The sequence below is a fragment of the Artemia franciscana genome, chromosome 19 (genome assembly GCF_032884065.1).
Source record: "Artemia franciscana chromosome 19, ASM3288406v1, whole genome shotgun sequence".
In the NCBI taxonomy this organism is placed as follows: domain Eukaryota; kingdom Metazoa; phylum Arthropoda; class Branchiopoda; order Anostraca; family Artemiidae; genus Artemia; species Artemia franciscana.
In genome coordinates this window covers 19,142,203-19,214,291 of record NC_088881.1, presented here as the reverse complement: position 1 = coordinate 19,214,291, position 72,089 = coordinate 19,142,203, and the positions used below count along the sequence as shown (strand labels likewise).

The 72,089-nt window shown below is 35.2% G+C and overlaps 2 protein-coding genes across 3 annotated transcripts in view; both read left to right on the top strand.

Moving 5' to 3' along the window:
- LOC136039380 (calpain-7-like) overlaps positions 1-28,867 on the top strand; it is a 67,381-nt gene extending 38,514 nt beyond the window's left edge. For both annotated transcript variants that reach the window (XM_065723056.1, XM_065723057.1), the window contains exons 4-10: positions 4,636-5,255; positions 10,169-10,396; positions 12,318-12,562; positions 14,131-14,342; positions 20,416-20,624; positions 22,693-22,901; positions 28,623-28,867. In XM_065723056.1, the coding sequence (XP_065579128.1) occupies positions 4,636-5,255; positions 10,169-10,396; positions 12,318-12,562; positions 14,131-14,342; positions 20,416-20,624; positions 22,693-22,901; positions 28,623-28,764 (1,865 nt within the window). In that variant the 3' untranslated portion in view covers positions 28,765-28,867. The remainder of the gene's footprint in view (positions 1-4,635; positions 5,256-10,168; positions 10,397-12,317; positions 12,563-14,130; positions 14,343-20,415; positions 20,625-22,692; positions 22,902-28,622) is intronic.
- An 8,096-nt stretch (positions 28,868-36,963) lies between these two features.
- On the top strand, positions 36,964-68,203 carry LOC136039379 (cold shock domain-containing protein CG9705-like). Its single transcript, XM_065723054.1, has 4 exons — positions 36,964-37,096; positions 50,231-50,397; positions 60,546-60,668; positions 64,966-68,203. Exons 2-4 carry the CDS (start codon positions 50,237-50,239, stop codon positions 65,147-65,149), a joined length of 468 nt encoding a protein of 155 aa, XP_065579126.1. The 5' UTR covers positions 36,964-37,096; positions 50,231-50,236; the 3' UTR covers positions 65,150-68,203.
- Positions 68,204-72,089: the final 3,886 nt, after the last annotated feature.

The window sequence follows — 72,089 nt, the reverse complement described above, 5'->3', positions numbered from 1 at the left end:
CCCTCCCAACTCCACCAAAAAGAGCAATCTGGTCCGGTTATGTCAGTCACGTATCTTAGACAGGTTTTTATTCTTCCCATCCAGTTTCATCCTGATCTCTCCGCTTTAAGTATTTTATAAGATTTCCGGTCCCCCAACTGCCCCCTCCCACTGACGCTGGATCCGATTGAGATTTAAAATAAGAGATCTGAGTTACGAGGTTCTTCTAAATATGAAGTTTCATGAAGATCCGATCATTCCTTCGTAAGTTAAAAATACGTCATTTTTTTCTAATTTTTCAGAATTAACCCCCCCCCCCCAATAGAGCGGATCCGTTCCAATTATGTAAATCACGTATCTAAGACTTCTGCTTATTTTTCCCACCAAGTTTCATTCCGATCCCTCCAATCTAAGCGTTTTCCATGATTTTAGGTTCCCCCACCCCAAACTCCCCCCAATGTCACCAGATCCGGTCGGGATTTGAAATAGGAGCTTTGAGACACGATATCCTTCTAAATATCAAATTTAATTTAGATCCGATCACCCGTTCGTAAGTTTAAAGTACCTCATTTTTTCTAATTTTTCAAATTTAACCCCCCTCCAACTACCCCAAAGAGAGCGGATCCGTTCTGGTCATGTCATTCCGGTCATGTCCGGTTATTTTTCCCACCAAGTTTCATCCCAATTCCTTCACTCTAAGCGTTTTCCAAGATTTTAGGTTCCCCCTCCCAAATCCCCCCAATGTCACCAGATCCGGTCGGGATTTAAAATAACAGCTCTGAAACACGATATCCTTCCAAACATCAAATTTCATTAAGATCTGATCAACTGTTCGTAAGTTAAAAATACTTCAATTTTTCTATTTTTTCCGAATTAACGGGCCCCCACTCCTCCCAGATGGTCAAATCGGGAAAACGACTATTTCTGATTTAATGTGGTCCGGTCCCTGATACGCCTGCCAAATTTCATCGTCCTAGCTTACCTGGAAGTGTCTAAAGTAGCAAAACCGGGACCGACAGACAGACCGACAGAATTTGCGATTGCTATATGTCACTTGTCACTTGGTTAATACCAAGTGCCATAAAAATAAGGATTCACTTTATATGTGAATACAGTTAAAACACTAAGGGGGTAAATGTAAGAAAATAGAACGATTGGTCTCTCCAAAGAAATGTTCTCATAGGCAATTCAATTACCTAATAATTTGGAGTATTGATTCCTAAATAACTTTAATAATGACTATATTAATGTATAGCTTAGATTTTAAGCTATTCAGTATACTTCTTTTCGTTCCCTATTTGGTAGCAAGATGTTAGGGTTATACTCTTTCATAACTTCACTGATTCAGACACTGGTTTTTACTCGTTTTTTTTTTACCCAAGCAAATTCAGTCCCAGATGTTGCATACAAGTCCAGTGGACATTGTCCTTCACGCATCAACCCAAAATCTATCCAATTCTTTCATCACTTAGTTCTATGACTTATCTACCTTAGTTCTGCCCTGGGAATGACGCAAGGATGGATGATTGATAAACTTATCTGTCAACAAGTGAACTGACATGATTTTTATACAATCCTAATAAGGGTTTATGCAGATTTGGCTCTCACTCAATCGGACTATCTGTCTCGGCTTTTTCTACAATTAGCCATGGCTTGATCCCCACAACTACTTAATTTTAATCCAAAATCAACTTGAATAATTCAAAATTCAAAGTCATATATCGATAGGTGGAGTCAAACAGGGTGATTTTCCACTAGGCAACTGGACTATCTTTCAATAAATGATTTTATGACATTTGAATGTGTCCTGTCTTGGAGTTTTTTCTCTCTGTGTCCAGAGCAAATCGATGAATCTAATATTTTTACTTTAAATAATACAAACTAAGTAATAAAAAGATACCTTTTGAGTCAGAAAAAATGAGGATTCACTTTATATGTGAATAAAGTTAAAACACTAAGGGGATAAATGTAAGAAAATAGGACAATTGGTCTTTCCAAAGGGATGTTCTCGTAGGCAATTCAGCTAACTAATAATTTGAAATATTTAGCCTTAAATGTCTATATTGATGTATAGCTTAGATTTTAAGTTATTTAATGATTTTTTTATATTTCTTTTCGTTCCCTATTTGGTAGCAAGATGTTGGGTTTATATTCTTTCATAACTCTACTGATTCAGTCACTGTTTTTTACCCGGTTTACTTCCAATTAATGGTAGTATCTGGGTTTTACTATAGCATTCACGAAAGTTATGTTTTCTAGAGCTCTATGATAATATCTTTTCTTAGCTCATTTCCTGCATATTTTTCTGCACACTTTTCCCTGGTGCAGACTAAGTGCTAAAACTACAATACTGCACATAGAGGTGTTTTTCATAAAAACTTAATTCTCAGTTTTTCCTAATTTTCTAATGCGTATAAGTTTGTCTAAGTTTCTCCATTTAACCAATTTAAAGAATAAGATATGATTTTTGCTGGCCTTTGTACTTCAAGTTGGAAACATGTTCAGGTTATTTTGATTTGAAACCTAGAATATGTCCGAGAAGTTTTGCAGGTACTTATATGATATATGCCCTACCTACTGTTCTTCTAATATATTTCTCTGACACTCAATCCTAATGAAATATATCAAAGTGAGATAAAAACATAATAATTTAGAAAAAAAATTGGGCTATATATTGGCACATTAGGGGATGGGGGGAAAGTGTAGCGGGTCTGCATGCCTAATACGTTAGACACAATTAGTCTGCGTATTATGTAGTAAGAATTGTTTTCTAACTTCACACTGTCCAAATACCTTCCCCCCCCCCTAGTGTGCAAATATATAACCCAAATTATATATTTTCCATCTATTCTGTCACTTTTCTTTGTTTTGTCTCACGCTAAGCTGAAAGAAACTAACGAAAAAAAAAAACGGTTCTATAATGGGTCATTGAATGAACGATTTGAGCGGCAGGGCGTATATATTACAATTACCATTTTGCAGTATTCACAAATGGAATAGTAATTTTCTTTACATGAAGGTGTGGAAGGAAATATAATTACGGCTACTACTACTACTAACAACTTATCGCAGCACAAAACCGCTTAAGATCAACACAGCTACTGACACTCCTCCTCCATCCCAATCTATCCAAAGCCCTCCTTGTATATTATTCAATACCTTGTATAGTATTTGAAGGGCCACCCATAGGGCTTCTATCTTTCAGGCTCATGTTGAACCATTAAGCCGGTAAGGTGGGATGGGGAATTTTCTTCAGCTTCAGTCATAGTACAATCTGTACTATCATCAGAAAATCTTTTATGAGGGGTTAGATATGGATTCATCCCATGCTCCTGATTTACCACCCCTCTTAAGAAGCTATTGGACTGATTTATTGACATTTAAATAAGGGAAATTAAACTTGAAATTTAAGTGTGATAAATTTGAAAAGGAGCCCATGAGGCTGAGATACGGAAAAGCAGAAAAAAGGGAAATACTTTGCATTTAAATTATATGCCATTTAAAAATATAACTAAGTCTTCTCATACAGAATTTGAAAACCCTTTTTTAAATAAATATGCTACTTGAATGAATGAGTGATCAGAGAAAGCAACTATTTAAGCATAGTATTTAATGTTAAATTTTTGTATCATGCTATTCTTTCTATTATTGTTATTCTTTTTATGCTCAGTTGATAGCTTTTACAAATGATTCAGATTACAATATTCGATGAAATTAAATCAAGAATTAAATTTTTGCCACTCTTCATTTCAACTATTTATGACTGCCTTCATTCCAGTATATTGGAGAAGGAGCTTGACTCATGATGCGTAAGGTAGCTTCTTGTATTAAGGTTGGGAACATCGTTTAAGCGGAGGGGTCAGGGCTAGTGACCCCTTTTAGTTCTCAGATGGTTTGTGACTTTATGGACTCGGGCGAGGCAGCAAATACTTTGGCAAAATGGTATTTTTTTATTGAAGCAATAGTTTTCTCTTTTCTTCTTTTTACAAATTGAAAGTCTCCACAGTGTTGCCAAAATTGTAATTTTGTCTTTGTTGTTTTTGTTCAAAAATTGCAGGTTTGTCTTGCCTTCTAATGGTTGTTTCTTTACTTCAGAGATAGCAGTGTTCCCATGCTTTGTTTTATTTACTGATGTTTCAATTTCTTCAGAGCTGTCTCACTCTTAAGGTTATTTATCTTCGAAATGGATTTATGCTAATAGTTTGACTTGATCGTGTCTGTCCTCACAGTAGCAGTCACACTATATGTGACTAATTTATTTATTGCCTGATTGACAGTCAAGTGGTAGGCTCAAACAAGTGCTGTTGCCATTCAACCTCTGGACTTCGTTTAGGACACAGTAAATACAAAACTGCATTTTGTAAATGAATAAACAAAAATGAATGGTTTTGCTGCTGCATGAACAAAATGGGATAGAAAAAATATTTTTCCCAAAGTTTGGCCCGAGTACTTCTCTCCCTGGAAGTAGTAGGAGGGGAGTGCGATTATTTGGCCGTAAAACACACTTTACGTTTAGACCCATATTTTCTCTGTTAACAATTTCACGATCCCCTCCGTAGATGTCTGGAATGCGTGTAGTTATAAAGAGCCTTAAAACCTTTTTCATTTTCTTCATTTTTTTTTCCTTTTTTATTTAACTATTATCTTCTTTTCCAGTCTACGACAACGAGTCAACAAAGCAGTTAAGCATTGTTGGCAATGCTACATACACAGAAGAAGAACAGAAAGTGTTAGCTAAAACATCACTTATAAACGGGCGAGAGTACCTGCCATTCATATCAGCTGATATCAAAGAACGATTTAACCTAACTCTACCATTTACAGACAAAGATGGAACTTTAGCTCTATCCATAAAGCAACAGAAAAATTTTTCAAAATGGTGCCGTCCTGAAGAAGTTATAAAGGATCCTAAAATAATTGATCAAATAAATTGCTTTACAATAAAGCAAACAATTGTGTCGGATTGTTCTTTTGTGGCGTCTCTGGCTGTCTGTGCTCAGTATGAACGGCGATTTAAAAAGCGTGTGGTCACGACAGCTTTATTCCCAAAGAATAAAAATGGAGACCCTATCTATAATCCACATGGTAAATATATGGTGAAGTTGAACATCAATGGTATACCCCGAAAGATTATAATTGATGACTACCTGCCGGTGGGAAGGAATAACGAACTTTTGTGTTCATTCTCCTCAAATAGAAGCGAGTTGTGGGTATCCCTTCTGGAGAAAGCCTACATGAAAGTAATGGGTGGCTATGATTTCCCTGGGTCGAATAGTGTAAGCTTTCATATTTTTCTATTTCTCTCTGATTTCTATCTCACACATTTTCCTAAGGCATTCCTCTTGTAAAAATAGTTCAGACTGTGCTTTATATGTTTTCTGTTTTTCATAGTGCTAAAAAGTCTAAAACATAATTTCTAAACGGACAAAGCATGATATAATATTCATCGATTATATTCTACTCTTTGCTCAACGTTTTCTTTTTAGTTTCAATTCTAGATTATGCTTGATCATGTTTATCAGATTATCACATTCAAATTGCTCAAGATTTGTTTAGGATTTAATGTTGGAATTTTATTCTTGAATGGTATTTAGATAAGATTTATTAAAAAAAAATCAATCTATTACAAGCCCTGATGGGCTGGATTTGCATGAATTCAGTTTAATATTGCTAAATTTTTAAGATGTCAACCTATCTTATCATTCTGGCTCTGCTAACTCATGTTGGTGCAGAGATAAAGTTTCTTCTCGGGTAAACCCGACAATCTACAGAAAAATATATTTAAGCCCTTGCCCTTTTTCTGGTTGTTATGCTATCTGTTTATGTTAAAGTATCAGTACTATACAGGTTCGTTGGTATTACCTGCTTATCACAGAGACTTGTCACAGTCCTGAACCTCCTCTAAAATTTGCAACCTCTTGATTACTTCTTAATTTTGTCCAATTTTACTATCGATTTGCATACTCGGTAATATAAATCTGTGTATGCATACGTTAAATGAAAGGGTTTGAATAATTAAAAGTAAAGTGTGTTTGTCTTCCTTTAGGAACGCTCAAAATAATTCTTGGTATTTTAGTGTAAACAAGTAATTTTGAGGGTAGTAAATGAAGAGGAGCCCATTAGAACGTCCGTACAGAACTTTCTATTGGTGAAGTGAAATGTTTAAAGGCCAAATTCACCAAACCTTTTGAGTAAATAGTGGAGACATATAAAAAAAAACATTAATTACCTTTTAATATGCCATTCATCTTGAATGGGGGAGGGCAGGGTTTGTCAGTTTTTGTTTTGTTGTTTTGTTGTTTCGCTTAAATTTTGAGTATGGAAATAGTTCTCAAGTACATGTTTGTGTGGAATGCTGTGTCAAATATTCGACTCAGTCATATATTCTCAGTATCCTTCAACCTTTTTTTTTGAAAAATGCAAGAAATGTTTTCTTGGCCCTAACAAGAATCTACCACTTTCGAAAAGAACAGTCCCTTCATGATGGGTGCTTTTGTCCTTAATTATTGTAATCTAACGAAATTCAAATTTAAATTAAATTTCTGAAAATATTTTCACCAGAAGGTAAAGAGTCTATCAAAACTTACAAACAGAAGATATAAGCAGGACTGATACCTTCCCGAATACCTCGATACTTGCACTTAAGTTAATTTGAGTAATTCTAAAGACTTAAAAGGATGTAGTTAAGATGATTAATGTATTTTAAAACATTTGAGCTAAGAATTTTTCATTCTTACTAGAAACGCTATATATTACGCTAAATGCACCTAATTGAGCGCATTGATTCACTCAGGTGTCTAAGCATTGAGAAAGAAACACACTTGAAAAAATGTGTTATTTTGATCGAAGTGCAAGTTTTGGTCTTGTGAAAAGAGAGGAGAGTTAGGGGATGTCAGACCCCCTCATATTATAGTTGAATTCTGATTTTTCGAGCTGCAACGTTACTTTTTACTCTTAAAAAAAATGAAAGACTAGAATGTCGTGTCTCTAGTATCTAGTATACAGCTCACGTCGCTTTTTTTGCTCTTTTCGATTCCGTTCCGTCGAATGAAAGAACAATCATATAAGCTAATATCCTGCAAGGGGTAACATTGCAGCACCACCCAACTGAAGTGAGGTTCCATTTCTTATTATCCAAAGACCCAGCCGTAGCGATTGAAGCGAGCGTGGAGAGGCAAATAAAGTCGATGAAGTGGGATTTTGAGCACATAAGCTAGGTTCAATTGGACTATGATTGCGGTCTATTCAAGCAGCTAAAGCTATCTTTCAGATTTGTATTTTTTTCTGGAAAGCATCAAGTATATTTCTCTCAATGCTTTGATGTCCCGTGTTTCAGAGCCACGCTTGATCGCGCTTATTACCCTGGCTTTGAATATTCTGATCTTACTTCGAAGACTTATCTTCCAATTATTTGACATCTTTTTTTAACTTACACTTTGGCTAAGCTAAATTCCTCATTTTTATTGCATTCACCGTCTTAAACAATAATTATTCGTGAAAATAAATTGTATGTCCGTCCGTATACAAGATATAGGGTAGTCTGTCTATTGTAGTTATAATCATTACCGACTGAGGTAGGATCGGCTTGGGTTGGACATGTCAGACGTAAAATGCCAGGTCTCACTTCCTGGCAGATTTGGTAGAGATCTGAATATTTTCTTTCTGGTATAAAGTGTTTGATGGAAAAAGGAGGTAGCTTGATTAAACGTTGAGTTTGGAGTTACAGACTTCGTCTTTTATAACAAAATCCGTAGGAATTATCATTTGTGCATGTGTCATATAGGGAAAAGCCTTTGGCTTTTTCGTTGCTAGAATCTAGTAAACAGCGAATTATTTTTTGGAAGACATTGGTGCTTGCCAGGATTTTAGCATAACATCATATCGATAATAATATGGAAGGGAAAAAAAGTTAACATCGGCCCTTAGGCTATCAAGCTTAAAATATGATTTTCTTCAATTTTTAAGACGGGGGGCTTAAAACCTGTGCTTAAGGTTTTTATTCATGCAGATCTCAATTATATAATTTTTATTTTTACTCGCCACCTTTTTTGGGAGTTCTAAAGCTGTTTTTACAAATCCTCAAAAAATTTCTCGTCACTACCTTTTATTTTTATGCTTGACTTGCATCATACGTACGTAGTTATAAATCAATCTCAAATCACGATTCTTGTACAGTTCAAAATTAATTTTAAAACGTATTGATTTTTAATTTTCAGTTACTCCGGCCTATGGTTGCTCTTTACTAGGTTGCAGGTATTGCTGCAACCATTATTTGAAAAAAAGTGTTTATTTAATCACTACAAAAGGATCTTTATTTACATTGGTTCACAATATGTAACCTTTTAAAAATTATTAAAATAATGAAACATATGTGGCATTTTTGTTTTATATTTGACATGTGTGATTAGTAATTGAAAGTTTTCATATGTTTGTGTCATATTAAATGCATGAACTATTGAAGAGAAGAAGAATTTGTTCCAATTTTGGGGGGGGGGGTACTGTCTTTAGAATATTTTTGCTAAAATCTAATGAACAAATGCTGATCACTTGCACTGAAAACATAGCTAAGAGTCTCCATTACAGATTTGATATCAATGCAACAAATATATCATCCTACTTGAAGAAACATTCTGAAAAACTAGCATGGCGGTCACAATGAAGGATCACTTTCGTATCAGTAAGAGGAAAATCCTTTTCTTTTGTCTGTGTAATCTTAGCATATTGCCTTATCAACTTTAAGTCACGAATAAGACCGGTCAGTTGCGCTTAAAATTTGTCGACCACTTTGATTGGGAACGATTCCGACCTGTTAGTCCTCCGACCTGTATGCCAAGCTTGCTGTTGTGATATCTTTATGCAGACAGACACACATGGAAATTACCGACGAGTGTACGACATAATAAGGATAAAGAACAGACTAGGAACCGAAGCAGCAGAAAATCCTACTCGTTAACCATGCAATGTCTGGATGCGATACAACATCTAGACTTCATAAGGTACGGAAACAAACGATGGTTTCTTTGTCACTTTGACATAGAATATTTAAGGATGATTGCAAGATTTTCATGATACCAGGATCTAACACCAGAGGATCGCCGAAGCTTGAAAGAAAGCTTTGCTCCGCGTATACAAAGGAAAAATCAATGAGAAGACCACGAAGGATGTCCGGGTGTGAGTATTTATATTGCGAGTTGCAAGTGAAAATGTTTTCGTTCAGGTAGAGCGGCTTCTGCCGACTTTGGCTGCCACAAATTACCACTTTTACAGGTGTTATTTGCAAATAATGAAATGGTAAGACACGTCCAATTTGCTAGAACCCGAAGAGTAGGATTGGCGCCTCTTTTCGTCAAGGAATAGTATCTTTCCATTGTGACAGATATTTCGACATCACCGGAGAACCTGCTGAAGATTGTCCGGTGGCAGTGCACTAATGTGCGCAAATCTCTCAGATGCAGCTGCCGTTGAGACGGTTTGTCCTGCTGGGGGGGGGGCGTTATGTGCTAACTCTGGAGCAAGACAGGAGGTGAAGGGTAACAAAGACGAGCAGGAAGAAGAATTAGCTTTATGTTGTGTTTTAAAATCAAAAGGTATGTTTGATTAATCTATCTGAGTTCTAGATTTTATTTTTTATAATTGATTGATGTGAAGTTTTGATCTCGATTAAAAAATGGTTTTCAAGATGTTATTCTTAGCAACTCCTCATACTACAGGCCCCTTAGAGGCAGAAATCGTATAAATAGTAAAAAGAACTGCTTTTTGACTGCATATTTGGCAATAGAGTTCTTTATTTTATATAAAATGATCTTTTAGTTACAGGAATCTGTCTAATGATGATATGCGTACTTTAACTCCCCCCTCCGTTCCATGACGGTAAAAATTGATACAGGGGTGTGGAAAACTGGATTTCCGATGTCGGATTCGGATTCGTAATGCTTGCTTTGATAGAAAATGACCACTTGAACCCAAAAACATGTGTAAATGGTAATTCCGATCCCCCCTCATTTTCCCCCTTCAGCGGTGTTGTCGGCTAGTTGTAGGAGAGAAATTTTGGGTGATTTTTCTTGCGTGATTAAGCTGATTTTTCTGAACATTTTGGTGAAAAAAAATTATGTGACAATTGCGCCGAGATCAAACCGTATTTTTCCTCTATTTATAAGTTTCCTTAAATTAGTGGTTTTTCTCCATATAGAATATTGATTTGCATGGTTTAACTGGATGGATTCCTGAAAGAGTTGCCATTCGACCAAGCGACCCAGATTTTAACAAAGATGCCTTATTTCGAAAATTACTAGATCGATTTCATAAAGGAGATGTGCTAGTCACTTTGGCAACTGGGGAAATATCCGATGCAGAAGCTGATCGAGCAGGATTAGTATCGTCACACGCCTATGCTATGCTTGACATAAGGGAAGTCAATGTAAGTGATTGAGCATATTGATCGATTGCTTTTGAAGATATGATTTAGGATCAGTTATTATCAGTAAATTTTTAAACAGTTGTATATTTACGAAAGACTAAAAATAGCTATCATGAACTCAAGACAAAATTCAGTGTATAGGCTTCAGTTGAGGGGCGATTGACTATAATGGGTGAAAAGTAAAACAAAAATCAGAAAAAATAGCTAAATTGCCAGTGTGTTTTTTAGTTGCTAATTCTTAACATGTCTTTGTTGTCTACTAATTTAAAGTTAATGTCTTAACTTTCATAAAATGCGTAATGGATAATTATGGGAAATAGGATAATTACTTTCAAGACTATGTCAGATGTTTAAAAGGAAAATTTAATAACTTTTTTTTCAACTCAATTCCGGTCTGTTTATCCACATTTTGAACACAAGTGCTGTTTCGGGAAAACGGAAATTAATGGAGAATGTTGCAGCACAATCCGTCATTGAAATTCTCCTACCCATTACTATCAGTGCTCAAATGTCAATTTCTTATCCTTCTTTTTAAGCTATAAGTAAGTTTTGTTCCGCTAGAATACTTTCTAATTGAATTTATTATGTATATCATGAAAGTACGAAAACTCCTTTAGCCTTAGTGTTTGCATCTCAAAAATCTCTTTTTTTTATCTGTATTACATTGTCTATTGTGTATATGCTTTAAAAGTTGTGCTTCACTTTTTTTTATCGCCTGTGCTATTTGTTTACAAAGAAACAACAGGAGGTTTTCAATTCGGCTCTGTTTCAAATCTGCTGCGTCTGATGATTCTTCCCATATTCTATAACATTTTCTGGATACACATTCTGGAAAATTTTTGCAAAATTGGACCAAGCAATACTTTTTTCATTTGCTCTTTTTTCTTCCTGTTCCTCCATTTTCTTTCATATCTTATTAATTTTGCTATTGTGGAAAATTTGTATAAAACCAGCCCATATTTCCTCGATTGCTTTTTTCCCTTCTGTTCTTCAGTTTTGGCATATGCCTTATTCATTGTGCCATTGTGGGAAGCTTTTACAAAAACAGATCAAATAATACTTTCTTCGTTCGCTCTTTTTCTATTCTGTAAAATATTTATCGTGAGAATGTCTGTTAATCGCGTTCTGTATCCGTCAACATCTGCTGGAAATGTGTATCTTCAAAGATAAAGAAGATTAAAAAAAAAAAATTAAAAAAAAATCGTAATCTTTTCCAATGTTATTTTCTTCGAGCAAGTTGAGGATCGGAAATTGTAATGACACCTTTTATTAAGTTGAGACCTTTCTCCATGCCGTAAATTTGCCTGTCTTATTCATTGTCGAGTGTATTTGTTTCCCAGTACGATTGTTACTTACACCACAAACGTGTTAAAATTAAATCTGGGTAAGATTTTTGAGGCTATAACTAGAAGATTAAATACTTTTGGAGGAGGGGGAGGTTGGCTGGATTGAATTATTCAACATGATTTTTTACGGTTTAGCCATTATGTACCCTAACAGTCTGTATTTATGGAATTTTTCTAATATTTTTCTCAATTCTCGAGGGTTTTTTCTCTCTTTTTCCCTGGTGCGTTTTTAATAAAATTGTCCTAGGGAGAAGGTCTTTTTACCTTCTCGTTTTTTTTTTTTTTTTGTTTTTTTTTTTTTTTTTTTTTTTTTTGTTTTTTTTTTTCACTGCAGTATTTCTTGTTTACCACAAAATGGGTTTTTACTTTCTGAAAAGCATAAAATTTGTACTTTTTTCTTAGACTGGAAAACTGACCCCACCTCATTCTGCCTCACCTTCGAAATTACTCCTTATACAGCCTGACTATATTAACATAGCAATATTTCTTTTTCCTTATGAATGACCTTCCCTCTTTATATTTTCTTTTAATGTTATTCTTTCAGAGGATGTAAATTAAATGTAATATTGTTCTAGGGTCACCGGCTATTTATGTTAAAAAATCCCTGGTCCCATTTGCGATGGCGTGGACGATTCTCCGAACTAGACGCCAAGGCATGGACAAATGAAATGAGACAAGCTTTGAACTACAATCCTGAAAATGCTTCTAAGCTTGATAATGGAGTATTTTGGATAGACTATGACAGCCTCTGTCGCTTCTTTGATGTCTTTTATTTAAACTGGAATCCTCAACTTTTCAACTATACGTATTGTCTACATTCGTAAGTTAGATGAATTGCCTAACATTTGTTCGTCTTAGGCCAAAAGAAAAATACTCGGTTTGTTTTCATAATTTTAAATTAGATGCAAATATCTGAAAGCTTACTACTTAGCACGGCACTATGGTTATTAGTAGACTGTAACTAAAACACCATAGCATAACCATGCTAAACTATATATCAAACAGTTTGTGGTAACGAACTGTAAGTAAGGAGTGACTCGGCTCGATACTAACCGTAACTCTAAAAAACGGAATTTTGATATCAATAGGTACATCAAAAGAATCAGCTTATTTTGTTGATTCCAAATATTTAAAATTTAGGTTTGGTTTTACTCATCAAAAGTTACGAGCCTGACAATATTTGCCTGATTTTTAAATTGGGGGGAACACTACCTTAAAATTAAAAAAATCTTAATGAAAATCGCACCATCAGATTCAGCATGCCAAAGAACGCCACTGTAAAAGTTTCAAGCTCCTATTTGCAAAAATGTGGAATTTTGTAATTTTTGCCAGAAGACAGATCACGGATGTTTTTTTTTTTTTTTTTTTTTTTTTCAGGGGTGATTTTATCGAAATAATGGTCCTAGAAGATCGAGAGAGGGTGCATTCGATCAAAAATTAAAAGTTCTTGTGCCTTTTTTAAGTGACCAATAAGATTGGAGGGCAAATGGGCCCCCTCCCACGCCTATTTTCCCCAAAAAATTACCTGATCAAAATTTTGAGATAGCAATTTTGTTCATTATAGTTGTAAGATCAAATAATTATGTCTTTAGGTATAAAATGACCTCCCACAGTCCGTGGGGCCTGTAAGTTATGAAATTGTCCCATTGTTTACTAATATATTTGTTATTGGGATGTACACAGACATTTTTTAGGGGGAGGGGGTTGTGGCTACGGTGAATTTTTATAGGGAGAATCTTCCTTGGGAGGTGAATTTCTGGAGGGTTGATATTCCAGGGGAAATGTTACACTGGGGTGATTTGACAGAATTACTATACGAAATTTTTTATATTTTCTTACATTCTCTTTGCCAAATTTTTCAAGTGGAAATGTTTTGGGGGAATTATCCAGAGGCTTTTTCCCGTATATTTTGATTTTCGGGGGATAATTTCCACATAAGGGGGCATTCCTGGAGTGATTGAGAAACTGCTAAGAGATTAAAGGCCTATTTAAATGAAAGAATGCTAAGGATCATTTTTCAGGTTGAATCATCCGCAAGCAATTCTACAGGGAGGGGGATTCTCAGTGAGGATAGAACTGTCTGGGGGGAATTTGACGGGGGGGGGGGGTACACTTTACGTTGGATGAAATTCCCACTGAGGAGTTTTCCGTGAGGGGGAGGGGTATATTTCATAGAAGATGAGCTGTATTATTTGAATAACGAACAGAAATTATTTCATACATGAAGGGTTGCCCCTTCCTAAATACCTTGCTCTTTACGTTAAGGTTCGACTGTTTGTCCCAATTTTTTTTTGGGACAAAGGAATGATTTACAGTAAATTAAATTTGAAATTAGTGATATACTTAAATATCTTGCCACATGATAGTTAAAGTTTTTAAAATTTTTAGAAGCTGGAGTGCGGGTTCAGGTCCAGCGAAAGACCAGTATAATATCGGTGAAAACCCGCAATATAGCCTAGATGTTACAACAAAGGGTGAAGCAGCAGTCTGGGTACTTCTAACAAGACATATTACAGAGATTGCTGATTTTAAAGAGAACAAGGAATTCATAACACTACTGGTTTATAAGAACACAGATGGGAAAAAGGTATATTATCCAAGTAAGTAACATATAATTCATTGTTATGCATACTCTAGATACTTTAGGCGAGAGTGAGAATTATTTTCCATTGGAGATCTTATTTCAGGTACCAAAAGTATGTATCAACGGAAGATGCCGGGTACTAGAAAAATATTCTTTTCAGGCTTAAGTTCCCGTATTGTTTTATAGAAATCCCGACTGTTTTCATGTTATGTTGACTGAATAGAGATGCCTAGATTGTGTGTATTTTAAACAATCTAGCAAAATATCTAATTTTAAACATTGCTAATCAAAACAGAATGAAATGTGTCTAGACAGAAATGACTAGACATAACAGGTAATACAAATTTTGGAACCCTTAAAGAAAGAAAGTATCCCCCATAAGCCAGTGGCGGATCCAGGTGGGGTACGCGGGGATCCGTGCCCCCCCCCCCCCTCCTCTCCCGATGTAGTGGTGGATTTGGTTTTGGGACCGTTTGCTCCGGTTGGGGTCGGGGCAATATAATACTTTCAAGTTGTTTTTGATAATTGGTTTTTATTAGTTAAGTTACAAATAAGTTTTTAATTTTTAAGACCTTTTCTTTTTCCAAGCAAGTTTAAAACAAAATTTCTGTAACTTTGTGTCGCCTCTGTTTTGATTTTACTGACGATGCATACCGCCTAAAGGTATTTAATTCAATTTGGATTTATCAGGGAATTTGTCCGTATTACCACAAAAGCCAAGTGGGTGATGAAAATCTTCATTTCGTATTAAAAAGGAGGGGAGGGGGGACTTAAATCCTAACTTCTTTAGGCTGTCGGAATAATGTTTCAGGATTATTTTGTCACAACGGGGTTGAATATTTAGAATTTTTTTTACTTTCAAAGATTTGTTTTCGAGTCTTAGTATGGCACAGAGGCGAAGAAATTGATGTCATCACTATTTTTGGCTGTCATAATTTTTTTTTTTTTTTGCGGAGCGGGGTAGTTTTTACAACATTGTTGTGTTTTTGGGGGATTTGTATAATAGAAAGTAATTGCATGAGAAGTGCAAAGATATTAATAATTTGCGTTTTGGATTTTGGTTTGCAAATGTTGGCCACTTCACTTTCTATTTTCATCTAATTAAAGCTCTGCGTTTATGACATATCACCGAATCTATTCATCCTAAAACATTAAAATACAGGCAAAACTCCTTAGAATTATCTTAATTTTAGTAAAGCTTCGTGTAAGTTTAGAAAGGTCAGAGTAATCATTTAAGAAACATGAATTTTCAAAAAAAATTATTAAAGAAGGCAAATAATTATGTGTTGTTTTATTTTTATCCCGCCGATATAGATGGGTCTTTGAATTTTCAGTTAGATCTGTGGGATGGCATAATTTTTTTCAAACATTTAATAATGAGATGTATAAAAAAGTGGAAATTCACGCCATCTGAGTAAATCACGGAAACTGAATCCAACTACAGTATTACTTCAGAATTTCTTACCTTCTCAGTACCAACCAATCACAAAATATAGTTACGTTTACGTATAGGGATTGCATATATTTATCCATAAAATTGTATAAACTGCTATGTATACCGCTGAGTATTTTTATACTTATTTTGGTACGTACCATCCTATCATATTTCCAAGATTAGTTTTCAGGACAGTTCTCTTACAATTTTCAGGACAAATTTTTTCAGGAAGATTTTCTTACCTAATGCTAAATCTGAGCCAAATATCAAATTTTATTTTTGTGCTCAACAGACGTATTGAGATTTAAAAAATTTAATTGAATATCTGAAAATTTCAAGGTTTGAGACACCTTTAATTGGGAATCCACTCCAGCTTGACACCCTGAGAATTTTAATTACCAGTCTATACCTATTAAATACAAAAATAGCAAACACATAATTATTTTTTAAGGAGTATTTCGGCTCATATACTTAGTTTGAAACCCACACTTAAATGCACTTATTTTGTTTTATTTTTTGTTAGATTATTTTTTTTGTTATTATTATTTTGTTAGAGTTCATATTTTTCTGAAATTTGGTCTTTATTTGAATATTTTAGGATGAATAGAAGAGGAACTACTAACGAAGTGCTCTAGACTGACAGGATTTCGAAATATTGAGGTAGACCTTGACCGTGTAATAAATAAATATGGCGGAAGTAGAAAGAGAAAAATAGACTTTTTATTATAAAATTATGAATTCTGTAATTTAAGCAAAATACATCGAACTATAAAAAGTGGAAAAATACGATAGATTGTTATGAAAAGTGAAATTTTGACTGGTAAATTTTTGAGATTTCGTCAAAGTTGAAAAAACACTATTTGTCAAAACACTATTTTTAAAAAGAAATAGTGATTAATTAATGTTTTATTGCCTATGCTTAAAACCCTCGCTTTAGATGTCTTTTATGTATTTCTATATCTTAGTTCTATGTTTCTTTTTACAGCCCTAAAGGAACTAGTATTTAATGTTTAATCTTTTCTTATATACAGTTGTATCTTAATCCTCATTTCTTACTCGTCATTACCATCAGAATTGCTAGGCGATGCCATATAGTTAGGCGGCATGCTAAATGGTTTAACCTATACAGATAGTAACGAAGAATGCATGAGTCCAAAAGAGGGTCCAAGACTATTTCTTTCTTTCTTTTTTTTTTTTTAGTTGACAAGACAAAGCTTAACTCACTTGCTATAGTGGTCAGAAGTACAAAGACTAAAAATTATGTAGAAATTATTAAATATCATATTTTTTTGGTAGATGGTGAACAGATTTTAATTTTTTTTATGGCGGGGTGGTTTTTATTACTTATTATTTACATCAATATTTTTACACCATCTTAATTTCAACAGATTCATTAGAACTTAAATCCTCACCAAATTGCAGATTAAATTTAAATTTTACGACCATTTCCACTACCCACCCATAACGTAAAATTGTTGAGGTTCCCTTTAAATTTCTTGGTTCGCAAGTTTATCAGAACAACTTATAATGTGCCCCCCACTAAGGAAAATCCTAGATCTGCCCCTGCGACAAGCTCCATTTTAATACTGTTCAGATAGTTTCAACATAGATGATTGCTTGAGGTATGATGGAACATTACTCTTGTCTGGCTGATAATGACGGAATGATCCAGCATAAGCATACATTGGTATTGGTGCTGTTTTGGGGAAGGGCGATGGAGTCAAACTCGTGTAAGGAGAAGGGAGTTCATTCTGACGAAAGCTACATAAAATTATCATGGTTGGAAATCCTAAAGTAAATGCTTCAAGTCTTGATCCAAAATAGCCAGTCTTAACCAGGAGTAATCCTATCAAAAATATGTTCGTCATATATTGGAAGATGATTCATCCGAGTGGATATGTTAATCCTTAGTCTACTATCTGAGAAATTTTTAGTAATCTCTTTTCTACAGATTGAAGCATCGTGATAAAAAGATTTGAACTTTAGCTTACAGAGCTGAAGGTTCGGGAGGGGGTATCCCTTCTTATGTTTAGAATAGCTCTAAAAAACGAAGAGAAATTATGATTGAAAAAGAAAGTTTTTTCAAATGGAAGAAATTAGTGACGTAAACACTACAAAATCCTTCTTATCCCCCTCCCCCACTTTTTACGCGAAAGTTTTTACCTTTTTTCGCAAACCTGCAATAAAAGAGGAATGTGATGATAGTTTTTAGTTGACTTTGCTTGAAGCAATAACATTTTAAGTTTAAATGTTTCAAAGGCACTTGGTAAACGCAATGCTTGCAATTTATACCTAGCAATGTCTGTTGCACTTTAAATTGTTTTCGTATAAGTACTGGCCAAACTGAAGTGTAAAGAACGAGGACACTGAGGGGGGGGGGGTCGTAAATCTATGTCTCCCTTAAAGAAAAAGAGCTGAAATTCTTTAGTCCGAAGTGTTTAGATATGCTAAAGCCAATAATGGAACTTTTGATTTTCTAGATTCGATAGTTCGAGAAATAGACGTTTCCAAAAATAGACAAAAGTTACCTGGGTTCAAAATTTAATTTCAAATGAGCTCTTATTGAAGTTCCTAAATTCTGTCTTCAGCCAAACAAGTATACGCTGGCTCTTTTAAAAGTATGACAAGAGCAGAAAAGGAGGTGCTGTAGCTCTCTAAGTCAAGGGGATAAGAAGCTGAAATACTACACATCCTGCTTTTGTTAATTATATACATGAGTATAATTATTAATTGTTAGCCTCTCCGTCTCTGCTGGCTTACGAAGTAATTTATATGTGCCACGTTGCTACCGGCGCTGACCCTGGTCTTTTTTTTTTGCAATAAAATCTATATGGTGTGGTTAATATAATTTATTCCAATACTAGAGCCACATATAGGCCATGATTTACAAAAAAGGATACCTAAACAAATATTAAAAAAAAATTATTACCATAACACATATGTATATGACCAAGCGACAGCCCGTACAGCAATAACATAGTTAGGAGTGATTATACCAGAACTCCCTGACAAATCCTGAATGTCACTTGTAAATTCAATGTCGCTTCGTGGGAAAGACATTTTTATTCGCTTTTCTCTGATTATCCTCCTCCGGTTAAAGCTACCTATAAAAATGTCCTCCTCCAACATATGTCAAAACATTACCACCGGAGGAACTTTGTCATTGCTACACCTTCAGCTGTCCAGACCCAAATTTGTCTAATGAGACCTGGCAAAGCCCTAGGATACGGTGGAGTGCAAACTGAGCACCTCCTATACGCTACCCCACTTCTTATGCAGTATTTGTCACTATTATTTCAGGCTTGTATTGCTCAGCAATATGTTTCAGCTGCTATTTCTGAAGGTCTGGTTACCTGTGTCTTAAAGAAGGACAAAAACCCAGTGGTTTGTGAATCGTACAGACCAATTACTATTTGCTCCACTATTGCTAGGTTTTTTGAAAAGCTGATCTTCCAATAAATGAACAAAAAGTGCCACCATGGGGACAACCAATTTGGATTTCACGAAGGCTTGGGTGTGCCAAATGCACACGCAACTTTTTTGGCTATTTTAGACCGCTATAGGATGCCAAAAAAGAACCTGTATGTGTGTACAATCGACATTTCAAAGGCGTTCGATTCCATTATCCATTCGCATGCAATTTTTCTCTATTAAGAAGTAGAATAAACCCTTTTCTCTGCCGTCTCTTATGGAGTTGGTATGGTAATGCGTCCATACGGAAGCAGCTAGGTAGCCAGCTGAGTAAATCCGTCACTTTCTGGAAAGTTGTGAAACGAGGCTCTGTGCTTAGTCCAGCTCTGATCAACAATGCCATCAGAATCGTTGCTAAAAATATTCCTCCATTTCTAACTGAGCCCTATATTGATGTCAGCCATGTCTGTTACGCAGACGATATCCTTCTATTATCAGATGATCTCCAGGTTCTCCAAAATACAATTCATACAGTCTGCTTTGGTCTTAATGAGATTGGGCTTCAAGTCACCCCTCTAAAACTGAGCTCTTTGTCTAGGGTTCGTTCGCAACAATCTTTCTTTACTATCAATGTTGGCCCAAAAACTATTTTTGCATCGTCGTCTTTTCCTTGATCCCTTTGTGTAGTTTTTTAACAATATCTGAGTGGAAGAAAATAATATCTTTATTCTTCTGTTTTTGCAAATATCTTCTGCAATTCGATATTTCCTCAAAAATGGACCAGCTTGTGGATAAGTTCCACAAGCGTCGAGAAAATATTGTCGACTTTCCACTTAATTGTTTAGCTTAATTGTGTTGCGAAAGTAGCTGAGATGTTGTTTGTTTTTTCTTTTGTGAAAGTTTTTTCTTGTTTATTGTTTCCATTTTATTTTATTTTGCTGTATTTTTGTACTCCTTTAAGTGCATTTTATGTATGTAAAGAAGGTCTACATAAATTATTATTATTATAATATTATATATACTCACGTACTATATACTTACGTACATATACTTACATAATACAATTATGTAAGTAGTTTTTTAAATAGAAAAGCCATGTATCAGCAGAAGTGATAATAAATTACTGGAAAAAATCATCGCTTTGGTACAATGGTTGATACCTATGTATTTGGCTTCTTGCTATTTCTCTTTTAATTCCTTTATTTTACAGTATTAGATTTCATTTTTTTTTTTTTTTTTGCAGATGACCCGCCCCCTTTCATTGACGGTGTCCGAATAAATAGTCCTCACTATCTGTGCAAGATTTTCATCAAGACTCCTGGTACACACAAATTTACCCTTGTTGTATCTCAATATGAGAAATCTAGAACGATTTACTACACATTAAGGGCTTATTCGACAGTGAAATTTAGTATGGATAAGCTGAAAAATCCCTTCAAGCATAAGATAGAGGTATGCATCTACGGTAGTAATATATCCTTTTAGGGTAACTTGAACAATTACTTGACATTGTTGGCTATCTAGTTTATATCTTATGTGAAGGAAAATGCTAAAAGCAAGAGTTAATAGAATGTGAAACTGTCTCTTAAGATCAACTTAGTGTTAATTAAGTGTTTTTCTCACTTTGAATGTGGGTTTGCTTTATGGAGTGGGTATGCTCTTCAAGTTTCTGCTAGAGCCCTAAGAATGGCCTCACGGAGTATTTCTAATAAACGCAAAAGTCGACGATCTATTGTTTTTCTCTTAAATTATTGCTCATCACAGAAGCATCATCTCCCCGTTCACTCATGTTCTTCTTGATTATTGTATGATGTATTTCAGCAATGTTTGTAGCTTAGTGCTGATTTGATAGACTGGGAGACGAGGAAAGGGGGCATTAACCAAAACACGGAGAATAAGGGGCTGATCTAAGAGTAACTGACCCAGAGACTTCCCAGTGTACATTCTTGACGTGAGTTTTTTTTTCTACTGAAAGAGTTAGAGTCGTATGCAAAGGGAGGCTTTCTCGTACAAACTCACTCTACTCCGGGAATCTAAATTCTTACCGTTTTCCACATTTTTTCTGTATTATCGCATAATTTGCTTGCTTTATTTGCTTTTTTAAATACCCCCCCCCCCCCAACATAAATTCCAGAAACATCTTGTTATCTCATATAAGGGACCGCACATCGGGTTATTTTCGTTACTTTAGATTTCACACTCCTCGGTTGCCTTAGTCGAGATCAAAAGTTTAGTTTAAGTTAATTGACAGAGGCCATGACGACAGAAACCATGCACAGCTCGGCTGTGGCAATTAAAAGAGTGACATATGCCATTTTTGTGACTTTTCAGGAGGGCCAAAAAATGGAAAAAAGTCTTTGCTTTGTATTTGTGGTATCCAGTGTTTGGAACCTATTTCAGTCATGCTGGTGTAACTAAGCGAAAGCTAGGGCAGTGGTATTATTCAGCAGCTAAACCTAGCAAACCTTTTCCGAAAGTATCAAGTGAAAATGAAATCTGATGATTGTTTGAATTAGTTAAGCACACACTAACACAACGATAGAGGGCATAAAAATAGGAACAAATGGGAATTGAATAATGAAATAGCCCTCTATGTGTAGTTATGCAATTTGGGTAGTAGTGGGTATCAAAGAAAAAAACGGGGTTGAAGGGTTAGCAAATGAAAAGCTACAAAAATTTGGCACCAAACAGTTTAAGAAGTTGTAGCTTTCTTTTGAAAGCATAGTGTCTTTTGGGAACAACCGATCGTTCATGCCTGAATTTTTACGGACGAAATGCGCTGCCAAATTTAATCAATTAATTTGCTTATTTATTTTGACGATTCAACGTGGCAACACTGGCGAATGTGAGGCTTTCCCTAAAACTTCATAATTTCGAACTACCAAAAGAAAAATCTAAGGAAATAGTAGTTGTCACGCCAGGGGACAAGAAATATTTTTATTTTGATGTCCTTGGCGCTTTAAAATTTCATTTGCTCAGCAACCCAGCTGTTTAAAGTTAGTGAAATGTCCTCAATGAGCTAATTCCACGCTCAGGGTTTGATCAGCTCTATTGCATCACAGTGGCTCAGAACTTTTCTCAGTTTTGTATCATTTTAAATCTTAAATCATGATTCTGTATCCTCTCTAAAATAGAATGCTGCACAAATAGCACTTTTTATGTGCACCGTATTATGTTTTTGGTTAGAAATCCTTTTAAGTTATCCCTAAAGCCACATCCATAATACATTTTTCGTACTCCCAGGGATGGTTGCATCCTGGCTTAGGAACCCTTGCTTTAAAAGAATTCTAGTTACGATAATAATAAGATTAATAATCAATATTTCTCCAGAATTTCAAGTTGTTTGTATCAATAATTCTGACATTTTATCTCTCCTTCCTTTGTTCTTGACTCATCATTCTGTTTCATGTATTTTTTGTTATTATTAACTTTTGCTATTATTTTTTTCCTTTTCAAATTTTATTTCGCCATTTTTGGACGATAGAATTAAGCTAACTTTTAGTTTATTTTTGTTTTGAAGGAGGTTGGTGAATGGCGAGGTTTGCAAGCTGGAGGCTGTGCAAACTTTCCTTCGCATGTAAACAATCCTAAGTATAGAATGATCCTTGAGAACGGCCCACAATCGCTTTTAATTGAACTGAAAGGACCAAGAAAGTATGCTGTAGGGTTCGATGTGATTGGTGAGGATTTGAACAGTAGCTTTGGCAGAAAATCAAGTGGCGCTTTCAGGTTTGTTTGGTTTTGTTGTTTTTTAGATCGCACTGGTCATTTTTTGTCGCTCTTGGTCTTTGTGCTGTTGTCAGTACAATTACATTATGTGGGCTTATTCTATTGCCAGCTGGTTGCCCTATCAACTGCTGGTTATCAGGAAGAACGTTCAGCTTTTTTAAGGCTAGTGAGCCGCGAGAAAGACAATATTCATTATTATGATGTTAACTTAATGATTCTTAAATAAAATCATTTTATTTGCTTGTAGAAAAATTAGGTTATAAATAACATGCCTGACAAGTCAATTTTATTATTTAAATCCGTGTTTTTCTTTTATAAGTAAATTGAGAAAGCAACTTAACAGTTGGTGGCAATAGAGCATGCAGGTCCGAATAAGGTTCACACTCGTACAAATTAACAAAAGTTGGACAGACAAATAACGTGAAATAACGATGGGAAAATCGTAAAAAAGCTTGAATTTGATGGGGGGGGGGGTGCACGAAAGCTATCTTGCCCTGTCTGTAGGTTCTGTCTGAACTTCTTTTGTCCCGGTTGTTAGAAAAAGCGAAATGAAAGGCTGATAGCAAACTTACCGTTTGGTCATCTGATACCAAAAATATAACTGTAACAGAAAGTGTATGATTGACAAAATTTGACACACATCACAGAATGAAACTGCACAAGTGCTACAAATGACGATGTAGTGTACCTGGAAACGACTATGCTTCTAAGAACGGAAAGAAAAAAAATTAAATAATAAATTAAAAAGTCTGGAAGAATGAAAAGCAAATAAAAATATTATATATGATAAGAAAATTCTAATGCAAATGAGAGACATAATAAATCCTCAAATTCAAGACTAACTTTCATTAACCCTTTAAAGACATACAGATTCCTAGATCAGTTCGAATCAGATTCACCTGAACCTAATACATTAGAACCTGGATTTTACATTAAAACGAGGAACCTACAGGTGGATAGCATGGTAGGACAGTGATCAAATTCAAAGCAAGAATACTTCAAATAGGAATTGGGTAATCATGGTGAGGACCATCTGAAAAAAGAACACTTAATTTCTGAGGCAACGCTGTTGTGTTGCTTATAGTAATGGCCATAAGGCTTCAATGTTTTGTTATTTATTTATTCCCAGAGGCACCTCGTATGGAAAAAATGGTTGTATAAGCTTCAAAGGAGGCTCATTCGATTGGAAATTGGAAGTTCTAGTGCCCCTTTTAAGAATCAAAAGGGATAAGAGGGCAACTAGCCCCCCACGTCCTTCTTCCCCAAATTTATCTGGTAAAAATTTGAGATAGCCCTTTTTTTTAAAACAGCTCAAAGATCAGATAGCAAAAACTCTGTGGTCAACATTTGATTGGAAATGGAAAGGTTCTAGAGGTTTTTATAAGTGTCAAAGGTAATTGGAGGATAACTAGCGCCCCCCTCCCCAAGGTTCTTTTTCCCCAAATGCATCTGATCAAAATTAATAGATAGTCATTTTTTTCAAAAAAGTTCTAAGATGAAATAACAAAAACTTGAGGGCCGACAACAGAGCCCGGGGGTAAGTGTTGTAAGTTCTGCCCCGGGGGCATACAAAAGGTGGTCGTATGAACTTCAGAGAGAACTCATTTGATCAGAAATTCAAAGTTCTAGTTCCTTTCTTAAGAGTCAAAAGTGATCTGAGGGCATCTAACCCCACGCATACACGCTCTCTTTCCCTCAAATATATCCAATAAAAAAAATGTGATACAAGATTTTATGGAAGTGCTGGTCGTACAAACTTTGGAGGGAACTTAAATGATTAGAAATTAAAAGTTTTAGTTCCCTTTTTAAGAATTAAAAGTGATCGGATGGCAACTAGCCACCCCCCCCCCACGAACCCTGTTTTCCACAAACGTGTCCAAATTTTTTTGACAGTCATTTTGTTCAAAATAGACCAAAGATCACATAATTAAAAATCCGGGGTTTCCGCAAACCCCCAGGACCGGGGTAAGGTTGTAAATTATGCCCTGGGGGCATCCAAGGTTCTTATGAAAGGGGTCGTCGTGCAAACTTCGGAGGGAGGGATCTCATTTGACTGGGAATTGAAAGTCCGAGTTTCCTTTTTAAGAATCAAAAGGGGCTGGAGCGCAACTAGCCCCCCCCCCACCCTCTTTTTTCCAAATCCATTCGATCGAATTTTTTAGATAGCCATTTTGTTTAAAATGAGTTCAAAAATCAGATAATAAAACTCTGGGGTCGACACAACCCCCAACAGCCCAGGGGCAAGTGTTGTAAGTTATAGTCTGGGACATATAAGGTATTTATGCAAGAGTTTTCTGACCCTGGTCCTGCATTGTCCCCCCTCCCTCAAAAAATTACAACAGAATTTTATTATAAAAAATATGGGAGCTGATCTTTGGCCAGCATGGTCATCCATGGTCCGATCCATTCCCCCCCCCAAAGAAAAATAATGATTCTTTAATCCAATTTTCATGGGAGCTGACCCCTGATTGTCCCTCCATGGCCCAGCCCCACTAAAAAAAAACTTATCAATGATATTTTGTTCCAAAAATCATGGGAGCTGACCCATGACTCCTGGCCTTCCCACCAAGGTCTGACTCCCCAGGAAAAAAAACAAATTTGTAAACGATATATTATTCCAAAAATCACGGGAACTGACCCATGGCCCTACCTCCATGGCCACCTCTCCCAAACCGAAACAACTTATTAATGATTTTTTATTCCCAAAATCATGGGAGCAGACCCTTGGCCCTCCCTCCATGCCTGCCCCCATAAAAACTCATGACCGATACTTTATTCCAAAAATCATGGGATTCGTCCCCTGGCCCTCCCTCCATGGTGCATTCCCTCCCATAAAATAGTTTATTAACGATTAACGATATGTGTTCCAAAATCATGGGAGCTGACCCCTGGCCCTCTCCCTTGGCCCAACCCACCGACTCCCCAATGGTTTACCCCTGACTCCCCATTATTTACCCCTGGCCCTCTCCCCGTGCCCCCTCTATTTTATTCTAAAATCATACGAACTAACCCCTGGCCAAGCCTACATGATCTGACCCACGACCCCCTCCCCAAAAAAAAGAATTTATTAACGATATTTTGTTCCGAAAATCATGGAAGCTGATCCTTGCTCTTCCTCCTACAAAAAAAACTTATTAACGATATTGTATTACAAATATTATGGGAGCTGACCCCTGACCCTCCTTCCATGCCCCCCTCCCCCCAAAAAAATTAACGACATTTTATTCCAAATTTATGGGAATTGAGTTTGATTTTAACTCTTTCCAAGATTGTTCAAGACACCTGTAGACTCTTGTTTGTAGACACAAGACTACAAACAAGAATTTGGTTACTGCCCGTTGCCCTAGCAGTAAAAGCAAGTCTACTGCGTACTTTGCCCTTTACTAAAACGAATTATATTACAAATATTTTCTTTTGTACTTATTACAACATTGGAAATAAAATGGAAATTGCTGCGAAAAGAATTTTGAGCTGATTATCTTTTGACAATTAATATCATTATATATCAAACACTCTGTTTGATTTTATTTGTATTATTTGTGTTTATTTGTATATTTGTAATATTGCTATTCATACTATTAGTTCTTTCCAAGACTGTTCAAGACATATATAGTTTTCAGTAAAGCGCCAATGACGCAGTAGGTTTTAGACTTTTGCAGTGAGAGAAGGCTAATCTAGTTAGTTTTAATCTAGTAGAGGGGTAAACTTGTGACTCCTTTGAAATTGTAGGGAAAATAAAATTCTACAAGTCAAAAACTTAAATTTAGAAATAAATTTGAAAAATGTACAGTTTAAGTAGATTTGGTTTGCGGGAACCGTATTTAGATTTTAGTGTGTATGACAGGCAAGCAACCTTATACTTGAAACAAATAGTTTAATTAATAAGTCATTTTTTGGTTTCAATTTACTTGATATTGTTTCATTTGTGTATTTCGTTTGTCTTCAGTTGCATGGTGATGTTCATTTAGCCCTTAAATCAATACCATGTCTTATCTCTGACTATTCTGCATATTATATTCGCAATTATAATAATATTCGGATTCCATTCAGTCCGTTAGTCAGATCAGACTTCAACCTTCTGACTGTTTGTCAGTCTGTCTGGAAGACTTTACTTGAGCTGGATAGAAAGTGTCATTCGTTTGGTGCCATTAAAAATTGTAAAAAAAATCAGTCTTGGGATTTTTTTTGTAAATTTTTTCTTTTCTTTTGTTTTCTTTCTTTAACACCCACGTGCCGTTCATATATCTGGTCCAAGTTGAAATTGTGTGTTGTTTTGTTTATTGGACAAGGCACTTCGCTCCGGCTTAGTCTTTGGTGAGCAGTCAGTCTTGGGCGGCTGATTGGGATTTTCTTTTTTAGTGTCTGCATGTGTTTCTTATTTTTCTCCTCTCTTGCTTTTATCTCGTTTTTTGTCTTTCCTACCTTTCCGTAATATTAAAATATCAAGCAATGATAAAAAAAAACAGTTGGTTCACTCACATTTTTACAGAAATAAAATGTTGTAGATTATTCATAACAGAAAGACACGGGTTTGCCACTCTTGGGACGCTGTTTCAGTCTTTAAGCTAAGCAGGATTTTGATTTTGCATATCTTTACTGTCGCTTTCCGTCTGTCACTCAACTATGGTTGGCCTATCTGGAAGGCTTGCCAGTATCTAACAGCCTCAAGTCTAAAACGTAACTGTCAAAAAAGGAACTTTTGACGTTAAAAAACTACAAAACTATTATTGTTGTTTAAGAGTCTTTATATTTTAAGGATTTATAACAGAGTTTTTGAATGTAGTTAAATCTTACATTGGTTGCTCCATGACCATGTTGGCTCCACTCTTTCTTAAATCTTTTTTTTTGTTCTGTTTCTTTTTTACGATTATTGAAACTTGTTTGCTCGTTAGAATCTATGTTAGAGATTTTATCTCATTCTATAACTGACGCCAGTCCAATTATAGCAAAGAAAAGTTCTAATTAGTTAACTTAGCTTAATGATTGTCCCTTGATTGTTTCCATGGTTTCTTTCATTATTGTTACTTCTGTTGTCTCGTCATATTCAAAGCCTCTACTTTAACCAGCTCCCGTGAAATCCCAAGCAATTTTTCAATTTTCGCAATCTCATTCTAGCCTAACCTAGACCCTCTAGCCTTTACCGTAAAAGTATTTGGGCTATTCAGTTAGTACAGGGAGTGTTGCTGATTTCCGTTGCTAACCTAGAACTATTTATTCCCGTCCGTGTTTTGTGTTTTATACACAGGTACCCAAAAATGGAATTGTTTGAAAATTAATGTTATGACAATTGATGATCCACATTTATGTAGGAAAACTAGTAAGGGATTGTTCTTGCAGATTATTAATTTAGATTTCTTATTTTTAATTTATTCCTATAAGATATTAATGATATATAGTTTCCAGGGGCAAAAAAAAATGCGATATTTGTTTAATATATTTAGTAATTATTGTGCTGGTGGTGGTATTGGTGGTTTCGTTTGCAAAGTGTTTTTTCCTTTTTTCTCTCAGTTATTTTCCTCCACATCCCTTACGGAAAACAGTTGTATTATTTATTCATTTTGTTGATTGATCGTTCCTTAATAATAATTAATAATAACAATAGAACTTTTAGATGTATGGTATTTTTCTAGGTAGAGGGCATGTCAAAGCTACCTAAAATATAGAATTGCTTGAACAATTTTTTGGCGATTATATCATATTTGTTTTTTTTTTTCTTTTTAGGTCCGGTTTTTCTATCCTATCGCTTGAAAATGTACCGTCAGGAGAGTATACTATAATCCCATCTTCTTTTGAACCAAACCAGGAAGGTCATTTTTTTCTAATTGTCAACTCTTCATTTGGTGTCAAGCTAATGAAGCGGTAAATTAAATTAGGCAGCTTGGTCATTGCTGCCATTTATCTTTTTTTGGAGATGAAGTTATTGTTATAATTGTTGTTTTTATTACATTACGAATTTTACTACACGATCCAACTAACATTTGTTTTTTAAAGTTAGCTTCTTCATTTTAGCTGTTCAGAGGCCAATGTGAGCCATTCCTTTAAATACCAATTCTTGGGTTGTAGGGTTGGAGCACTTCTGAATTCTTGAAAGTATGCACTAGTACGGCTATTCCCTTAAAATAAGGATTAAAATTGAAAAAAAAATAACGCTGAATACTTGACATTTTTGTTAGGGCGCATTTAGGCCACTCATTCTAAAATGCACATAGAAACATTTTCAATAGTCAAGGACATAAAAAGGCAGCAGTAGTTTCATGGCATTTGTCTACCAGTTGATTGATGCATTGAAATAAAAACAAGCAATTTTTTATCTTCTTTTCGATTTATATCCACCGTTTCTAATGGATTTGGTCTGAATCTCGTCTGAACATTTAAATTAGCATGGAATACCCAATAGTGGTATACCATTCGTTCTAATTGGATTATATGGAAATGCTCTTAGGTTTTCATAAACCTAAGGAACCGGTTGCTATAAATGTCTGAATCGCAACACAATTTGTAGACTTGCCTAATCTTAGAATTCCTTCAAGTCCAGCAAACTGGTTGTCATACTTAACAATACCGGCTTTGCATCTTGGCGAATGTGGCCTAAAATCGTGAGCTCAGTATGGCACCATAATTTTGATGGCATCGCTGGGAGAATCAAAAGTCTTTAATTCTGTTTTCTTTAAATTATGTTTCAATTCAATTTTTAATCGAAGTCTGCGACAATTTAGGACTCAAAAGTAATGTTTTGCTGTTAGACCGTAGTCATCTTTGTCGACGAAGGGCTTATGAATTTACTAGTTTCTGTACTTGAATACTGACTCTTTATGCGGGTTTTAGACTAAGAGAAATAATTTGTCTATATTTTTTTCCCCGATAGATTTGAGGGTGAGAAAATATATCTTCGTGAGGTTACACAATGACTATTAATATATAAAAAAACACTAATGTAGTTTCACATTTGTAATAGAGAGTAGCTGCAACAAAATGATTTTTTAAAGTTAGGCCAAATACATACTAATAATTAGGCTCTATTATTAGATTATTAGAAAATGAAAAAGTTTGTGATACCTTGGATGTGAAGGAAGATTTGTTTAGTGAGGAAGAATTAGCGACAGTACTAGAAGGATTAAAAAATAATAAGGCCCCCAGGTGCTGATAGTATGATTAATGAGTTCCTTAAATATGGTGGCTCTGAGGTTAGGAATAAGCTACTGAAGATTATGAACATGATTTTTGAAAAAGGGGAAGTACCCAATGATTTTAGGAAAACCTTAATTAAACCACTGTATAAGAAAGGTGACAAGAGTGAATGTCATGATTATCGAGGCATTAGTCTGGTCTCTGTAGGTAGCAAATTACTGAGTAATATGATACTTTTTAGACTGAGACATGCTGTAGACAAAGTTTTAAGGGAAGAACAATGCGGTTTTAGAAAAGGTAGAGGATGTGTCGACCATGTTTTCACTCTTAGGTTAATAATTGAGAAGTCCCTTCGTTGTCAAACACCTTTGGTCCTTAGTTTTATCGATTATGAGCAAGCTTTCGATTCTGTTGATAGAACAGCGTTGACAAAGGTCTTATCGTTATATGGTATACCAGAAAAATACATTAAAGTGATTTGCGCTATGTACGAGAATAATACTGCTGCGGTTAAGGTAGGAAATGAGGTTAGCAACTGGTTTTGTATTAAATCAGGAGTTAAGCAGGGTTGTGTTCTATCCCCCTTTATATGGATCATTTTGATGGACTTCGTCTTAAGGAGCACAGGAAAGGCAATTGGAGACCATGGAATCAAATGGGGAGGAAGAACGCTCCTGGACTTAGATTATGCTGATGATTTAAGCATATTAGATGAAAGTGTGAGCAAAATGAATGAATTTTTAGAGGTTTTGCGAGTTCAGGGTGCTAAAATAGGCTTGAAAATTAATGTTAAGAAGACTAAGTCACTAAGGCTAGGAATAAGTGAAGATGAACAGGTGACCTTAGGTAACGAAAAGATTGATCAGGTTGGGAGCTTCAGTTACCTTGGTAGTATTATTAGTAAAGATGGTGGGAGCAGTGAAGATGTTAAAAGTAGAATAGCTAAAGCTCAGGGTGTTTTTTCACAGTTAAAAAAAGTTTGGAAGAATAGAAAGATAAGCCTACAAACCAAGATTAGAATATTGGAAGCTACAGTGATGACAGTGGTCAAATATGGCTCTGAAGCATGGACACTCCGAAAAGCAGATGAAAATTTACTAGATGTTTTCCAGAGAAATTGCCTACGGATTGTTCTGGGTACCCGGCTGACTGACCGTATTTCAAACAGTAGGTTGTACGAAAAGTGTGGTTCAATCCCGCTTTCTGGGGCTATAATGAAAGAAAGGTTGAGATGGCTAGGCCACGTTCTACGGATGAAGGATGACAGATTACCGAAGATTGTCCTTTTTGGCCAACCGTCTGGGGCTACACGGAAAGCAGGTCGTCCTTGTCTGGGTTGGGAGGATGTCATAAATAAGGATTTAAAGGAAATGGGAACTTCCTGGGAGGGTGTAAAGAGGGAGGCTTTAAATAGATTAGGTTGGAGGAGGAGCGTGCGTAGCTGTGTTGGCCTCAGGCGGCTTGGTGCTGCAGTGAGTTATTAGTAGTAGTAGTAGTAGTAGTATTAATCTATATATATATATATATATATATATATATATATATATATATATACATATATAGGGCCTTCGCACGGCTACGCGGCAGACTTGTATACATTTATTCTCATTGTCGCTTGTCATGGTGTCACCATAAGTTTGATACAACCACCCTGGGAAAAATTCAAATTCTTCTTTGTAAAATAAAAATGTCAATATGCCAGTTTTAGAAAAAAAATATGTAGCTGATTTCAAGACCGGGCTCCGGCCTGGCTACGTGGCTTACTTTTATATATTAATCCTCATTGTTGCTTATCTTCTAACCGCAGATAATTTGAGCCTCTCCTTGATATCATGGCTTCACCATAGGTTCGATATAACTACCCTGGAAAAAATACAAATATTTCCTTAAAGTCGTAACCTTTTAAGACCTTTTTCGGCCAAAATGTCAATATGCCAGTTTTAAGAAAAAAAATTGTTTAGCCGATTTCGAGGCTGGACCCCGGCACTCAGCATGTACTAGGCTTGTATATATTGATTCTCGTTGTAAGTATAAACTTCATATGAATCTTCTTTATTTGCTTCTCTTTCCTCGGGAAAATGGGAGGGGGTCCCCCTCCCATTTTCGCTGCTGCTTATCTTAATCCACAATTTTTGCTGCTGTTTATCTTCTTACTACATATTTCTCTGCTCTTCAATTTCATTTTTAATTCTATCTACTCCCCGTTGTCGCATGTGTTGTAGCCGCATCTTTCTTTGTTTGTCATTTTTGTTTTCGACACGTTTTAAATCCTTGCTGCCGCTTATCCTCGAACTTGATGATTCTCGTTTTCTCTCTATCGCTTATAATTCTCACCGGTGCTTGTCTTCTAACCGAATATTTCTTGATTCTTTACTTTTATTTTTAAGTCTTTCTACTACTCGTTATCGATAAGGTATCGTAGCCACATGTTTCTTTGTTTTTCGCTTTTGTTTTTGACTCGTTGAAATTGCAGGCGACACAAGTATTCTAACTGTATATTTCTTTGTTCTTCAGTTTTGTTTATCATTACTTTACAGATTTTTCTCAATACCCTTTACCCTAGCTACATGGATTGGTGTTGTCATGGTTGCAACAATAGCTGCAGTCTAGTAAAGAGCGAACCATAGTCCAGGTGGTCGAAAGCTTAAAAACGCGTTTTGAAAAAAACTGCTTAGCAAAAAAAATGCCATCTGACAGTGGCTTGGGAATGGCAACTGTCGTTTCGTTTCCCTTACTATTAAAAGTCCATTGCAAAATGTAATTTATGGTAAATTCGATAAAAAAAAAATGAAACCCCCCAAAAACGGCGTCATACTGGTATGAAAAATGCACCATTAGAATCAGTGTGGTTGTAAACCATACACAGGTAAATTACAGTCCCCCACGTTGAAAAAAAAGGAAAATCAGGTTTTTGCATTGGTAGCACTGATGTTTTTCTTCTATTTTTTTTTCTCAGGGCTAGCGGGTTACCAGAACATCATAGAGAGATGTTTCATGGCTTATTTAAAAGCTGTTTCTTATATTTACGTGCTTTTTATAATTTCCACCATCTGCAAGTACCAAATGGCACTAAAAATCACACTTTTGGTGCCATTTCTCAAGGGGTGGGTCTAGCGGGAACATCGTAGACAGATGTTTAATATTTCATATTGTTCATATCTAAGTATTTCCTATAAACTCCATCTTCTGTAAGTGCCAAATGGCACTAAAAATAGCATTTTTAGTTCCATATCTCATGTGAAAAAGCTGGGGCTAGTGGGCTACCAGAACTTTTTGGAGTGACGTTTGAAAGCTATTGCTATTATATATGTGCTTTTTTTTATCAATTCTACCATCCGTAAATGCCATATAGCACTAAAACAACACTTTTGTTGCCACTTCTCAAGGGTTAAAGCTTGGAAGTATAAAACGGTATCATTGTAATAGCTATAGCTTAAACCCTTTACTGGAGGTTTACTAGAACACCTCTCGTGTACTTCTTTTCCAAGTCCCGTCAGTAAGTTCCACAATTATTGTCCTACAAACACCAATAGATTTTTTAAGATAAACAGAGCTGTAGTTCAGCCAATTGAGGGCTAGACTTCAAGTCAGAATGTCAAGCGTTCAATTCCTATGTGGGTATTTTTTTTTAATCATGGTTTTTTTTTCTTCTATATGATTATTTTTTTTAATAATTCACTATTTTTATAGATGTTATGCATTTATTTTTAAACTTGTCTAGCATTTTGATTCAAAAGGGGATGGAGGTCATCCAGTTTCATGGTTTACAACTACATTCTAGTAGATCACTTAATCCATGCCCCAACCCCTTGCCACTTGGGGTTGGGGAAGGGTAGACAATAGGTTATGGAACCGCTCTAAGTTCTTTATACTGGTTGCAACAGTAGCTGCAACCTGGTAAAGAGTGAACTACAGCCCATAGTAACCAAAAGTAAATAAACACGTATTGAAAAAAAAATTGCCATCCGATAACGGTTCAGGAATGGTAATTTTTATCTCGGTCCATTTAAAAATAACATTTTATTGTGAAGTGAAATTTATCGTAATTTCAAAAAAAAAGTCTGAAACCCTTCACAAACCGCGTCAGATTGACATAAAAATACTCTATTGGAATCGGCATTGTTGAAAACCTTGCATTGGGGATTATAGTCCCCTTACCTTGAACAGCAAATAAAATCACTTCTTTGCATCAGTAGCACTGAATGGTGTGTCTCTTTTTTTCCCTGGGGCTAGCGGGTTACCAGAACATCATAGAGGGAACTGAGGATTATTGCTGTTATTATTCGCATTTCACATAACGCTAACGCTACTTGTGAGACAATTATTTCTGAATCTGCATGCTATACGATATGTCTGCTGCAAGTAGGATAAAGTGAATCCGGACAATATATTTATATTTTTTTCACAATTTAGAAAGTATATGCTCACATATAAGCGGTACCAATCCATACTCTTGTCTATTGTTATCAGTTTTAGCATGCAGCACTAGGAGATGGATCTTCTCTAGGTGAAGGGAATTTTAGGCATAGGAAAACGTTCAGTGCCCCCCTTCGGTAAATGTATACCCCCCATACCTTGACTTACACACAAAAAATGTTATTTTTTTAATATATAAAGGGGATGGTAATTTTCAAACTCAAGGTGTCAATTTTTCCCATCCAATTGGCATCTCTGGCAAGTTTTAATTAATGACAGTGCTACCAAGAATTGTTCAGATTTTTTGAATATTCTTAATCAAACAATGCTCAACCAGTACGTTAATAATTCCCACATTTTTTTTGACTAATTTAAATTAAAAACACTGTCGCTATTTTAAATTTAAGAATCATTTCCAGGGGGATTTTCCATGGTGCAGAATATCCGCTGGGATGGGGGGGGGGAAATTTGTCTGCCGGGCTTTTTCATTGGAAAAAACGCTTTTTTGCTAATAAAAAAAAAAAAAACAACCTAAAGTGCACTTTTAGGTGGCACTTTATGATTACCTTATTAAGTCAAATTTATAAAGAGTACTTAAATACAAAAATCAGTTCGTAAATGAGCCCATAATTAGCTCTTTATGATGTCCATGCATCTGCCCCAGCCTTTATTCCAAAAATGTTACCCAAATTGCGCTTTTAATGTATCATGAGGTACTTCATAGCGGCCTTGTCGAGTCTAATATATAAAAAAAAAGTCATAATTTTCTCGAATAAGGTTTCAACAAAGGCAAGCTAAAGGGTGTACTTTTTTATTTCCTAAGACTCCATTTTTAAGTCAAATGTAACTGGATGACGCCATGCACAGGGCTGTTGGAAGAGTGTGTAGTTCAGTGGACTCTCCTATGATTGGTGCGGGAGTTGAAGGAAGAGGCGGGGGGGTGTGCACTTCAATATTAACTGTAAAGCTGGCAAAAAAAGCCGAGCTTATTAAACTCACCTTCACCTATCCTAAAGCTTGTTTACATTACGCTACTGCCGTCAGCAGCAACTCATTGCTGACAGTCTTAGTAAAATCTAAGTCTATTACTTAATTTATGTTTGTTTGTTGTGTGTGTATTCTTTATTTATGTATTCTGTAGTGTTTTTGAATCTAAACGAGTAACATCTTCGCTAAATAGTAACTTTTCTTCATTATCGCTTGAGTCTATTCTTCCAAACTTTTTTGCACTGTGAAAAAAACACCCTAAGCCTTGGCTATTTTACTTTTAATATCTTCACTGCTCCCATCGTCTTTACTAATAATACTACCAAGGTAAGAGAAGCTGTCCTCTTGATCAATTTTTTCGCTACCGAGCGTCACCTTTTCATCCTCACTTATTTCTAGCCTTAGCGACTTAGTCTTCTGAACATTAATTTTAAACCTATTCTAGCACCTTGAACTCGCTAAACCTCTAAAATTTCATTCATTTTTCTCACACTTTCATTTAGGATGATTAAATCGTCAGCATAATCTAAATCAGGGAAATTTTTCCTCTCAATTTGATTTTGTCTTTTCCCATTACCTTTCTAAGGCTCCTTAAGACAAAGTCCAATAAAAAGATCCACGTAAAGGGGGGAAGTAGAGCATCACCCTGCTTAACTCCTGATTTAGTATGAAACCAGCGGCTACCCTTATTTCCTTCGCTAAAACTCTTCCATCAACATAATCGAACGCTTGTTTGGCTCAGCTTGCGCCTTCCGCAACACTGCTATTCTTGTACATAGCATTAGTTACTTCAGTAAATTTTTCTACTCTAAAATACAAGGATAAGAACTTTGCTACAGCTCTTCTATCAAAATAAGTGAATGCTTTCTCATAATCTATAAAACTGTGGACTAAGGGTGTTTGATGACTCAGGTACTTCTCATTTATCAACCTAAAAGCGAAAATTTCGTCGACACATCCTTTATTCTCTTTAAGCCGCACTGTTCTTGTCTTATAAGTATGTCTACAGCATCTTTCAACATAAAAAGTATCATATTACTAAGTAATTTGCTCACTACAGCAATTAGGCTAATGTCTTGATGATTACCACACTCATTCTTATTACCTTTCCTATACAGTGGTTTAAATAGGGTTTTCCTGAAATCGCTAGGCGCTTCCCCTTTTTTAAAAATTATATTCATAATTTTCAGTAACTTATTTCTAACCTCAGAGCTACCATATTTAAGAGACTCATTGAACATACTATTAGAACATGGGGCCTTATTTTGTAATTTTTTTAGTACTGTCGCTAATTCTTCCTTCACATCTGAGGAATCACAAGCTTTTTCATTTTTCACTATATCTTTTCCTGCAACTATATCTTGGTTTAACAAATTCTCAAGGTGTTCTGCCGATCTCTCATTTTTTCCTTATCATTAATTGTGGCCCCATAATTTCAACTGCCCTCTGCAACTGAGCTACTTGATTAGGATGAATTCAGCTGATTAGAGTTGCATGCAATACGAGTAACATGTGTACTGGCCTTTAGAGTAAACAACTGTGCAGACTGATTGTTTACATATTTCTATTGCTTTGCGGCAAATTTCAATCTGTGTTGAAGGAAGAAATAAACTTACAAAATTCAAATTTAATTATTCATAGGAATTTTCATTATAGACTAGAAGGTATGTAGAAGACTTTTATCAATTGATTTTGGTAAAGGGTTAAGTCTTGAGTTTAGCCATCTTTACTTTGAGGGTCAGGCTAACCTCTTTGATGCCATAGAGTCTAGGCCTGCCCTACTAGAAAAAGGCTAAATAGGCATAGCCTGCGGTTTCTGATTCTCTGAGGTTGGACTCATTAAATTTGCTATTTTTGACTACATATAAAAGAAATATGCTAATAAAGTAAAAGTTGCCTATTATAGATTCACCACACAGCTGGACATCCACCATACAGCTAATATTGGGGTGAAAGTCATTTGTGATGTTAATAAATGTTGTATTTAGATTCAGGATACAATTATGGGTATATATTTGCACAGTAAGGTAATGGGGGTTTATACTCTGTAAATATAGGCTATAGGTTATAAGAAATTCATGAATTTCTAAGAAGAACTGCAAAAATGAGGAAGGAAGTGAAGAAAAGGTTCTCCTCCTGCAAAATTTGTTGACTACAATTAATCTGCATACTATGGTGTAAGAATTGTTTCCTTAACATGTTTCCTCATGTACAGCTGGGCTCATAGGCTTATAATACTGGTTGGCTACTTTAAAGATTTGTGCATAGGCTAGCCTATATATACACAGTCAAATTAGCCATCTGGTGATATCCCCACACAGCTAACCTAGGCCTTAAAGGGGTAAAGTTCTACTTTAGCTACATTTGGCTATCTTGGAAAGAGGTTAGGTTAGGAAATGAAACTTTCAGTAATGAATCCAGGGCCAAAACAAACTCTAGAAAAATATTGCCAAGCTGGTAAAACTCTAGTTAATTGACTTCTTACTATCTTGGAAAGGGTTTAGGTTAGGAAAATGAAACTTTCAAAGATAGGCCTACAGGCTAAAGTATGTCCTAGGAAGGTATTTTAAAGTACCCACTTCTAATCCTTCTCCCTCTAGAGGGCCCTGAAATTTGCCTGCATGACAGGACTATTGAAACCTATTGAAATTTTGACAAAACAACATTTTACCCTAATTTTCAGTTACTAGTTGCTTTTTCTCTGCCTTTAGTTCTGAAAAATGCAATTCATGATATTTGAGTAGAATTTTGAGCCATATCAATGTTTTTTTTTCAAAATTTAGGAAATGTATTTGCATATCTTGAAAACCTTAGAAAATGGAATTGAGCAAAGTTATGAAGCTGAAAACAATTGTGTTATACTTCAATTAAGCAGAAGATCTATTTTGCAAGGTTTCACTTTTATAACACACATATTTTTAAAGGTCAGGGCCCTTTAGAGAGAGAAGGAGTAGAGGTAGTTACTTCAAAATACCTTCCTGGGACATATTTTAGTCTGTAGATTCATCCCTGAAAGTTTCATTTTCCTAACCTAAACCCTTTCTGAGATAGCAAGAAGTCAATTAACTAGAATTTTACCTGAAGTTGTTCTCTTTCCCTTTCTTCAGCTCACTCTTAGAAATAAATGGCATTTAAATGTAGTAATAATGAAAGCCTTTCAAGTGTTCAAATTTCAAAGACTCAGAAATCAGTAGAGGGTTAACATGGAACCTTAGCAGTAAATTTATAGCAAACCATAAAACTGGCTTTCATATAAAGTGAATATACCACTCAATGTTTTTTTTTATGTTTCTTTACAAACATAATAATTGCTTCTACCTTAAATTCAAATTTAACCACTTTTTAACCTAACCTAACCTTAATATGAATTATTTTAGCACTGAGAAAATGTAGGATTATTTTTTTGGGAAATTACAGATAGCTTATACTTTAATTTAAAATTTGTCATTTTTAACAGCTTAAAAAGTGCTTAAATTTCAATTTGTGGTAGAAGCAATTATTATATTTGTAAAGAACATAAAAAAAGCATCAAGTGATATGTTTACTTTATTGTAATTCAGTTATAAAAGCTGTCACAATTTTTTGAAAATTTGTCATTTTTAAGAGCTAAAAAAGTGCTTAAATCTGAATTTAAAGTAGAAGTGATTATTATAATTGTAAAAAGCATAAAAAAGGCATCAAGTGGGGTATATTCAATTTATACAAAAGCCAGTTATATGGTTTGCTTTAAATTTACCACTACTTTTAATTATTTAAAATGATAAACATTGACATTGTAAAATCTTCATAATTTAGTTGTCACACATGCCTGGAATCCCTCTCCCCAAATGCCTCTTGTGCATGCACTTCTGTTGGTTTATTTTCAGTATTTGTTTTGCTTTTCATGTATTGCTGTTAGGGTCTAACAGTCACAATACTCTTACATTCCCTCAAACATGATCAACTTCCCCTCCTCTATATTTATATACAGAACAGATGGCACTGGGTCTTATTCTGTTTGTTTCTTTCAATTTGGCCATGCCAAATTTGGATGAACCTATAGTTTATTTTATGATAATTAAAAAGCTCAAATTGGGACAAATCCTTTTAATAGACAGTAATAAATTTCACAAAAAAATACTAAGATGTCATATTGCTTTATCAAGCAAAACCCTTTGATAAAGTACAGCATCAATTTCTTCTTCTAAAAATAGAAGCATACAGCATGCATGAGGATATATTTGCATGGATTGAAGCCTTTCTTACCAGAAAAACCCAGAGGGTGGTAGTTTATGATGTCACAAGTATAACTGTTTATTCTGATGAAATTCCTGTCACTAGTGGAATCCCACTGGGCACAATCCTGGGGCCCATGTTGTTCAGCATGTATATATTAACAACTCACCTAAAAAAAAACCACTGACACTATATGCTGACAAGTGCAAGTTCTAAGGACAGGCCCAAATTAGCTCTGATCCCTCAACAATGCAAGAAGTTTTAGATCAACTATCTAGATAGTCATCTCAGTGGTGTTTACAGTTCAAGGTGTCAAAATTCAAAGTCCTGCATCTTAGACACAACATCCTAGACTGCCTTACTATATTGGAGATAACCTACTTAAGGCTGTAAGTGAGGAGAAGGACTTGGGGTTATTGTAGATTACAAACTCAAGCTCCACAGCCACATAAAAGCTAAAGTTGCTAAACCAAACTAAGCTCTAGGGCTCATAAAACTAATGTTTACCACCAGGAAGCTGTGTGTGGTCATGAAGTTGTACAAAGCTATTGTATGTCCTCACCTGGAATTTGGAATGACCCTAGTGTCCCCCCCCCCATTATAAAATGGATGTTAAAGCACTTGAGAATGTCAGAAGACAAAGCAGCAAAGCTCATAACAGCTTTGCAAGACAAGCCATATGAAGTATCCCCCAAACTCCCCACCCTAGTCTTTCCAAGGAATAGAGGAGACACATTTGCTACTTGCAGACTGCTAGAAACTTCTCAAGTCAACTATTCTCCTCATCCCTCATAAGTACAACAAGAGGTCACACAAAGAAGCTGCAAGTCCCTCATTGCCACCAACATGAGTGCCAGCAATTTTTCTCTGTACATGCTGTCCCTTGCTAGAATATCCTCCCCAAATCACTATCCAGTTCCAAACCATAAATACATTGAAGCATTTAAATTTTACCTTAATTTTCAGTTACCAGTTTCTTTTCCTCTTGTTTTAGTTCTTAAAATACAATCCCTGTTATTTGAGTAGGCTAGAATTTTAAGCCTTATCAATGTTTTTTTTATTATTATTATTTAGTAAATGTATTTACAGATCTGTGAAAGCTCATAAATTGGGATTAAGCACAGCTGTGAAGCTGAAAACAGTATTCTTGTACTTCATTTAAGCAGAATATCTATTATTCAAGATTACACTTTTACAGCACAAATTTTTTTTAAAGGTCAGGCCCTCTAGAGGGAGGAGGAGTAGAGGTGGGTACTTCAAAATATCTTCCAAGGACATACTTTAGTCTGTAGACCCTACCCTGAAAGTTTCGTTTTCCTAACCAAACCCCTATCCAAGATAGCAAAAAGTAGCTAAACAAGAATTTCACCAAAAACTCAATAGCTAAACATTATACAGAGCTATTTGAAAAAAGGGTTATTAGATCTCACTTACATAAATAATTCAACATTAATTAGCCAACTAGTCAGCTATTGATTGAATTCTCTGTAGGCTACTCTATAGAATTAGCTAAGTAGTTAGCTGTTAAGATCCCAGTTATACACAAATTCAGGACTAAAATAGCCAACTAGTTAGCTAATTCCTATTGTATGGAAGCTGACTAGCTCTATTGATAGCTGACTAGTTGGCTATTTTAAACCTGAGTTTGTTTATAACAAACTGTTATAGTTAGCCAATACTGAGTCTTATTAGCTAACTAGTTAGCCTAGCTAATTTTATAGCATGCAGATAATTCTAGTAATAGCTGACTAGTTGGGTAATTCATGCCAAAGTACTTAGGCTATATAAGTGAGATCTGATAGCCTACTGCTTGACTAATTTATAGGTTTTATAAAAACACTGTCATTCATATTAGCCTCCTAGTTTACTAGACAAATTTGTCCATATATAATGCCTAGCTAAGGATTTTTTTTTCTCTATATTATCTTAATTTGCCCTTTGAAGTGAAATAAAGTTCAATGTTGGATCTGTCCAGCTACGGTATTTTCCCTTAACTGTCTGGTGGCATTCTGCCTGTTAGCCTACCATTAGGGTAGATTCTTTATTTACATTTTCCCCAAATAGGCTATCATAGGTTGTTTTTCTGATAACTTGAAAACCCTGAACTTGCAAAACCTCTGAAATTTCTTTCATTTTGCTAACATTTTTATTGAGGATGCTTAAATCATTAGAATAATCTAAGTCTAGGAGAATTTTACTTTCCAAATTGATTCTATATTCTCCCATTGCCTTTGTTGTTTTCCTTAGGATGAACTCCATCAAAATGATCCATATAAATGGGGGTATAATGCAACATGGCTTGACCTCTGATTTGATACAAAATCAGCTACTAACCTCATTCCCTACCTAAGCAACAGTAGTGTTATTCTACCTTAATAATATCCTTGCCATGCAAGGATATGACCTTTGATAAAGCAGAATCATAATATTGCTAATAAATCTATAAAACTGTGGACTAAAGGGGGTTTGAGACTTAAGTACTTTTCCATTTTAATCTAAGAGTGAAAATCTAAGATGTGGTTGATGCATCCTCTCCCATCATTAAAACCATATTGTTCTTCTCTTAAAACTTTATATACAGCATTTCTAAGTCTAAAAAGTATTATCATACTAAGTAATATTTTTCCTACCAAATATCAGTTAATGCCTATATAATTACCACATTCACTCTTGTAACCTTTCTTATAGACAGGTTTAATTTGAGTATACCTGAAATTGCTAAGTACTTCCCCTTTTTCAAAAATTATTTTCATAATCTTTGATTACTTACTTCTAACTTCATAACCACCATGTTTAAAAAAAAACATTTGCAACACTTTTGAAACTGAGACACTGATTCATAATATCTGGGTCTAATTAAGTTTAAACTTACCACCAAAAAAAAAAACGAAATAAAAATTTATATATGAAAAATGTATACTTTTTCTGCCAATTGAAGCACATAAACTGTGAAAATTAGGATAAAAATTTATTTTGATTAAAACTTGCTATTTCCAAGTCAGTACAACAAAAGTTGTTTTAACTAAAAAAAATAACAAAAGTTTTGGTGCCCTTATTAAGAGTTAAAAGTGATCAAAGAGCAACTAGCCCTCCCCTCCTCACCTTTTCTCCCAAAATGCATTGGATCAAAATTTTGAGATAACAATTTTGTTTAAAAAAAGGTTCAAAGTTCAAATAACTATCCCAAATAACTTCAGGGTCTACTCTGGAGTTGAAAATTTCAAGGAATGTTAAGGAGATGTTGGAGATATTTTAGGGTAAACAGCCCCCCTCCCATTACTTGCTCTTCTTATGGATCCCCTCTGCTCAACATTAATCGAAATTTTGGAACCGTCATTTTGTTCAAAGTATAAGTTTGAGCAAAACGACGGTTCTTCCAGGAATGCCATGACCACATAACCCCAAAATTTGATTTTGGGGTTATCCCAAATAACTTCAGGGTCTACTCTGGAGTTGAAAATTTCAAGGAATGTTAAGGAGATGTTGAAGAGATATTTTAGGCTAACCAGCCCCCCCCCCCCTCCTTGCTATTTTTATGCACCCCCTCTGCTCAACACTGATAAACATTATGGAACTGTCATTTATTCAAACTATTCAAAAGGTCTATTAGTTATTACTTCAGGAATGCCATTGCCCCATTCCCCAAAATTTGATTATGCGTGTATCCAGAAATACTGAGGGTATTAAAGTGAAACTTTGGAGAATCTTGAGGGGCATATTATTTGAATTGAAAGGCATCATGTGCATCTGGTTTATCAAATAGGAGAATCTGCAATATTTAAAGAATGGCTGAGAGTATTGATTTGAAAATTTTAGGACATATTGGGGGAGGGAGGATATTGAAAATGGTTTAAGTACCTCCAGCCCCCTCCCATGCCATTTTAGTTGCAATCCTTCCAAAAAAAATTGATCAAAATGTTGAAATAGACATCTTGTTCAAAATAGTCAAAAACTCCAAAAACTATGCCTACAGTGATGACATAACCCGTCAGTTAGAAGGGGCTGAATAAACTCATAAACTCAATAAAACAATGTGTGCGTGCTGATTGTCAGAAGGATGTGTCAACAATATTTAAAGACTGGTCGAGGGTACTAAGTCAACAGTTTTAGGGGATATTGAAGAGCTATCAGAGGGTAACCAGTCCCCTTTCCCTTTTAGATGCTCCCTGCCCTCGTCACTGATCCAAATTTTGAAAAAGCGATTTTCTTCAAAACAGTGAAAAGTTCTAGTAAATATACCTCTGGGGATTTGATGCCTTCCCCACAGCCCCAGGATAAGGATAATAAATCATGCTTTTTGCCCTTTTTACATGCAGGATTTATCATTAGGAATAATGAGGAGTTTCGGATTTAAAGATACTATTTGCATTCTGTTTATCAAAAAGGAGTATCAACAATAGCACAAGAACAACTGAGGGTATCAAGCTTAAACTTTCAGAGCAAGTTGAGGGAGATAATATTAAAAAGTGGTCAGATGGCAACAAATGCCCTCCCATTCCCTTATTTTGCTGCCCTCCCTGCGAAGATGTCTGACTAAATTTGGGAATAACCATCTTGTTCAAAATAGTCCATAAAAGTCAAATAACTATGCCTCTGGGGATGGCATAACCCTTACAGCTCATGGAGTTTGCGTTGTAGGTTATATAAAGTGCCCATTCTTTTAAGGAAGTTTGGTTATTGGTGAAAGGTGGCATGTTTGATCCTGAGTCTCCCAAAAGGCTAAGAATATTAAGGTAAAACGTTTAAAAAATGCCGAGGGGGATATCAAACAAAATCAAAGCATGCTATATGCAGGAGGGCTTTCGAAAGGATACAATAGCAATATCTATGAAATCGCTAAGGGTGTTAAGTTGAAATTTCAAAGGCATTTTGTGAGGCGTGTTGAAACAGGAGCAAAGGGCAGCCACCCTTCCCTCCTCTTGTCCTTGTAGTTTCTCTCCTTGACTCTGATAGGCATCTTAAAAAGCCATTTTACTTGAAATAGTCACAAAATGTAATAACTAAGCCTTTTGAGGATGCCTTGTCCCTATAGCCCCAGGACAAGAAACGAAAATTATGGCTGTATTTATCAATTTACTTTTACTGCACTTTATCAATTCATTTAACTTATGCAGAATTTATCATTAATAGAGGTGAGAATTTGAGGTAAAATTTTTGGAAATGTTGAGGTATATTTTAAGCTAAATCAAAAGAAACTATGTATTCAAGCTATCAAAAATGCCTGTCTGTAATATCATAGAAACAGGTAAGGTTGTTAACTGAAACTTTAAGAGCTACTACTACTACTGCTACTATTGTGGCTGCAAATGAGATTGGTTGTGACTGCTTGGAGCTGCCACTGTATCTATATGTGACTACTTTCAGGGAATGTTGAGGGGGGTGTTGGACTTTGAAACTTTAACGTTGAAAAAAAAAATCACTTTTGACATTTTTACACTTTGACGAAACTTCGATGTTGGAAGGGGGAATGTTGAAAAACTTGAAACTTTGGCGATCAAAAACAAACAGAAAATCATTAAAAAAAAACCTTCGGAAAAAGAAGATTTTTCAAAAAATTGTAAACAGTCATATTAAATTTAAGACCAGCAGAAATAAGTTCCTATAATAATTCAAACTCAAGAATTACTATTCTACTATTATAGAATAAATGAAACCCAAGACAAATAGATATTAAAATAGACAATCATAGCAAACAAACATACAACAGGTACTAATATAACTCAATAAATAAATCTTAAAATGAGTAAAACTTAAACTAAATGCTCAAATCAAATTTGAAACGAGCAAAAATTACTACAGACAAGAGTTTAGCTACATCCTCCTTCCATAACTGTAAAAGTCTAAAGCCTGCTGCGTCATTTGGGCTTTACTACAAATATTTTCTTTTGTAATTACAACATTTAAAATAAAAATTAGAGTGCAATAAAATCTTGAACTTCTGGTCTTTTATTAACTAATATCAGTTCGGTTCAATTTTATTTTCAATGCGGAAAGTGCAGAAAAAAATATTTATAAGATGATTTGTTTTTAGTAAAGCACAAATGATGCAGTAGGCTTTAGATTTTTACAGTTAGGAAAGGGAGCAGTAGCCAAAATCTTGTTTGCAGTCAAAACTGTATGGTACTTGGAACAGTCTTGGAAAGAACCAATAAAATTAAAGTTAATATTTGATAGTCAATTATATTAATTGCTGAAAGGTCATCAGTTCAAAAAAATTAATGTTAAGGTGTTGTCGATCGTCTCCAAAGAGAATGTGAATCCTATAAAAGTTATGATTCTATGAAGGATAAACAGAAATGAGGAAATGAATTCATGCAAGAGTTCTCTAATTTAAATTGCAGATTTACTACCCCATGACTTAAAACTAAAAACAAGGTGATAATTGTGCTAATGCATAATTAGATATTGTAGAGATTATGTGCAATGAAATACACCTGGTTGCTGCTGAATTATGTTACAGTGTATTTAAAAGGGAAATAATTACTGTGGGACAAGCTGTCAAAGTAGTTTACATTAATCTGCGGTTACAAGACAAGCAATAGTAAGTTTCACATACATACAAGTGTATGTATGTATACTTACGCTGAATCTTACTTCAGAAATTAGTAAAAACAGCAGTAGGTCTAACACACCATATGTCGTCTAAAAACGAGAATATAATTTTAGCTTTACTAAAAAAAAAAATTATTTTGAGTTTTGTGTTTTGTTTGTCATAATATCAACGAAACCGAAACAAAATCACCATAATAGCCAATATTACTGAAAAGAACTAACATAACATAGATTGTAGATTGACGGTTTAATATATGTAGTTATTCATCCCTGAAAGTCTCAGCAAGGTTTACTTCCATCATAATAGAGAAAGCCTTGTTATTTTTTTTTCAGTAGAACGCAAGTGACATTCTGGTCTTAAGAAGATATAAAAGGACGTTAGCCCTTCTCATGTTTTTGGTCATTCCTCTTTGTATAAAGTTTGATTTGACTATTTATTGCAATTTCTATTGATTCTGGGTTTCATTTATCCATTGATTGTGATTTGTGCTCGTTTTATGCTTGAATTATTGTTTGACCTGATTTCTGCTCTTCTTTGGTTTAGTTTTGCTCTTTACTTTTCTTTGAAATGCTTCTTTTGTGGAGATTAAAAAAAAATGTCCGTTTTGATTGGGATTTATTTATTTATACGTTAATGAAAGGAATATTTGCGAAGATTTTCTTATTTTCAAACGGTTCGTGCTAACGAACTGTAAGTAAGGAGTGACCCGAGTCAATACTAACCAAAATTCTAAAAACAGAGTCTTGGTACTAAAAGATACATCAAAATAATCGGCTTATTCTGCTGATTTTAAATGTTTGTTTCATTTAGTCTTACCGATTAAAGGCCGCGAGTCTGAGAAAGTTTGCCTGATTTTCGAAGAAGGGGGCTAACACCTCATAAAAGTATTAGAATCATAACGGAAATCACACCACCAGATTCAGTGTATCAGTAAACCCTATAGGGGCGGTTTCAAGCTCCTATCTGCAAAAATGTGGAATTTTGTACTTTTGCCAGAAGAAAGATTGTATCGACCCAGTGGTCCCAGAATATTGTGACGAGGCTCATTCGAACAGAAATCAAAAGTTCTAGTGCCCTTTTTAAGTAACCAAAGAGTTTGGAGGGCAACCTGGCTCCATCCCCCTCCCCTTTTTTCCCGAGGTTGTCTGATCAAAATTTTGAGATACTCATTTTGCTCATCATAGTTGAAAAAACCGAATAACTATAGCTTTGGATATAACATGACCCCCCTCAGCCCCAGGAGAAAGGTTTTAAGATCTTAAAATTTTCCCATTTTTAATGGATTGTATTTGTTATTCTGAAGTATGTATACTTTTTCGGGTGGGGCGAAATTTTTGGTCGTGGTTTCTCCAAGGAGGAATTTTCTATGGGGAAGGAAGTTTCCCTCCCCATTATGCACTGGGGGACTTACCAGAATCCCTCTACAGAATTCTTTTTAAATGTCTTGCTTTCTCTTATCCATTTCAATTTTACGCGTGGAGTTGTTAAGGGTAATTGTCCGGGGTAAATTTTCACCGGTATTGAATTGTCCAGAGGATATTTCCGTGGGGAGGGGGATTTTTCCGTGGAGGTGGGACCTGATTTCCTGGCATTACCTAAAAACCGATCAAAAATTAAATTAAAAAAAAAAGGTTTTTTCAACTGAAAGTTAGGAGTAACAATAAAACTTAAAACGAACAGAAATCTTTACGTGTATGAAGGGGATTGCCCCTTCCTCAACACCGTAGAGGTAACTCACTGTATTTAGAGCTTGGTGGGAATTTACTCTTGGTTTTTCGTCACCCTAAGTTTTGATATTTTATCAGATTAACAGAGAGTAGTGGAAATTCAGTCATTTGTGATTTTATAGGAAGTTCAATCAAAAAAGAACCAAGAGCATTTTGTTGTGAGATTAGTAAACTCACTGAAGTTGTGTGACAACTTCATAGTCAAGGCGCTTCCAAGCTTCATGCAGATTCTTGTCTTTGCGAAATTCTTGTGCAGCAGCGAAAAGAAAATTGTCTCTTGTGAAGTTGAATATAACACGTTGAGAAACAAGTTGGATCCAAGACTGTGTCGGCGAACAAATAAACGTTCAAATGGGGATAAGTTCATTTATACAGTGAAAAAAAGTACAAAAGTCTAAACATTTTTGATCATATATGCAACAATCATCATCAACAGAAATATTGAAGTATCAAAATTAAACTAACATATTTATCCTTTTCCCTTTTTGTGATGGAAATATGTAGACTTCTGTACCTGCTTTTAAATACTTGAACTTATCCCCATTTGAACGTTTATTTGTTCGTCATAGAAAGACAGTGTGGTCTGGGAAAATGATACCTAGTTTAGGATATTATGTCGAAAATGCATTGTATGTATGGGGAAATGGGATGAATCAAGTATACAACTATAAATTCAACATTTCTTTTGCAATTAGAACACAGGGGAGACTTCGCCAACTTCATTAGAAATTTATTTGACATTTAGGCAAGATTAAAGAAAAATTGGGAGATATTGAACTCTCAGAAAAAAAAAATCTAGTGGATGAACCTGATATTAATTATTTTGTTTTCTATAAATATGTTAGTTTTAATTTTAATACTTCGGTATTTCTACTGATGTTGGTTGCTGTATATGTGATCAAAATAATGGACTTATCCCCATTTGAACGTTTGTTTGGTCGTCATTCTTAAGGTAGTGTAAACTGGGAAAAAGATACCTATTTTAAGGTATTATGTCGAAAACTGTGTTGGCAGTCATGAGAGTGAGCCATGTTTTGATTCTTGGGCCTTCCAGTGTCTAGGCTAGTCCATGCTAACTAACATCTTTTATCAAAATTTGAAGCTCATGAATAAACCATTCCTGACGCAGCTTCGAGTTGGAATAGTAACTGCACTTATTTTCATCGTTTAGCTTTTTCCGTCGTTTACTGTTTAATGACTATAGAGCGTACGTTTTTCGTAGTTCATTTCAAAATCCCAAAGTTAAATCGATCATAAAAACGGCTTATAGATCTTCGACAAAACTCTGAACAGATTTACTCTTTTGATCAAGAGAAAGATCGACGACGAGGCTAAATTCAGATCCAAATTCAGCTTATTGCTTAGCGAATCCGGGAGATTAACGAAAAAAAGAACGGCTTATAAGCAAAAAAAAATTTCGAACTTCATTTAGCTTTTGAAAGTAAAAAAAAAAAAACATATTCGGTTTTAAGAACGAAAAAGCATCAATTCATTCATATTTGATGGGCTCGGTGAGTAAGATTTTGCCCTCTTCCAAACTTCAGTACTTCACTCGGCAGTGAGATGGTAAAGGAGAACCAACTTTTGATGGTTCAGATTCACTCTTGGTTTACATAGATGTGGCACCGAAATATTATACCGTTTTAGTTTTCAAAATTCGTGTTTCCTGGTCGAATCAAAGTTTGCAACGACGTTGGATGCTTTGATAAATTCAGCACATCCGGCATCCCATGGGACGCAGAATCTTGCATCATTCGGAAAAAATTCATTGCAACGGCAAAACGTACGTTTTTACGTAACGAAGACTAATTCGCCGAAAGGTTGCACAGCCACGACGTGAAGCATCGTGAGTAACATTTTTTGGTCCTTTTGGAAACATGCTTACCACAGGCTGCCTTCGAAGAATGGAGCGAACCTTTTCTGAATGAAGGATCGATTGTATGAATTCAGCATCTTTATATGGAGGCTCTCCAAATAAAAATTTTAGCAAGTAGATGTGCTCTCGCTTTATTACTTTGGATGAGAAGGAAAAAGAAAAACACTTGAGGAGTTTATCTTTTCAATGAAGCTTCATTTTTACACCTCATATGTGAATAAGAGTCTTTACCGTTGGATGGCAGATATCTCTGCCATTAGGAAAACTTCGCAAGTTTGCCTATTCCATAGTTGTAGAAATAAAAAGTGACGCGTCTTTGGCTAAAGTTCAAGAAATTCTAGTTTTTTTAATACAAGTATGGTTATAAATATGAATATTCTAGATTTCATATTTTAAATTGTTTTGTTACCTATATTTCTCTTTGCAGATCAAAATGGCCTCAAATCTGCCATTGAAAAACAGTTTCGACGAAGAGCTTATCAAAACGCCAGGGCTTGGTGAAAAAGTGGTGGCTCAACATCAGTTGAGTGTCTCGCCATCAAATTTTCTTATCCCGAGTCCACTTATTACAAGACGAACTAGAACAAAATCTATGTGAGTTACTAATTTATTTTGATCCGCAGGAATGTTTTCCTTTCAGTTTAAAACACAGTGGACCCAAAGTTTTTGATGTCCCTACCCCTTCCCCGTCCTGCTTCTCTCCAGGCAGTGTCTTTAAAGATGTGTTTTAAGATATCAAATGTAGGGATACTGGTTTATTTGAAAGGGAATTCGTGTTGGATGGTCCTTCAAAACTATTTAGGGAAAGAGAAAACAACCTCCATTCCTATGAAATCCATTTTGCACAGCCCAAAGGAGACATGAAACCGTTTGGGTATTTTAGTCTTTTGAAGATATTATATATATATATATATATATATATATATATATATATATATATATATATATATATATATATATACAATATTATTAAGTGAGAAATAATTGTATATGTATGTGTTTATTTATTTTTTCTCGAAAACATCTCCATATTTTTTCGGGAAAATAGGTATCTCGGGATATTCTCGCATAAAAAAAACGATCTAGCTAGGTCAAAAGTTTGAGAAAATTCGTTAAGAGCCTTAATGTTGGTTTTTGCAAATGACTTCATGTTATTTATATATTCTGTTGGAAGGCCCAAAAAACGAAAATTTACAGTTGCAGTTACTGTAGATGATGATTCTTTGGAACCAACACCTGAACTATCAAACGTGGTAAGATGTTAAAATCGACAACTTGGACCATCAGTTGCGACAATACCAATGCGGGCAGCCAAAGCAAAGACCATTGCTAAATTGTCTGAAGTAATCAAAATCCAAAAACTTGTCAAAAATGAAAAAGAAGAGTAAAGACACGAGCGGTTAGAAGACATATGAAAACGACAATTAGAGTGTGTCAAAAATGAAAATGAACAGCAAATACAGACACGGTTAGAAGACATGCGAAACCGATCAAGTGAGCAAGTCAAAAATGAAAATGAAGAGCAAAGACACACGCGGTTAGAAGAAAAGCGATGGCGTGTCAATAATGAAAATTAAGAGCAAAGACACACGCGACTAGAAGACATGTGGCACCGACCATGTGAGGGAGTCAAAAATGAAAATGAAGAGCAATGAAACACCCGGTTAGAAGACGTGGGACACCGAGCATGTGAGCGAGTCAATGAAAATCAACCTGGACAGCGAGAATCAAAACGTGTCAAAATTAAAAATGATAGCGATGATGATTGGGTTTGAGATTTTGACTTGGATACAGTCATCAATGCCTACTATGTTTTTGTTAAAAAATCAAAGGTTTGGCGGTATGTATTTCATAATGACAAACGACAAGCCAAGGCAAAATTTAAAGGTCAAATAAAAAATAAAAATATGTATAATTTTACAAAGGCTGTTCTTCTAATTTAAGGTCCATTTGGACGTCATGACATCATGAAAAGGCTCAAATTGTCTGCATTTAGAAGATAAGCGACACTAAGAATCCATATATAGAAGCCTGCCGAGTGCCGGGGCCCGGTACTATATATATATATATATATATATATATATATATATATATATATATATATATATATATATATATATATATATATATATATATATGTATATATTTATATGTGTGTGTGTGTGTGTGTATGTGTTGTGTGTTTGTTTTACTCTCTTAATGGAAAGTTGTTCATACTAATTATTTAATGATTTAGTTGTCTCTTTAATAAACCACCATCCATAAAACATTATCGCGGAATACTGAAAAAACAACTTGTGCAACAAGATGCACTAAAAAAATGGTGAAAATGAGTTCTTTAATCATTGAATCTTTACGAATTCTAGACTATTATTTTGATAGATTTATGAAGACAAATTTGTGGAGGAGGGATATTTTATGATGCTAAGGCAGGTGCAGTATAGAGATAACACAATCAGAATGGGATATTTTTATTTTGTTTTTTCGTCTCAATGATAATGATAGATTGGATGTACCGATGAGGTAGCTAACTAAGGGATTTCCTGGAGTAGCGTCTGTGATTTGGCACGACTGAGCCATTAGTGCATTTAATCATAGATATATATCTTTTTAGATTGATATTTTTTAGTACAAAAGTAATAGATATGGTTACAATAAAATACCCAATCTAGCCAATGGAGTTCAGAGCTCACAGAAGTTGTGTGCTGAACTATAGTTAGGTTGGTTTTACCGTTCGTTTCTGCAATCATTATGCTAAGATACTTCCGCTCAAAGACTTTGGGGATTGTATGATTTCTGAGGGTGACGGAACAACTTTGCAATGTACTAAAGATTAAAAAATCACAGTTATCAATTTGAAAAGAAAGTTTGACAAATAGAAGGACATGGTCGTCATACACAAGATAAAGCAGGTGGGTACCATGAAGTAGAAGAGGGCGAGATGCGTTCCAGAATATTAACAATTATAGGTTTGAAAATGCTAAGAGTAAGAACGTTGCATTGCCTCCCATCTCTCCTGGTTTTGGGCAGGATCTGATGGCATGTCTTCTTATTTGGGGGAAACTGTTGAATTCTTGTACCAGAATTTCAGAGTTTTCACTCTGGTCGCTCTTGCATCACAGTCCAATGAAGTGTCCATTGTATGGTGTGGTTGATACTACCGCAAACTTTCAATGTATCTACAGTCCATATGCGTAAGGGTGACTTTTGTCCCTCAAAATCCGTTAGTACAGTGACTAGAATGTGCTGAGCCTCCTACCGAGATTTTTCTGGAATACAAGCTTCAAATGATACTTGAATTTCAGTTTAATTACAAATACTGAGTAGCGATAGGTAGAAATTATTAAGTAAATTCCAAGGATGTAGTTTCATAAGGTTTAAGACTCTAGACCCGAGGTTTAAGTCTCTGTTTTTTTTTATAAATGATAATTTTTTCATTTTTGTGATCCAAACAAAGTATTATCTCTGCTAGGAATTGACGACTGTTGATTTCCTTTTGTCTTACAAGACAAAAGCTGCACCATATTGAGCTGCATCACCTTACTACCACGCCTCCCTTGTAACAGTTTGTCACATCCGTTTCATTTGTTCGTTATACTCCGCTTGACAGAACCGGCGGACAAAATATTCTTGCTAGGTCAGTATGATTGGGGAGTACAAACCAAATTTTCCTTTGCATTTTGCACTGATTCAGATGTTTATAGGATGGTACTGCGCCGTACACATTGGGCGGTAAAGATAAAACGATCGGTTTATTTAAGGTCCGCGGTAGCACTGCAGCCGCCCACTGTCACTACAATAAACGGTCGTTTTTTTTTAAGCCTCTGGAAGTCTTGAACTAATTGCTTTTTCCTGAGAGAGGCAATAATTGTAAAAAAAAAAACAACAATTAAATAAACAAAGACAAAAAACAAACAAACTCGGTAATTTAATTAGTAAGTGCCCAGAAATCCAAGGAAGTTCCAAATAAGAACCTGCCTTCGACCCTATACAAATCACAGTCTATTTATCATAAAAAAAGGTGCTAATCTAATTTATGTGTCCTAAACTAAATACTATTTAAAAAAAATTAAATTAAGAAAATATCTACCTATCGCTTTTCAGAGTAGCTTCTGGTTTCACTACCCTCCCCCCGAGTGCCAGTACGTGTAGTAAATTTACTCAAATATAGAGAATCCCACAATGCATTTTTTAATATGTATGGGGGGGGATTTGTCTTTTTTTCAGTTATTTTGAACGAAAATACCAAAAGGTTTTCTTGAATGTACAAATACGAAATTATTAGTCTTAAACTTGTTCCTGCTTAACAGGCAAGAGGCAACTTCTTTGAAAATTCAACTTACTTAAAGAATTACATCAACTGAAGAAGCAAAGTCGGTTTTTGGTACGTGGGAGATAGCAAAGTGATTCCAGCTTGCTTCAGACTCCTCCTGCTTCATTAGATGAATTAGCATTAATAGTTAATCAAAATTAATTTTTTGGTCAGTTTTGTGATTTACTGATGTGGCGTCGGTAGGAGAATGATCTAATCTTGTAATAAAATATTATTATTACTTCTATATTTTCTGCATGTCTTTGACTTATATCCAACGCATTTTTTTAATCAAAAAAAATACAGAACCAGTTACAAAATGTAATTAGGTAGATGAATATATCTAACTTAGCCATTAAATGAATGAGAACTTGTCATCTCCCTTGAAACATTAAAACCGTAGGACTGCTGAAAAACAACATACCAAAAACTTGCACAGGGAACATAAACCTTAATTATCAAGATCGTTGTTGAGGTGACTGTTGTCTTTTCTTTCTTGTTTCCATGGAAGAAACTTAGATTGGTTATTTTGGCAATCATAAAAGGATTTGGTAATACTGTTGCATCGCGATTGTTTGTTATGCTTTGAGCTAAAAAAGAAAAGAAAAATCGGACACTACATGATCCAGATTGTTTCAAAATTGACGGTTGAGAGTAAATGTATACATGGATCAAATATGGGTATACATCTCTATGAAAGAAAGGATTTGAAGTGTCGTATGCGTAACAGTTGTTATTAGCGCTGCATTCAAATAGCGAGTCAAAAATGAGATTCTTGAAACTGTCCGTAGTCTGACTCACTTTTGATGTTGAATAAATTTAAAGAAAAAGTCAGAAAAATGACACAAGTGCTTTATTTCAAGAAAAAAGTCACTCTTTTTGTAGAAAAAAATAATCGGCCGCCTATTTATAATGTGTATTATTAACACAGGCATAACAATGGAATTTGAGATTCCAAATATGAAAACGGTAGACTTTCATCTACCATTTCAACTATTGTTTCATCAGCATAAAATAACATTCGAGTTATAGTTACTTAGAAATAGAACGTCTGATAAAAACTGTAAAACCGTATTTCAGAAAGCTCTTTTGTTAATGATAAAACTAATCTGGAAGAGCAAAAAGGGATGCAATGTAATTTTCTCTTGCTGCAAAATTCCTGATACCACTATAAGGCTGATATCCGATAGTCTCAGAAATTTCACCAGTCAAAACTGTAGATAGTTTCTAATTTGTATTAGAGTCCGAACATCCAGTTTGTGAAGTTTTGAAGCTAAAATTGTAACGTAGACGTCTTAAAAGAAACGTAGCACGTAGCCTAAATTATTCAGAAATGACTTGCAATTGCCATCACAATTTGTATTTCAAGGTTTCTGAGCTTCATGAGAGCAAGGCTAATGTCGCAATACATGTTGGGTTTCAAACCATACATTGGCTACCCACTGCCCAGATCATATAGTAATGACCTGCCAAAGGCAGCATAGAGCTCCTTGGGCTTCTTGATCAGAGAGGACCCGTCACGAGTTATGATTTAAAGATGATACACAATAGAAGATCATCCAAATACTCCAAAAAGCGAGCAATTACATCAAGACTTGCGTTTGTGAGTTTGGCAATGGTATTCATTTTTCAACGAATTTAGATTAAGTCTGGGATCCCCTCTACTACCCATGCTATTCAAGCAAGTAGTAGATTCTTTCTTTGGCCAGTAAAATCACAGCTGGCAGACCGCCGTGTGGTCTTGGCATAGCTTTAAATAAAAAGTTCGTCACATGTTTGATAGGTTTTAATGATACAAATGTCGGTGTTGAGCTAGGATATATTGTATAGGTATGTGTTCGTATACCCACTAATTATCATAACCAAATTTCTGACAAAAAGTTCACATCAGGATCCGCGTCCTCTCGAAGATTCTAGATAAAACTAAAACAACCAACAGATGACTTGTTACTTATGGTGACGTTAACCCGAATTTGAGCAATTTCTCACTTCCACTTAAATAAATACTATCATTCTTTCACTATACAAATGATTATCTGTTGATGAAAATTTACATCCCTTACGATGTTCTTTCTAATGCACTGAAGGGGTGCCACTAAATCTTGATTACTTTCTAGCTGAATTAAAGAATTTTCTTAACTTACTTCTTTTGTATCTGAGCCTTGGGGAAGGGTTCAAAAAGGACCACAGGAACGTGGATGGGAAAACGGTGACGTGTTGCAAGATACGCAGTTCCGTCACAAAACTTGGTTTTGGATCTGTGTCGACTGTGACCGTCCTCTCTCGGGGGTTATGTTTTCGGTAGTAAAGCCAACTAAGCTTCTTTTGCACAGCTTTCCGTTGTTGGAAAAATAGACAAATTCAAACAGCAACACGTGAGATAAGAAACGACTCCTAGCAGCTTTGGAGTTCCGAAGTTTACACCAAATTCTACTTCGTAATCCAACCAATCGATGTCGTTTCGTGGGGAACACACTTATCCTTTCATTTTTCCGGTATCATCCTCATATTGAAGCTATTTATAAACATGTTCTTCTCCACCATATTTAAAAACTTGACCACGGGCAAAGCTTTGTCATTGTTACACCTTCAGCTGTTCCAATACGAATTTGTCCAATGAATCCTAATAAAAGCACAAAATTCACCGGGGTTGAAGCTATTTGTCACTATTATTTTAGACTTGCATTGATCGGTATTATGTACCGACTGTTTTTTAATAGGGCATTTTTACCTGCATTTTGAAGAAAGGCAAAAATCCAAAGCTTTGTGAATCGCATAGACCAGTTACCTTCTGCTTCATAATTTGTAACCTCTTAGAAAAAACTGATCTTCCATGAAATGTACACAAGGTGCGACCGTCAAAACAACCAGTCCAAATTCCGTGAAGGCTTGGGTATACAAAAGGCGCACGCAAGGTTTTTTTTGCTAGCTGAGACCCCCATCGGATACCGAAAAAGAATTGGTAGCTATGTGTATGTGGTCGACATTTCAAAAGTGCTCGACTCCCTAATACATTCCAAGTCTAGCCTTTCTTTGCTGAGAAGCCGAATAACCTTTCATTTTTGGCCTCCTATGGAATTGCTATGGCAATGTGTCCATACGAGTGTCTAACCAGTTGAGCAACACTTCTGCTGTTCGGAAAGGTGAGAAACAAGGCTCTATTCTTAGACCAGTTCTTTTCAATAATGCCATCCGATCCGTCACTAAAAATATTCCTCCATATTTGATTAAATCCTGTGTTGACGCTAGCCACCTTTGTTACACAGACGTCATTCTTCTAATATCAAACCATCTCCATGCTCTCTAAAACATAGTTAATATAGCTTCCTTTGGTTTCAGTGAGATCGTCCTCCAGTTCGCCTCCTCAAAACTGAGTTTGTCGTCTACGGTTTCTTTAAAAAACCTCTCGTAACTATTTATGTGGGCTCAGCAACTATTTCTGTATCTTTTTTTCTGAAATAATTTAAAAATTAAAAATGGTTCAGAGACAGAAGCATTTTTTTTTCTTGAGCATTTTGACTTAAAATGTATAAGAGGTGTAAGTATTGCAGTTTGACACTTAATAACCAATTAATAACTTCTACGAGAGGTCTCTGAGAATTCGGCCTTTTCGTTCTGTCATTAGGCATTTAAGAATGTTTCGATGACCTTCTGGTGGTTCTAAAAGATCTAGAATCTCCATTCTATATAAAATTACCATTAATTTCAAACAAATATTGATTAATCGATAAAGTTCTATCTTTGTCGTCTGGACTCGATAAGAATAGTTTGGAAAGAAAATAATAAGTATTATTTTTTGAGCGTGGATAGAGCGTTAGCAAATCCAATATTCCTTTTTACTGTTTTTAGATGTTAGCCCTTGTCGGGGTTATCCGGTATGCATTACTTGCCAAGCATTTCTTGCCCAGTCTTTTCTTTTCTTACTTTATAATTTAGTTCGTTTATTTATTTGTTTACTTTTTTTCGTGTTGAAGAACTAGTTCTTATTTTGGCCAAACCCAACGACTACGAGCCCTGCTCTCCGTTGGGAGTGTGTTATTTTGCTCCAATACTGTGTTGAGTGTACGAGTTGAGTAAATTAATTAATTCATTCACCAATATGTCAGATCTTATTTTGGAGTTTAATGTTTCTATCGTTGGAAGATCTTAACCGAGTCAGGACAAAAAAACAGGACCATTAAGGCTATTTTTATCACGGGGTAGATGCTTAGAATTTAGAATGAGTGTCATCAAGTCTACATCAATTTTAGGAATATTTCTTAATTTTTGAAATTCTAGAAATCAAGAAATATTGAAAGATTCACAAAAAGAAATTACTAGCGAAAAATTTGATGGTGGAATGGATTGGTTTTTTCTTCTTTTTTTAGTCTTTGGAGAAATATGACTGACAGAAACCTAAGAAATAAGGTTGCTAATTTAATGTATTTTTAATCCGATCTAAAAATATATATATATATATATTCTTCGTTTTGATTTTTTTAAGTATAACCCTTCCACCCGTTTTATAGCTTAAATGAAAGAAAAAAAGCAAGTAAAATCGCCAATGTCGGTTACAAAATTTGTATGGTAGGTGGTGAATCTTACGTCTTATGTAAGAAATTTGTATTTGAAACCGTGACAGTTTTGGAATATTCATATATACAGGATCTATCTACCGACTTGGTATCTACCGAGTGACATATAGCCATCGCAAGTTCTGTCGGTCGGTCTGCCTGTCTGTCTGTCCCGGTTTTGCTTAAGGCCCTTCCAGGTAAGCTAGGACGATGAAATTTGGCAGGCGTATCAGGAACCAGGCCAGATTAAATTAGAAATTGTTGTTTCCCCGATTCGGCCATCTGGGGGGGGGGGGGGAAGAGTGGGGGTACGGTTAAGTCGGAAACTTAGAAAAAAGGAGGTATTTTTAACTCACGAACAGATGATCGTATCTTAATGAAATTTGATGTTTGGAAGGATATCGTGTCTCAGAGCTCTTATCTTAAATCCCGACCGGATCAGGTGACATTGAGGGGAGTTGGGGTGGGGAAACCTAAAATTTTGGAAAACGCTTAGATTGGAGGGATCGGGATGAAACTTTGTGGGAAAAATAAGCACAGGTCCTAGATACGTCATTGACATAACCAGAATAGATCCGCTCTCTTTGGGGGAGTTGAGGGGGGTTATTTCTGAAAAATGGAGTATTTTTAACTTACGAAGGAGTGATCGGATCTTATTGAAATTTGATGTTTCGAAGGATATCGTGTCTCAGAGGTGTTATTTTAAATCCCGATCGGATCCGGTGCCATTGGGGGAGTTTGGGGGGGGGGCTAAAATCTCGGAAAACGTTTAGAGTGGAGGGATCGGGATGAAACTTGGTGGGAAAAATAATCACAAGTCCTAGATACGTGATTGACATAACCGGAACGGATCCGCTCTCCTTGGGGGAGTTGAGGGGGGGGGGGTAATTCTGAAAAATTAGAAAAAGTGAGGCATTTTTAACTTACAAAGGAGTGATCGGATCTTAATGAAATTTGATGTTTGGAAGGATATCGTGTCTAAGAGCTCTTATTTTAAATCCCGACCAGATCTGGTGACATTGGAGGAGTTGGGGGGACCTAAAATTTTGGAAAACGCTTAGAGTGGAGGGACCGGAACGGATACGCTTTCTTTGGGTTGGGGGGAATTATCCTCTGATTCAATCATGATCCTCGTTTTGGAAGTTTTTTTTCAGGTCACTGATGATTAAAATGGACAATAAAAGCAGTTGTTTTACTCTGAAGCATATTTTTGTTTTGCTCTTTTATTTCTGAGACTTCAGTATTTGAAGAGTTACAAATCTTAGAGCATGGAAAGTATCATCTGACACTTTATTAGCCTCGTTGGTTAATTTATTTCTACGTGTTTTTTTTGGTTTAGTGCCACGGTGCTTTATAGACTCGAAACTTTGCTTACTTAATATATGTTTCGTATAATAAGAGTCGACCCTCGAAAAGTAAAAAAAAGAAAATTGAGTAAATATTACTTTATCAGAAGCCTATTTGGTGCACTAATAGGCATATAGTTAGTGCACTCAAATGTACCTCTAAGCAAAAACTCAAGCGCAGAAGAATATCCTAATTTTTTCTCATTAGATAATTATTACCGTACTTGCACATAAGAAGAGAAAAATGTTCTCTTTACTGATCAAAGGATTCATAAAAAAAAATTAAAAAAATTGCAAATTTTGGCCTTGGAAATTAATATTAGATTTCAAACCTTTTCACTAAAAATTAGACTCTGCAGAGACTAAAAGTGTTTAGTAGTGCAATACATTCAAGACTAGCAATCTGTCATCTTTGAATTTGATTGGAATGGGACATTAGTGGCTCAAATGTGTAAACGACTGAACGAAAGGAGATTGGCAAAAATTAACTATGTTTTGTGCTTTTAAATAAACATCATTCTTTTGTTCTAGGTCTGAACTTGCTCTTGAACGTCCAGTTGAGAAAGGTCACGTGAAGAGATTTTGCAGGGTCAAGGGTCATGGATTTATAGAGCCTGAGGATGGAGGTGATGAAGTATTTGTACACATTTCTGAGTGAGTATTCTTAAGGGGTTCAATCTGATTTTTCGTCTTTTTGTGTTTTTATAAAAAATTTACTGAATAACGATCCAATTCCCTTCATTAATGACCGAATTCCCTGATCTAAGGTTTCTGTGGTTTAGTACTCAGACCTCAGCCAAAATCCACATCAAAATTTAGCACTTTTTTCGCCGATGAACTTAAGAGGAAATTCATTTTTTAGCAGTTGCTATACTAGAAATCCGTCCTAGTATCAACTACCTATGGGATTCACTACCTTATGTCGAGAAAGCACCCAGATCATCTCTGTTATTTCAATCTCTTGTTTAATTGTTTAAATATTGTTTTGCTGTCTTCTTTGAGGGTATAAAAACACATGCATTAGGGATGCATCTGAAATGTAACACCAGCCCTTGAGACCATAGTCTAGTTACACTATTGTTGTCATCGTGTCAAGGAAAAAATAACAATAAATATATCATCTTCGTGGGACGTTATATATGCTTCAACTGAAAAGATTCATGCAAATTTTATCCCGTTCTGTCTTTTTCTTTATCTTGTTCTGTCTTTTTCTTTATCTCGTTCTGTCTTTTTCTTTATCTCGTTCTGTCTTTTTCTTTATCTCGTTCTGTCTTTTTCTTTATCTCGTTCAGTCTTTTTCTTTATCTCGTTCAGTCTTTTTCTTTATCTCGTTCTGTCTTTTTCTTTATCTCGTTCAGTCTTTTTCTTTATCTCGTTCTGTCTTTTTCTTTATCTCGTTCTGTCTTTTTCTTTATCTCGTTCAGTCTTTTTCTTTATCTCGTTCTGTCTTTTTCTTCATCTCGTTCAGTCTTTTTCTTTATCTCGTTCTGTCTTTTTCTTTATCTCGTTCTGTCTTTTTCTTTATCTCGTTCTGTCTTTTTCTTTATCTCGTTCAGTCTTTTTCTTTATCTCGTTCAGTCTTTTTCTTTATCTCGTTCTGTCTTTTCTTTATCTCGTTCTGTCTTTTTCTTTATCTCGTTCATTCTTTTTCTTTATCTCGTTCAGCCTTTTTCTTTATCTCGTTCTGTCTTTTTCTTTATCTCGTTATGTCTTTTTCTTTATCTCGTTCAGTCTTTTTCTTTATCTCGTTCTGTCTTTTTCTTTATCTCGTTCATTCTTTTTCTTTATCTCGTTCTGTCTTTTTCTTTATCTCGTTCTGTCTTTTTCTTTATCTCGTTATGTCTTTTTCTTTATCTCGTTCAGTCTTTTTCTTTATCTCGTTCTGTCTTTTTCTTTATCTTGTTCAGTCTTTTTCTTTATCTCGTTCTGTCTTTTTCTTTATCTCGTTCTGTCTTTTTCTTTATCTCGTTCCGTCTTTTTCTGGGAAAGTCATGCTCCAGTTCCATCCTAGCTTAGTGGAAATGCTGGCATATGGTCTTTTGTCGGGAGGAGGGGCTGAATAAGTCGAGGAATAAATGCATTTCATAATTTTATTTTTAATTTTTGCCAGAGAGGTCCTTTGGAACAATCTAAAGCCCTCTCCCCTATCCCCATATCTGTTTAGGCATGACTTTTAAATCTCGTTCAGTCTTTTTCTTTATCTCGTTCTGTCTTTTTCTTTATCTCGTTCTGTCTTTTTCTTTATCTCGTTCAGTCTTTTTCTTTATCTCGTTCTGTCTTTTTCTTTATCTCGTTCAGTCTTTTTCTTTATCTCGTTCTGTCTTTTTCTTTATCTCGTTCTGTCTTTTTCTTTATCTCGTTCTGTCTTTTTCTTTATCTCGTTCAGTCTTTTTCTTTATCTCGTTCAGTCTTTTTCTTTATCTCGTTCTGTCTTTTTCTTTATCTCGTTCTGTCTTTTTCTTTATCTCGTTCAGTCTTTTTCTTTATCTCGTTCAGTCTTTTTCTTTATCTCGTTCAGTCTTTTTCTTTATCTCGTTCAGTCTTTTTCTTTATCTCGTTCTGTCTTTTTCTTTATCTCGTTCTGTCTTTTTCTTTATCTCGTTCAGTCTTTTTCTTTATCTCGTTCAGTCTTTTTCTTTATCTCGTTCTGTCTTTTTCTTTATCTCGTTATGTCTTTTTCTTTATCTCGTTCAGTCTTTTTCTTTATCTCGTTCAGTCTTTTTCTTTATCTCGTTCTGTCTTTTTCTTTATCTCGTTCTGTCTTTTTCTTTATCTTGTTCAGTCTTTCTTTATCTCGTTCTGTTTTTTTCTTTATCTCGTTCTGTCTTTTTCTTTATCTCGTTCCGTCTTTTTATGGGAAAGTTATGCTCCAGTTCCATCCTAGCTTAGTGGAAATGCTGGCATATGGTCTTTTGTCGGGAGGAGGGGCTGAATAAGTCGAGGAATAAATGCATTTCATAGTTTTATTTTTAATTTTTGCCTGAGAGGTCCTTTGGAACAATCTAAAGCCCCCTCCCCTATCCCCATATCTGTTTAGGCATGACTTTTAAATCTTTTTCCACGTGCCACTTTCTTTTACACGATCTATCTTATTCGTTCAATGTTCATGTTTCAAACATTTAGATTTTTATAATCTCTTCAAAATGTTTCCTGTTAACGTTTTGCTATTGTCGTTTGTAAGTTTTTCTGTGAATTCTACAGCAAAAATACGTTTTAGTGAAACGTTTTTGATTTTATTTGGTTTGAATTGTAAGAAAAGATATTTTTCGGATGGACAGTAGTTTGTTCTGCTGCTTAATATGACCATGGCTCGATGAGTATGCCGTAATTACATAGCCTTTACATATTTATCAAAAAATATTAAGTTGCCGCGTGAATACTTTGGATGCATACAAATTTTAGGATATGGGAATACACTCAATTTATATTCATGTCACGCCCTTTTAGCTGGTAATAACGAGCCAAATCTACTTGCATCTTCTTTTATTTTTAATTTTAGGATAAAAACCCTTGTTTGGTTATTAATATCTTACAGTCACAAATATCCTCAGTAATCAGGGTTAGTGCCCAAAAGTGAAAAGAACGTTCCGTTTATTCTTTATCTTTTATTTACTTTTTTCCACTAACTAGTTTGACTGAATCTATACTCTAGTGAAAACCATTATATTAATCTAGTTGAAATAATTGATAAAAGTATTTACCGCTTAAATCATCAGGATATTCAGCAGCCTTGAGTATAAATATTCTTCCTCCATTTCTTTACTTGACTTAAGTCCTGTACTTCTTCGACGGTTGACTTAAGGCCTCTTTCTTCGTAATGACGTGAGTGTGCCTTTTGTATACCTCACAGTCTTCTGCTAGGTCGAGAAGGTCTGAGAAGCGGTGAGGTGTCCACTTATCTTTCCCCCTCCTTCTCATTCTGTTTTAGTTCTCGTAGTACCCATAGATTCTGTGTCAGTTTTTAATTCCGCCCCGTTCTAACATGTATATATTGGATAATATGTCCCACTTATCTGTCCTCTAGTGGGATAATCCGTCCTGCTCTTAAAACTTATAAGCTATTTAATATAATTATTCTAAAGATTTTGGTTTTGATGGAAATTAAAAACTAAGTCATTTAAACCACTCTCTGAGGCAACATTTGCTGAATCGAACCATTTCGTCCAAAAATATTAGTGTTTGATGTCTCATCACTTAAGCTTCGCGCCTAAAATAGTCTATCAGTGGTTTTTCTTGAATAATCGAACAATTTTTCTTCTTTTTGTATTGGCCACCCTTTAAGATAAGAGAAAGGTTTTATTTAACTCGTCATTTACCAGGGACACCAGTGTTGCTTGTCTCAACTGCTTCAGGTTTCGACCTCCTTTGGAGACTTGCTTCTGTGCACACTCCTAAAACGAGTGAACACAACTTGGTAATTTTACTGATCTATTTCTTAGGTCTTCCTTGTAATCTCCATCTTCAGTTAAAACATCACAGTTAGAAAGTTTAGAAAGAACAAAGAATCTGATTTTTCAATCGTTTCACCTACCTTCACAACAAATTGAGCAATATCCTCTAAGACCAAAGACCTAGCTTTGCACCTTGTTTATTAGTGCTTTCATGAATATAAATACGTTCCTGTATACCGTTTCTGAGGGAACCAAGATTGTCTGCGTGTTCTAAGTCGAATCTCAGCTTCTCATCCTAGCCCTGTGTCGCTAAAGACTTCTCAAAGGTTAAGAAAATTTTTTCTAATATAAAACTTATTCTCAACTCGAAATTTAATCAGATCTTTGTTATTCTTTATCACCTTTGTCGACTATTACTTTTAAAGGTGATTTTAGTTGGAAACTGAAAGGCTGATTTATTAACTAAAAGAGTACTTCTTTCCTTTCTGGATCGCTGCTTCTTTACAAATACTGATTTTTAACTATCTTTGTCCTTACTATTTCAATTTTATTTTCTTTAGTATTGAAGGTGAATATGTGCCTTTAGAAGGTGATGCTGTCTCTTACCGTCTTGTGCCTGTACCCCCGAAAAATGAAAAACTGCAAGCCGTCCACGTCGAAATAACGCAATTCATACCTGAAAAACATCATAAGTGGTCGTGTCCTGTCGACGAAGATCAACCTCATGCCCATCCAGAAGCATAATTGGATTCTGTTCTGAGTTTAAGATTAGCTAATAACTAAATAGTGATTGGATGGGGATGACAAACATTTTCTTCATAGAACTTTCTAGTTTATTCAGGGAACCTCTACAGGCATACTATCTGTATTTGATACTTGTAATTTCAAAGAGGGGAGCTCTAAAGACATGTTTTTTATTTAATATTGATTGCTAATTTATTTGGTCCTCGGCTTGTGTTCTGAGTTCTTGTATTGGATTGTTAGGTTACCAACGAAAACATTAAATTTCACATTAATCCAAATTTGTGTCAGTAGTCCAAGTCTAACTAACCGATTGCTTGTTAAAGTTTGCATTTTTTTTTTTTTTTTTTTTTTTTTTGAAAATTCGTTTTCTATTAGTGATTATCCACCAGATGCCTCCCTCAATTGCTTATTTGAATTAAGGATGGGGACGGTTTGACCGATATTTATTCTGCGTATCTGTACCAATCTGTCCCCTTGTTGACGAACTAGCATATTACAAATGTGCACTGCTTATTTGCTGATTATCCGTAAGACTTGTGTTAACATAGTACGATAAATTAATTTTTATATTTTTAAATCACTCAAGAACGTCACGTCACTATAACTTCTAAAGAGTGTTTCTAACATAAACAACAAATTACAAGTAGAAGCAATAGATAATTTTTTTCTAAAGACCGTGGAATTTCAAACTTTAAATGAATATTTCGGCCCAGTGTCCAAGGGCCGTCCTCAGCACAACACAAACGAAAATACAAAAGAGAAACTTACAGTAAAATACGAACTCTAAAACTAAAAAAAATGAATTAAAGTTTTTTTTTTAAGTTTAGAATTCTACCGTCTTTAGAAAAAATTTCCCTATTGTTGTTACTTGTAATTTGTTGTTTATGATGGAAAGGCAGTGGGGTTTTCGTCGCTATTTTTGTACCTAATGTTTTATTCTTGTAAGTTAATTACCAAAATCGTTTGCTAAGCTGTTTTCAATGGACAGGGTAACGTGTGTTCGATCACGCTTTTATCCTCTTGACCTATATTGCCGTGGGGCAATATAGGACCATTGCCCTGATGATCCTTTCTTTGAGAACAGCCTAGCAGACAGTTTTAGTAATTGTCTCAGAAGTGTGAAAATGTAAGATACAAGTGTTTGGCGCGATAATTACAATTTAACAGCTATTTATTTTCTATTTTAGGTTTAAAAAAAAACAGTTCTTCGTCTTTGATCTAAACTACAAATATTTTTTTTCCTCTTTTCCGTGTTCATTGTAGGATAATATATCACTTTTTGGCTACCATTGGCGCCTGATAAAATTTTACAGTAGGAGTAAGATGCATATGTTTCCCAAAAGCGCAGTCTCTGGTCGTTTTTTTAGAGGGAAGTTTGTCTTGGATGTTTGTATGAGACAGTGCGAGGACCTAAAAAATTATATTTTGTGCTATGAACTGAAAAATCAATACTTTTTTGTTGTTTCATTGGATACCTGAAGAGTAATAGTATCTGTAGCATTTCCTTTTTGTTAACTATTTTCAGGCTGAGAGACATATAAACCTGGAATGGAATGCTCCAATTTTTCATGGAATGGAAAATGTGCTTATCCATTCCAGTAAGATTCGATCATTTCTGCTTCGTCTGGCGTTTCCAACTTATAATTTGGATTGGTAGTAAGACTGTCAATTTGAGTATCTAACCAATAACTGTGTTAAAGAAGTATGAATGAATGTCAATATTGATGGTAGGATCATATTTGAGGAAGGGCTTACGTTAGCTTGGTGTCAAAGTTAAAACCAGCCTCAAGCTTAACCTGAAATATAGTGAAAGATTGGTTCTTTCTCTAAGTTTGTTTCTTGTTTTTTTAATCCTCGCGTATCATAAATGTTGTAGCTATTGCAATATCTAATGCTTGATATTGCTAGATATCGAATTCCAATTGCAATAGCTATTCAACAGCTGTTGTAGCTATTACAATATCTAATTCCATTTTACATTCAACAGTGTTCTTTTTATGAACCTAAGTTACTGTCCTGTTAAGGAAGAGAGCTGAACATGTAAACTGTCCTATTTTCACTCTTACATTTCTAGATTATTTTTTTTTTCGTTCAACATTTTACAGATTATACGCAAGGCCCGTATTTGTATTTAAGAGTATCACTTGTAGTGTGTACAATTACAAAGGTACTTTCATTTAGTTAAATCAAACTGCTTTTCGATCTATAAATAAATAAAAATAAAACTGGACTGAAAACCTAGTATAGTTCAGATTCTTAACTTAGATTTCCGAAATTAAATCGCAATTCTGTTAGTTGGGAAATTGGTTGATATTGCAATTTTCAAGTGTCTGGCTGCTAAAATGTATGACGTTTTGGTAGAAAAGTTAAATGGCTAAACTATTAAGCAATAGAAATAATTCAACGTCCAAAATCCGATTAGAGCTACAAATTTTACCTTCGACTATTTTTAAATTAAAGTGCAAAAGTTGTGAGCAGCGGGAGAATTCTGGTTCCAGTTTTTTTCTTCTATCCTTTTTTTCCATGATATCCCACAACATCAACCAAAGTTTATTTTATCAAAATTTTTTATACTATTTTAATTTTTGTGTGGTATAATCTGAGAATATGGAATCAACAGTAGCTCAGAAGTAAGAATATCGATTCCTTAACCCGAATAAGGCACTGATTTCTGAATTATCAAGCAAAATTAAATTCTGTAATAGAACTGGTCATGGCAAATTTTAGCGATCAAACTGTATGTTTGACAGTCAAATTGTCGAGTTGAAAACCTTGTCAAAAGGAGTTACAATTACAGAGCAAAGGAATTACAAAAACAAGTTCTGTTTTTAGGCTGCTTGAGTTAGATAATGTTAGACTTTGGAACTATCTTTAAGGATGTTGTCTTTCTTCCTTATAAGGACAAGATAGTTATTTCTTTTTGTGCTTTGAATTCGAAAATAATTTCTCGGAATTATTTTTTTCTTAAGTGATAGTTTCTTTTTCTTGTTTATTTTTTAATCTTTTTATTATAAATTGTTTTCTCAATTGTTAATAAATTCCGTTTCCTTTCAAGAGTCATTTTACTGCCAGCGTATCCAGTGGTATAAGACCGAACGATGACGATTTTTATGAGTATAAGTGTTACTGATTACAGAGGTCTAAAGGGCATGAAATTACAGCACAAGGGGGAAATTATGGTACATTAAAAAAACATAGAAACCTTATATTACTTCTAAAATCAAATGAATATACCCCAAAACGTGCTTGATCAATTGATTTATTACACTTATTATGCTCTTTCAAAAAAAAAATTCCCCTTAAAAATCATCTTAATTGGGGCTCTCCCATTGCCCAAAATAGATAAATGGATTGTCTGAACGCTCTATATTTTGGGGAGGATTTGCCTCTAAGGTCTAAAAACAAAGAATTCTCTTTTGATGCTGATTCAAAAACTATATGCTTTTTTAAGTGTGGGCTGTTTTTCCTTGGTACAGGGTTTACCTGTACCAAGGGTTTGCCCTCATCCAAACGTATTTTTATGATGGTATCTGTAAGGGAAACAATCCTTTCCTTTTTTATTCTTTGTTTTGTACAATTTTTTTAGTCTTGTAATGTTATAATTTTTTCCATTTCATCATAAAAATTATTTTCTAATAAGAAAAAGGTTTTGGATGTTTGTTTTTCAATTTTTTTCTTTTTTTTAATGCAAATCTGTGCTTTTTTGAAACTCTGAAGTTAATGGAAGTTACATATCTAGAATGAGCATATAAATTTAATGTTTTTTAATTTAGGAATATTTTTTAAATACAGATATAAAAAAGGATTTTTGAGGAGTTCAAACTTAAGGCATTCGATGCAAGTTTTTCTTGAAAAAAAGTGAAAAACAAAAAGGGCTTGAATTTACTATGCATCGAAGGCGGATGACCAAGAAGGATATCTTAACGAGTAAAAGTTGGTTAGAGGCCCGTCAATCTTCACGTGTTGATGGCCTAGCTAACTGGTTACACAATTGAGGCGTGGCATTTTTTACCAAAGAAAATGCTGTGGAAAAAAAAGTTCTAAAATTGCTAGTCGACTTAGAGCTATCGAAAATTTATTTAACTCTCCGTTCAATTTCGGAAGCCATACTAATATGCGTTGGCGTAATCGTCCTTAAATATTTGCGCTATCTATTATTAAAAAATTAACCGGCATTATTGACCGCTTGTCCAATAAAGGTAACAGTTTTGAAGAACCGTATTGGCGCCCATTTCTTAGGCGAGAGGTCAGTCGATGTTTTTTATGGGAGGGGGGAGGATTCCTAAATTCTCAAAAAAGTGCATTTTTCAAGTTGCCCGAGTTTTCAAGATTTCCATGAGAGGTGCTTCAAATAGATAGGAAAAGGGGATTTTACACTCCACTCATTTGGAGGAATATCTTCGGACAGCATGCTATATGAGGCTGGGGAGTGAGAGCTCTCCTCGTATGCTGTTTTAAAAGATACTAGTAGGCTCTATTTTATTTTTCAGTTACAAGATCGAATGATTTTGTTGGAAGATCTGTAACCGACACCTATTGAAGTTTTCCTATCCAACGGCATATGTATTCAGCTAAATTTTGAAGTAGTTGATTGTGGGTAGATCTTGCAGGACTAAAAGTCAGGAGCTCAAAGCTTACGCAACAAGTGACACTTAAAACATTCAAGGTCATGTCATAGCGTTGCTTGAGAGCCATCACGTCTGGGATTTCTAAAATGTAGGTGATTTTTTTTGGTGCTGGTAAAAATTACTTTATTGCTTAAAAGCAAAAATATAGAGGGCAAACATTTTATAGAACAACCCATGCTCATATTCTCTAGATCATTTTTCGACATGTGAAGATTTTGATGTTTTTGAGTTTAGGTTAAAATTTTCGGTAAATGGTAGATATTATGTAGGAGTTCCGGCGCTTGTAAAGAAGGGTGTATTTAATTTATTTCGTAGGCTAGAAAGTAAGTCTAAAAATTAGTCATGGTTATTATTATCCGTTAAAAACGTTCACCTTGTTGTGTTTGTTGTTTATTTGCCTCCGAATGATAGTTCTTACAGCCGTGAAAGTATATGGAAATTGATTAAAATGAAACACACATGTATAAAAGAATGTACCCTTGCCGTAATTTTGTTTTTCTAGGGGACTTCAATGTATATACTATTGAAGAGGACGAATTGCAGGTCGGTGAACCCTTGTAAATGAGCCAGGTCAGAATGTTTGTTTGATGAAAGAATATGATAATATTTTCCCTATTAGGAAAAGTAGGGATAGGTCTTGGAAAATAAATAGATGGCGAAGGAATTTAATGAGTTTTTTTCTAAAAAGGAAAGGTTACTAATTATGGACGGGAGGTTGGGAGGAGATCTTGGTATGGGTGATTTTACGCGTTATAGTGGGTTTAGCCGAGTTTAATTGGTTATATTTTATATAGTTTATCTCTCTGACCCGGGCGATGGACCTCGGGGTCCTAGAGTTGGTCGGATCTGCCCATTTGACAGTGATTCTTAAGCTGAGAGCGTGTATTCGACGGTCTGAAAGGATAAATGAAAGGTGTATGTGTGAGGAAAGGATCCGTAAACCGGTTTGGATAGCCAAGGAGAAAGAAGAATTGGTTAAAATGGAACTAGAAAGTGAGGAATTTCAGAATGATTACCATTCGATTTTGATTTTTTTAGAACCAGCCGAATTGGATCAAGCTACTTTGGTAATTACAGATAGAATTTATGAGAGCATCAAGCCTCTATCTCAGGATAGGAAACATCCGGATAGAAAAGATGAGGGTTTTTTGATGAGCAATGTGGGCAGAAAAGGAAGAGGTAATTAGGGTTTTATGGCTACTTAAAGCAACAGACCCTTTGGATCAGGAAACGAATTTGCACAGGCTAGCTGAATACAGGGAATTAAGGTTGGATTATAATAGGGTTAAAAGAGAGAGAGGCAGATGAAGATTAATGAAGAAATTACGAGAGCTGATGGTATGAATAATCCTAAAGAGTTTCGGTCTGTAGTTAAATTTTAGATCCAGGGCCCGGGAATAAGAGGAAAGGTCCCGCCAGTTGAGACGTGGCCAGATTATTTTGGAAATAGGGAGTCAGAATAAATCAGGGGAAATGAGTTGTATGATTCAGAGGATAGAGAGGTCAGGGGACGGTAACATATCCTTTAAGAGAGAATGATTACGATTTAATTAGTCTGTATCTCAACAAGAAATTTGGGATCAGTTGAAAAAGATGAATGGTAATTCGTGTCCAGGAACAGATCGTATGTCTACAAAGGCCCTGAGGTTAGGAAAGACAACTTTAATGCCCATGTTGGGCGCAATTTTCTCGTTTGTAGATGAGAAAGCTTGTTGGCCTCGCTCATGGGACGCCGGTAGCAGTGTCTTTTTTTAAGAAATGTAATTGAAAGGTACATGAAAACTTTAGGTCTATTTTTATGGGAAATGTGGTAAGTATCAGCCTTTTAGACCTGAAAAGTACTTTCGACTCAGTAAATAAGAGATTGTTAATCGAAAGTTCATTAGAAATAGACTTGCCGTCTTGTTTTGTAGCAATAATAACAGATATGTATCGGGGGGTAAAATTTGTTGTGAGGGTTATGGGAAATTTTTTAGGCTGGTTACGTCTCATGTGGATGTAAAACAAGGATGCACTTTATCTCCTAAGCTTTTCTCCTTGTTTTTTAAGGATTTCAACTTTTTTTAAGGAATGATGTTAGAGGTTAAAGAAGAATTTGTTTACTTGGGTGTCAAATTTAATGCATTAAGGGGGATGTGTAGGCACTTAGAAGATTGTAATTTAAGGCTTAATAGGCTAGTAAATATGCTTTTGAGAAGTAATTTAGGTCAGGTAGCTGACATGAGGATCCAGAAAAGAGTTTTCTAGACAAGAGTAGCTACTAGTCTACATTGAGGTTCTGAGGTTTAGGGCTTTGCTGAAACAGCTAAAAT

Excerpts from the sequence above, each read along its gene's own strand:
- LOC136039379 (XM_065723054.1), top strand. The coding sequence starts at position 50,237 with ATGGCCTCAAATCTGCCATTGAAAAACAGTTTCGACGAAGAGCTTATC. Across the intron at positions 50,398-60,545 it reads CGAACTAGAACAAAATCTAT|GTCTGAACTTGCTCTTGAAC; the intron begins GTGAGTTACTAA and ends CTTTTGTTCTAG. Across the intron at positions 60,669-64,965 it reads GTATTTGTACACATTTCTGA|TATTGAAGGTGAATATGTGC; the intron begins GTGAGTATTCTT and ends TATTTTCTTTAG.